Source organism: Pararge aegeria, chromosome 21 (genome assembly GCF_905163445.1).
Source record: "Pararge aegeria chromosome 21, ilParAegt1.1, whole genome shotgun sequence".
Taxonomy (NCBI): domain Eukaryota; kingdom Metazoa; phylum Arthropoda; class Insecta; order Lepidoptera; family Nymphalidae; genus Pararge; species Pararge aegeria.
Window position 1 is genome coordinate 17,012,454 of NC_053200.1, and position 72,089 is coordinate 17,084,542.

General features: G+C 40.0%; 2 protein-coding genes across 2 annotated transcripts; one reads left to right on the forward strand and one right to left on the reverse strand.

Annotated features, from left to right (window-relative positions):
- Positions 1–25,465: 25,465 nt before the first annotated feature.
- On the forward strand, positions 25,466–27,265 carry LOC120633267. Its single transcript, XM_039903445.1, has 2 exons — positions 25,466–26,039; positions 26,584–27,265. The coding sequence occupies exons 1-2, from the start codon at positions 25,692–25,694 to the stop codon at positions 27,160–27,162; spliced, it is 927 nt and encodes a 308-aa protein (XP_039759379.1). The 5' UTR covers positions 25,466–25,691; the 3' UTR covers positions 27,163–27,265.
- A 10-nt stretch (positions 27,266–27,275) lies between these two features.
- On the reverse strand, positions 27,276–28,811 carry LOC120633266 (protein ANTAGONIST OF LIKE HETEROCHROMATIN PROTEIN 1-like). Its single transcript, XM_039903444.1, has 2 exons — positions 28,352–28,811; positions 27,276–28,187 (listed from the first exon to the last, which is right to left on the reverse strand). The coding sequence occupies exons 1-2, from the start codon at positions 28,799–28,801 to the stop codon at positions 27,366–27,368; spliced, it is 1,272 nt and encodes a 423-aa protein (XP_039759378.1). The 5' UTR covers positions 28,802–28,811; the 3' UTR covers positions 27,276–27,365.
- Between the last annotated feature and the right edge of the window lie 43,278 nt (positions 28,812–72,089).

The window sequence follows — 72,089 nt, forward strand, 5'->3', positions numbered from 1 at the left end:
TTTTAATACTAGTTATGCTGCTGTTGATGCACTGATGAAAGCCAGATAGCTAGATCAGTGTTTAGTTAGTCGTAGTTGCCGGTGGGCTGAGGTCTAAAGGAATCCAAACTAGTTTTAAAAGGTTTGGATAGGTTAGGTTAGGTTAGAACATGAAAAAGACGGGTGCCCGGCCGCAGGCCGGTCACTTAGGTTCAGTTCCGTTTAAAAAATAAAAAAAACAAAAAACAAAACGTACCAATACAAAGTACTCTTATTCATATTAAAAGATATTGTAAAATAACAATTATTTTAATTTTTTTTTTTTTTTTTTTTACTTACACATTAGGCCCGTCGCGCCGCGCCACTACTATATGGGGCGAAGGTGCGAAGTCGACGGCGACGACAAAGTACCGAGTCTAAGGAGACTGATGGCGGCGCCACACAGTGGCGTTATGTCTCTATAAAAGTGGTGGTCTTTTATTATGTTATTTATTAACGGTATTATTTTTTTTATATCATATCAATATTGTACCCCGCACAGGGGGGAGGTACGGGTAGGTAGTGACGAAAAATAACGATACGGGACTCTTACGAGGTCTCGCAATCGGAATGAGTACACTTTAAATATTTTAACGAGGTAAAATTTAAGGGCATTGAGGGTCTGGTGCCAGTGGTGGTTGATTAGATCCACACACTATACTTTTTATAATTATGTGGCGTTATGTCTCTATAAAAGTGGTGGTCTTTTATTATGTTATTTATTAATGGTATTTTTTTAATATCATATCAATATTGTACCCCGCACGGGGGGAGGTAAGGGGGTAGGTAGTGACGAAAAATAACGATACGGGACTCTTACGAGGTCTCGTAATCGGAATGAGTTTCTGCGACTACCATTGTTTGTCGCGGGTAACGGGGAATCAGGGTTCGATTCCGGTGAGGGAGCCTGAGAAACTGCTACCACATCCAAGGAAGGCAGCAGGCGCGCAAATTACCCACTCCCTGCACGGGGGGGGGAGGTACGGGTAGGTAGTGACGAAAAATAACGATACGGGACTCTTACGAGGTCTCGTCATCGAATAATCAATACGCGAACTGCCCACACACTTGTAAATATAGACGCGCAAGATCGTTACACGAACCGCTTACCATTTTAATAGAAAACTACTATGCAAACACACATAACATATACGCAATAAGGGAACTTTAAATTGGAGATTTTACCCTACCACACCCGTCTGTCTCATTCTGAAAACTATTCAAAATAATTGCTATTTTTCATTCTCATTCAAATATAAATAATAGTAAATAATATATAATTTTTGACTGAACTGAACCCAAGTGCCCGGCCTGTGGCCGGGCACCCCTCGTATTCATGTTCTAACCTAACCTAACCTAAATCTAGTTTTGACACCTTTAGACTTTAGATTCAAGATTGAATGTGAATATATGCATTAATAAAAACTCATTACTATTTTAATACTAGTTATGCTGCTGTTGATGCACTGATGAAAGCCAGATAGCTAGATCAGTGTTTAGTTAGTCGTAGTTGCCGGTGGGCTGAGGTCTAAAGGAATCCAAACTAGTTTTAAAAGGTTTGGATAGGTTAGGTTAGGTTAGAACATGAAAAAGACGGGTGCCCGGCCGCAGGCCGGTCACTTAGGTTCAGTTCCGTTTAAAAAATAAAAAAAACAAAAAACAAAACGTACCAATACAAAGTACTCTTATTCATATTAAAAGATATTGTAAAATAACAATTATTTTAATTTTTTTTTTTTTTTTTTTCACTTACACATTAGGCCCGTCGCGCCGCGCCACTACTATATGGGGCGAAGGTGCGAAGTCGACGGCGACGACAAAGTACCGAGTCTAAGGAGACTGATGGCGGCGCCACACAGTGGCGTTATGTCTCTATAAAAGTGGTGGTCTTTTATTATGTTATTTATTAATGGTATTATTTTTTTAATATCATATCAATATTGTACCCCGCACAGGGGGGAGGTACGGGTAGGTAGTGACGAAAAATAACGATACGGGACTGTTACGAGGTCTCGCAATCGGAATGAGTACACTTTAAATATTTTAACGAGGTAAAATTTAAGGGCATTGAGGGTCTGGTGCCAGTGGTGGTTGATTAGATCCACACACTATACTTTTTATAATTATGTGGCGTTATGTCTCTATAAAAGTGGTGGTCTTTTATTATGTTATTTATTAATGGTATTTTTTTAATATCATATCAATATTGTACCCCGCACGGGGGGAGGTAAGGGGGTAGGTAGTGACGAAAAATAACGATACGGGACTCTTACGAGGTCTCGTAATCGGAATGAGTTTCTGCGACTACCATTGTTTGTCGCGGGTAACGGGGAATCAGGGTTCGATTCCGGTGAGGGAGCCTGAGAAACTGCTACCACATCCAAGGAAGGCAGCAGGCGCGCAAATTACCCACTCCCTGCACGGGGGGGGAGGTACGGGTAGGTAGTGACGAAAAATAACGATACGGGACTCTTACGAGGTCTCGTCATCGAATAATCAATACGCGAACTGCCCACACACTTGTAAATATAGACGCGCAAGATCGTTACACGAACCGCTTACCATTTTAATAGAAAACTACTATGCAAACACACATAACATATACGCAATAAGGGAATTTTAAATTGGAGATTTTACCCTACCACACCCGTCTGTCTCATTCTGAAAACTATTCAAAATAATTGCTATTTTTCATTCTCATTCAAATATAAATAATAGTAAATAATATATAATTTTTGACTGAACTGAACCCAAGTGCCCGGCCTGTGGCCGGGCACCCCTCGTATTCATGTTCTAACCTAACCTAACCTAAATCTAGTTTTGACACCTTTAGACTTTAGATTCAAGATTGAATGTGAATATATGCATTAATAAAAACTCATTACTATTTTAATACTAGTTATGCTGCTGTTGATGCACTGATGAAAGCCAGATAGCTAGATCAGTGTTTAGTTAGTCGTAGTTGCCGGTGGGCTGAGGTCTAAAGGAATCCAAACTAGTTTTAAAAGGTTTGGATAGGTTAGGTTAGGTTAGAACATGAAAAAGACGGGTGCCCGGCCGCAGGCCGGTCACTTAGGTTCAGTTCCGTTTAAAAAATAAAAAAAACAAAAAACAAAACGTACCAATACAAAGTACTCTTATTCATATTAAAAGATATTGTAAAATAACAATTATTTTAATTTTTTTTTTTTTTTTTTTTCACTTACACATTAGGCCCGTCGCGCCGCGCCACTACTATATGGGGCGAAGGTGCGAAGTCGACGGCGACGACAAAGTACCGAGTCTAAGGAGACTGATGGCGGCGCCACACAGTGGCGTTATGTCTCTATAAAAGTGGTGGTCTTTTATTATGTTATTTATTAACGGTATTATTTTTTTAATATCATATCAATATTGTACCCCGCACAGGGGGGAGGTACGGGTAGGTAGTGACGAAAAATAACGATACGGGACTCTTACGAGGTCTCGCAATCGGAATGAGTACACTTTAAATATTTTAACGAGGTAAAATTTAAGGGCATTGAGGGTCTGGTGCCAGTGGTGGTTGATTAGATCCACACACTATACTTTTTATAATTATGTGGCGTTATGTCTCTATAAAAGTTGTGGTCTTTTATTATGTTATTTATTAATGGTATTTTTTTAATATCATATCAATATTGTACCCCGCACGGGGGGAGGTAAGGGGGTAGGTAGTGACGAAAAATAACGATACGGGACTCTTACGAGGTCTCGTAATCGGAATGAGTTTCTGCGACTACCATTGTTTGTCGCGGGTAACGGGGAATCGGGGTTCGATTCCGGTGAGGGAGCCTGAGAAACTGCTACCACATCCAAGGAAGGCAGCAGGCGCGCAAATTACCCACTCCCTGCACGGGGGGGAGGTACGGGTAGGTAGTGACGAAAAATAACGATACGGGACTCTTACGAGGTCTCGTCATCGAATAATCAATACGCGAACTGCCCACACACTTGTAAATATAGACGCGCAAGATCGTTACACGAACCGCTTACCATTTTAATAGTAAACTACTATGCAAACACACATAACATATACGCAATAAGGGAACTTTAAATTGGAGATTTTACCCTACCACACCCGTCTGTCTCATTCTGAAAACTATTCAAAATAATTGCTATTTTTCATTCTCATTCAAATATAAATAATAGTAAATAATATATAATTTTTGACTGAACTGAACCCAAGTGCCCGGCCTGTGGCCGGGCACCCCTCGTATTCATGTTCTAACCTAACCTAACCTAAATCTAGTTTTGACACCTTTAGACTTTAGATTCAAGATTGAATGTGAATATATGCATTAATAAAAACTCATTACTATTTTAATACTAGTTATGCTGCTGTTGATGCACTGATGAAAGCCAGATAGCTAGATCAGTGTTTAGTTAGTCGTAGTTGCCGGTGGGCTGAGGTCTAAAGGAATCCAAACTAGTTTTAAAAGGTTTGGATAGGTTAGGTTAGGTTAGAACATGAAAAAGACGGGTGCCCGGCCGCAGGCCGGTCACTTAGGTTCAGTTCCGTTTAAAAAATAAAAAAAACAAAAAACAAAACGTACCAATACAAAGTACTCTTATTCATATTAAAAGATATTGTAAAATAACAATTATTTTAATTTTTTTTTTTTTTTTTTTCACTTACACATAAGGCCCGTCGCGCCGCGCCACTACTATATGGGGCGAAGGTGCGAAGTCGACGGCGACGACAAAGTACCGAGTCTAAGGAGACTGATGGCGGCGCCACACAGTGGCGTTATGTCTCTATAAAAGTGGTGGTCTTTTATTATGTTATTTATTAATGGTATTATTTTTTTAATATCATATCAATATTGTACCCCGCACAGGGGGGAGGTACGGGTAGGTAGTGACGAAAAATAACGATACGGGACTCTTACGAGGTCTCGCAATCGGAATGAGTACACTTTAAATATTTTAACGAGGTAAAATTTAAGGGCATTGAGGGTCTGGTGCCAGTGGTGGTTGATTAGATCCACACACTATACTTTTTATAATTATGTGGCGTTATGTCTCTATAAAAGTGGTGGTCTTTTATTATGTTATTTATTAATGGTATTTTTTTAATATCATATCAATATTGTACCCCGCACGGGGGGAGGTAAGGGGGTAGGTAGTGACGAAAAATAACGATACGGGACTCTTACGAGGTCTCGTAATCGGAATGAGTTTCTGCGACTACCATTGTTTGTCGCGGGTAACGGGGAATCAGGGTTCGATTCCGGTGAGGGAGCCTGAGAAACTGCTACCACATCCAAGGAAGGCAGCAGGCGCGCAAATTACCCACTCCCTGCACGGGGGGGGAGGTACGGGTAGGTAGTGACGAAAAATAACGATACGGGACTCTTACGAGGTCTCGTCATCGAATAATCAATACGCGAACTGCCCACACACTTGTAAATATAGACGCGCAAGATCGTTACACGAACCGCTTACCATTTTAATAGAAAACTACTATGCAAACACACATAACATATACGCAATAAGGGAACTTTAAATTGGAGATTTTACCCTACCACACCCGTCTGTCTCATTCTGAAAACTATTCAAAATAATTGCTATTTTTCATTCTCATTCAAATATAAATAATAGTAAATAATATATAATTTTTGACTGAACTGAACCCAAGTGCCCGGCCTGTGGCCGGGCACCCCTCGTATTCATGTTATAACCTAACCTAACCTAAATCTAGTTTTGACACCTTTAGACTTTAGATTCAAGATTGAATGTGAATATATGCATTAATAAAAACTCATTACTATTTTAATACTAGTTATGCTGCTGTTGATGCACTGATGAAAGCCAGATAGCTAGATCAGTGTTTAGTTAGTCGTAGTTGCCGGTGGGCTGAGGTCTAAAGGAATCCAAACTAGTTTTAAAAGGTTTGGATAGGTTAGGTTAGGTTAGAACATGAAAAAGACGGGTGCCCGGCCGCAGGCCGGTCACTTAGGTTCAGTTCCGTTTAAAAAATAAAAAAAACAAAAAACAAAACGTACCAATACAAAGTACTCTTATTCATATTAAAAGATATTGTAAAATAACAATTATTTTAATTATTTTTTTTTTTTTTTCACTTACACATTAGGCCCGTCGCGCCGCGCCACTACTATATGGGGCGAAGGTGCGAAGTCGACGGCGACGACAAAGTACCGAGTCTAAGGAGACTGATGGCGGCGCCACACAGTGGCGTTATGTCTCTATAAAAGTGGTGGTCTTTTATTATGTTATTTATTAATGGTATTATTTTTTTAATATCATATCAATATTGTACCCCGCACAGGGGGGAGGTACGGGTAGGTAGTGACGAAAAATAACGATACGGGACTCTTACGAGGTCTCGCAATCGGAATGAGTACACTTTAAATATTTTAACGAGGTAAAATTTAAGGGCATTGAGGGTCTGGTGCCAGTGGTGGTTGATTAGATCCACACACTATACTTTTTATAATTATGTGGCGTTATGTCTCTATAAAAGTGGTGGTCTTTTATTATGTTATTTATTAATGGTATTTTTTTAATATCATATCAATATTGTACCCCGCACGGGGGGAGGTAAGGGGGTAGGTAGTGACGAAAAATAACGATACGGGACTCTTACGAGGTCTCGTAATCGGAATGAGTTTCTGCGACTACCATTGTTTGTCGCGGGTAACGGGGAATCAGGGTTCGATTCCGGTGAGGGAGCCTGAGAAACTGCTACCACATCCAAGGAAGGCAGCAGGCGCGCAAATTACCCACTCCCTGCACGGGGGGGGAGGTACGGGTAGGTAGTGACGAAAAATAACGATACGGGACTCTTACGAGGTCTCGTCATCGAATAATCAATACGCGAACTGCCCACACACTTGTAAATATAGACGCGCAAGATCGTTACACGAACCGCTTACCATTTTAATAGTAAACTACTATGCAAACACACATAACATATACGCAATAAGGGAACTTTAAATTGGAGATTTTACCCTACCACACCCGTCTGTCTCATTCTGAAAACTATTCAAAATAATTGCTATTTTTCATTCTCATTCAAATATAAATAATAGTAAATAATATATAATTTTTGACTGAACTGAACCCAAGTGCCCGGCCTGTGGCCGGGCACCCCTCGTATTCATGTTCTAACCTAACCTAACCTAAATCTAGTTTTGACACCTTTAGACTTTAGATTCAAGATTGAATGTGAATATATGCATTAATAAAAACTCATTACTATTTTAATACTAGTTATGCTGCTGTTGATGCACTGATGAAAGCCAGATAGCTAGATCAGTGTTTAGTTAGTCGTAGTTGCCGGTGGGCTGAGGTCTAAAGGAATCCAAACTAGTTTTAAAAGGTTTGGATAGGTTAGGTTAGGTTAGAACATGAAAAAGACGGGTGCCCGGCCGCAGGCCGGTCACTTAGGTTCAGTTCCGTTTAAAAAATAAAAAAAACAAAAAACGAAACGTACCAATACAAAGTACTCTTATTCATATTAGAAGATATTGTAAAATAACAATTATTTTAATTTTTTTTTTTTTTTTTCACTTACACATTAGGCCCGTCGCGCCGCGCCACTACTATATGGGGCGAAGGTGCGAAGTCGACGGCGACGACAAAGTACCGAGTCTAAGGAGACTGATGGCGGCGCCACACAGTGGCGTTATGTCTCTATAAAAGTGGTGGTCTTTTATTATGTTATTTATTAATGGTATTATTTTTTTAATATCATATCAATATTGTACCCCGCACAGGGGGGAGGTACGGGTAGGTAGTGACGAAAAATAACGATACGGGACTCTTACGAGGTCTCGCAATCGGAATGAGTACACTTTAAATATTTTAACGAGGTAAAATTTAAGGGCATTGAGGGTCTGGTGCCAGTGGTGGTTGATTAGATCCACACACTATACTTTTTATAATTATGTGGCGTTATGTCTCTATAAAAGTGGTGGTCTTTTATTATGTTATTTATTAATGGTATTTTTTTAATATCATATCAATATTGTACCCCGCACGGGGGGAGGTAAGGGGGTAGGTAGTGACGAAAAATAACGATACGGGACTCTTACGAGGTCTCGTAATCGGAATGAGTTTCTGCGACTACCATTGTTTGTCGCGGGTAACGGGGAATCAGGGTTCGATTCCGGTGAGGGAGCCTGAGAAACTGCTACCACATCCAAGGAAGGCAGCAGGCGCGCAAATTACCCACTCCCTGCACGGGGGGGGAGGTACGGGTAGGTAGTGACGAAAAATAACGATACGGGACTCTTACGAGGTCTCGTCATCGAATAATCAATACGCGAACTGCCCACACACTTGTAAATATAGACGCGCAAGATCGTTACACGAACCGCTTACCATTTTAATAGTAAACTACTATGCAAACACACATAACATATACGCAATAAGGGAACTTTAAATTGGAGATTTTACCCTACCACACCCGTCTGTCTCATTCTGAAAACTATTCAAAATAATTGCTATTTTTCATTCTCATTCAAATATAAATAATAGTAAATAATATATAATTTTTGACTGAACTGAACCCAAGTGCCCGGCCTGTGGCCGGGCACCCCTCGTATTCATGTTCTAACCTAACCTAACCTAAATCTAGTTTTGACACCTTTAGACTTTAGATTCAAGATTGAATGTGAATATATGCATTAATAAAAACTCATTACTATTTTAATACTAGTTATGCTGCTGTTGATGCACTGATGAAAGCCAGATAGCTAGATCAGTGTTTAGTTAGTCGTAGTTGCCGGTGGGCTGAGGTCTAAAGGAATCCAAACTAGTTTTAAAAGGTTTGGATAGGTTAGGTTAGGTTAGAACATGAAAAAGACGGGTGCCCGGCCGCAGGCCGGTCACTTAGGTTCAGTTCCGTTTAAAAAATAAAAAAAACAAAAAACAAAACGTACCAATACAAAGTACTCTTATTCATATTAAAAGATATTGTAAAATAACAATTATTTTAATTTTTTTTTTTTTTTTTTTCACTTACACATTAGGCCCGTCGCGCCGCGCCACTACTATATGGGGCGAAGGTGCGAAGTCGACGGCGACGACAAAGTACCGAGTCTAAGGAGACTGATGGCGGCGCCACACAGTGGCGTTATGTCTCTATAAAAGTGGTGGTCTTTTATTATGTTATTTATTAATGGTATTATTTTTTTAATATCATATCAATATTGTACCCCGCACAGGGGGGAGGTACGGGTAGGTAGTGACGAAAAATAACGATACGGGACTCTTACGAGGTCTCGCAATCGGAATGAGTACACTTTAAATATTTTAACGAGGTAAAATTTAAGGGCATTGAGGGTCTGGTGCCAGTGGTGGTTGATTAGATCCACACACTATACTTTTTATAATTATGTGGCGTTATGTCTCTATAAAAGTGGTGGTCTTTTATTATGTTATTTATTAATGGTATTTTTTTAATATCATATCAATATTGTACCCCGCACGGGGGGAGGTAAGGGGGTAGGTAGTGACGAAAAATAACGATACGGGACTCTTACGAGGTCTCGTAATCGGAATGAGTTTCTGCGACTACCATTGTTTGTCGCGGGTAACGGGGAATCAGGGTTCGATTCCGGTGAGGGAGCCTGAGAAACTGCTACCACATCCAAGGAAGGCAGCAGGCGCGCAAATTACCCACTCCCTGCACGGGGGGGGAGGTACGGGTAGGTAGTGACGAAAAATAACGATACGGGACTCTTACGAGGTCTCGTCATCGAATAATCAATACGCGAACTGCCCACATACTTGTAAATATAGACGCGCAAGATCGTTACACGAACCGCTTACCATTTTAATAGTAAACTACTATGCAAACACACATAACATATACGCAATAAGGGAACTTTAAATTGGAGATTTTACCCTACCACACCCGTCTGTCTCATTCTGAAAACTATTCAAAATAATTGCTATTTTTCATTCTCATTCAAATATAAATAATAGTAAATAATATATAATTTTTGACTGAACTGAACCCAAGTGCCCGGCCTGTGGCCGGGCACCCCTCGTATTCATGTTCTAACCTAACCTAACCTAAATCTAGTTTTGACACCTTTAGACTTTAGATTCAAGATTGAATGTGAATATATGCATTAATAAAAACTCATTACTATTTTAATACTAGTTATGCTGCTGTTGATGCACTGATGAAAGCCAGATAGCTAGATCAGTGTTTAGTTAGTCGTAGTTGCCGGTGGGCTGAGGTCTAAAGGAATCCAAACTAGTTTTAAAAGGTTTGGATAGGTTAGGTTAGGTTAGAACATGAAAAAGACGGGTGCCCGGCCGCAGGCCGGTCACTTAGGTTCAGTTCCGTTTAAAAAATAAAAAAAACAAAAAACAAAACGTACCAATACAAAGTACTCTTATTCATATTAAAAGATATTGTAAAATAACAATTATTTTAATTTTTTTTTTTTTTTTTTTCACTTACACATTAGGCCCGTCGCGCCGCGCCACTACTATATGGGGCGAAGGTGCGAAGTCGACGGCGACGACAAAGTACCGAGTCTAAGGAGACTGATGGCGGCGCCACACAGTGGCGTTATGTCTCTATAAAAGTGGTGGTCTTTTATTATGTTATTTATTAATGGTATTATTTTTTTAATATCATATCAATATTGTACCCCGCACAGGGGGGAGGTACGGGTAGGTAGTGACGAAAAATAACGATACGGGACTCTTACGAGGTCTCGCAATCGGAATGAGTACACTTTAAATATTTTAACGAGGTAAAATTTAAGGGCATTGAGGGTCTGGTGCCAGTGGTGGTTGATTAGATCCACACACTATACTTTTTATAATTATGTGGCGTTATGTCTCTATAAAAGTGGTGGTCTTTTATTATGTTATTTATTAATGGTATTTTTTTAATATCATATCAATATTGTACCCCGCACGGGGGGAGGTAAGGGGGTAGGTAGTGACGAAAAATAACGATACGGGACTCTTACGAGGTCTCGTAATCGGAATGAGTTTCTGCGACTACCATTGTTTGTCGCGGGTAACGGGGAATCAGGGTTCGATTCCGGTGAGGGAGCCTGAGAAACTGCTACCACATCCAAGGAAGGCAGCAGGCGCGCAAATTACCCACTCCCTGCACGGGGGGGGAGGTACGGGTAGGTAGTGACGAAAAATAACGATACGGGACTCTTACGAGGTCTCGTCATCGAATAATCAATACACGAACTGCCCACACACTTGTAAATATAGACGCGCAAGATCGTTACACGAACCGCTTACCATTTTAATAGTAAACTACTATGCAAACACACATAACATATACGCAATAAGGGAACTTTAAATTGGAGATTTTACCCTACCACACCCGTCTGTCTCATTCTGAAAACTATTCAAAATAATTGCTATTTTTCATTCTCATTCAAATATAAATAATAGTAAATAATATATAATTTTTGACTGAACTGAACCCAAGTGCCCGGCCTGTGGCCGGGCACCCCTCGTATTCATGTTCTAACCTAACCTAACCTAAATCTAGTTTTGACACCTTTAGACTTTAGATTCAAGATTGAATGTGAATATATGCATTAATAAAAACTGATTACTATTTTAATACTAGTTATGCTGCTGTTGATGCACTGATGAAAGCCAGATAGCTAGATCAGTGTTTAGTTAGTCGTAGTTGCCGGTGGGCTGAGGTCTAAAGGAATCCAAACTAGTTTTAAAAGGTTTGGATAGGTTAGGTTAGGTTAGAACATGAAAAAGACGGGTGCCCGGCCGCAGGCCGGTCACTTAGGTTCAGTTCCGTTTAAAAAATAAAAAAAACAAAAAACAAAACGTACCAATACAAAGTACTCTTATTCATATTAAAAGATATTGTAAAATAACAATTATTTTAATTTTTTTTTTTTTTTTTTTTTCACTTACACATTAGGCCCGTCGCGCCGCGCCACTACTATATGGGGCGAAGGTGCGAAGTCGACGGCGACGACAAAGTACCGAGTCTAAGGAGACTGATGGCGGCGCCACACAGTGGCGTTATGTCTCTATAAAAGTGGTGGTCTTTTATTATGTTATTTATTAATGGTATTTTTTTAATATCATATCAATATTGTACCCCGCACGGGGGGAGGTAAGGGGGTAGGTAGTGACGAAAAATAACGATACGGGACTCTTACGAGGTCTCGTAATCGGAATGAGTTTCTGCGACTACCATTGTTTGTCGCGGGTAACGGGGAATCAGGGTTCGATTCCGGTGAGGGAGCCTGAGAAACTGCTACCACATCCAAGGAAGGCAGCAGGCGCGCAAATTACCCACTCCCTGCACGGGGGGGGAGGTACGGGTAGGTAGTGACGAAAAATAACGATACGGGACTCTTACGAGGTCTCGTCATCGAATAATCAATACGCGAACTGCCCACACACTTGTAAATATAGACGCGCAAGATCGTTACACGAACCGCTTACCATTTTAATAGAAAACTACTATGCAAACACACATAACATATACGCAATAAGGGAACTTTAAATTGGAGATTTTACCCTACCACACCCGTCTGTCTCATTCTGAAAACTATTCAAAATAATTGCTATTTTTCATTCTCATTCAAATATAAATAATAGTAAATAATATATAATTTTTGACTGAACTGAACCCAAGTGCCCGGCCTGTGGCCGGGCACCCCTCGTATTCATGTTCTAACCTAATTTAACCTAAATCTAGTTTTGACACCTTTAGACTTTAGATTCAAGATTGAATGTGAATATATGCATTAATAAAAACTCATTACTATTTTAATACTAGTTATGCTGCTGTTGATGCACTGATGAAAGCCAGATAGCTAGATCAGTGTTTAGTTAGTCGTAGTTGCCGGTGGGCTGAGGTCTAAAGGAATCCAAACTAGTTTTAAAAGGTTTGGATAGGTTAGGTTAGGTTAGAACATGAAAAAGACGGGTGCCCGGCCGCAGGCCGGTCACTTAGGTTCAGTTCCGTTTAAAAAATAAAAAAAACAAAAAACAAAACGTACCAATACAAAGTACTCTTATTCATATTAAAAGATATTGTAAAATAACAATTATTTTAATTTTTTTTTTTTTTTTTTTCACTTACACATTAGGCCCGTCGCGCCGCGCCACTACTATATGGGGCGAAGGTGCGAAGTCGACGGCGACGACAAAGTACCGAGTCTAAGGAGACTGATGGCGGCGCCACACAGTGGCGTTATGTCTCTATAAAAGTGGTGGTCTTTTATTATGTTATTTATTAATGGTATTATTTTTTTAATATCATATCAATATTGTACCCCGCACAGGGGGGAGGTACGGGTAGGTAGTGACGAAAAATAACGATACGGGACTCTTACGAGGTCTCGCAATCGGAATGAGTACACTTTAAATATTTTAACGAGGTAAAATTTAAGGGCATTGAGGGTCTGGTGCCAGTGGTGGTTGATTAGATCCACACACTATACTTTTTATAATTATGTGGCGTTATGTCTCTATAAAAGTGGTGGTCTTTTATTATGTTATTTATTAATGGTATTTTTTTAATATCATATCAATATTGTACCCCGCACGGGGGGAGGTAAGGGGGTAGGTAGTGACGAAAAATAACGATACGGGACTCTTACGAGGTCTCGTAATCGGAATGAGTTTCTGCGACTACCATTGTTTGTCGCGGGTAACGGGGAATCAGGGTTCGATTCCGGTGAGGGAGCCTGAGAAACTGCTACCACATCCAAGGAAGGCAGCAGGCGCGCAAATTACCCACTCCCTGCACGGGGGGGGAGGTACGGGTAGGTAGTGACGAAAAATAACGATACGGGACTCTTACGAGGTCTCGTCATCGAATAATCAATACGCGAACTGCCCACACACTTGTAAATATAGACGCGCAAGATCGTTACACGAACCGCTTACCATTTTAATAGAAAACTACTATGCAAACACACATAACATATACGCAATAAGGGAACTTTAAATTGGAGATTTTACCCTACCACACCCGTCTGTCTCATTCTGAAAACTATTCAAAATAATTGCTATTTTTCATTCTCATTCAAATATAAATAATAGTAAATAATATATAATTTTTGACTGAACTGAACCCAAGTGCCCGGCCTGTGGCCGGGCACCCCTCGTATTCATGTTCTAACCTAACCTAACCTAAATCTAGTTTTGACACCTTTAGACTTTAGATTCAAGATTGAATGTGAATATATGCATTAATAAAAACTCATTACTATTTTAATACTAGTTATGCTGCTGTTGATGCACTGATGAAAGCCAGATAGCTAGATCAGTGTTTAGTTAGTCGTAGTTGCCGGTGGGCTGAGGTCTAAAGGAATCCAAACTAGTTTTAAAAGGTTTGGATAGGTTAGGTTAGGTTAGAACATGAAAAAGACGGGTGCCCGGCCGCAGGCCGGTCACTTAGGTTCAGTTCCGTTTAAAAAATAAAAAAAACAAAAAACAAAACGTACCAATACAAAGTACTCTTATTCATATTAAAAGATATTGTAAAATAACAATTATTTTAATTTTTTTTTTTTTTTTTTTTTCACTTACACATTAGGCCCGTCGCGCCGCGCCACTACTATATGGGGCGAAGGTGCGAAGTCGACGGCGACGACAAAGTACCGAGTCTAAGGAGACTGATGGCGGCGCCACACAGTGGCGTTATGTCTCTATAAAAGTGGTGGTCTTTTATTATGTTATTTATTAATGGTATTATTTTTTTAATATCATATCAATATTGTACCCCGCACAGGGGGGAGGTACGGGTAGGTAGTGACGAAAAATAACGATACGGGACTCTTACGAGGTCTCGCAATCGGAATGAGTACACTTTAAATATTTTAACGAGGTAAAATTTAAGGGCATTGAGGGTCTGGTGCCAGTGGTGGTTGATTAGATCCACACACTATACTTTTTATAATTATGTGGCGTTATGTCTCTATAAAAGTGGTGGTCTTTTATTATGTTATTTATTAATGGTATTTTTTTAATATCATATCAATATTGTACCCCGCACGGGGGGAGGTAAGGGGGTAGGTAGTGACGAAAAATAACGATACGGGACTCTTACGAGGTCTCGTAATCGGAATGAGTTTCTGCGACTACCATTGTTTGTCGCGGGTAACGGGGAATCAGGGTTCGATTCCGGTGAGGGAGCCTGAGAAACTGCTACCACATCCAAGGAAGGCAGCAGGCGCGCAAATTACCCACTCCCTGCACGGGGGGGGAGGTACGGGTAGGTAGTGACGAAAAATAACGATACGGGACTCTTACGAGGTCTCGTCATCGAATAATCAATACGCGAACTGCCCACACACTTGTAAATATAGACGCGCAAGATCGTTACACGAACCGCTTACCATTTTAATAGAAAACTACTATGCAAACACACATAACATATACGCAATAAGGGAACTTTAAATTGGAGATTTTACCCTACCACACCCGTCTGTCTCATTCTGAAAACTATTCAAAATAATTGCTATTTTTCATTCTCATTCAAATATAAATAATAGTAAATAATATATAATTTTTGACTGAACTGAACCCAAGTGCCCGGCCTGTGGCCGGGCACCCCTCGTATTCATGTTCTAACCTAACCTAACCTAAATCTAGTTTTGACACCTTTAGACTTTAGATTCAAGATTGAATGTGAATATATGCATTAATAAAAACTCATTACTATTTTAATACTAGTTATGCTGCTGTTGATGCACTGATGAAAGCCAGATAGCTAGATCAGTGTTTAGTTAGTCGTAGTTGCCGGTGGGCTGAGGTCTAAAGGAATCCAAACTAGTTTTAAAAGGTTTGGATAGGTTAGGTTAGGTTAGAACATGAAAAAGACGGGTGCCCGGCCGCAGGCCGGTCACTTAGGTTCAGTTCCGTTTAAAAAATAAAAAAAAACAAAAAACAAAACGTACCAATACAAAGTACTCTTATTCATATTAAAAGATATTGTAAAATAACAATTATTTTAATTTTTTTTTTTTTTTTTTCACTTACACATTAGGCCCGTCGCGCCGCGCCACTACTATATGGGGCGAAGGTGCGAAGTCGACGGCGACGACAAAGTACCGAGTCTAAGGAGACTGATGGCGGCGCCACACAGTGGCGTTATGTCTCTATAAAAGTGGTGGTCTTTTATTATGTTATTTATTAATGGTATTATTTTTTTAATATCATATCAATATTGTACCCCGCACAAGGGGGAGGTACGGGTAGGTAGTGACGAAAAATAACGATACGGGACTCTTACGAGGTCTCGCAATCGGAATGAGTACACTTTAAATATTTTAACGAGGTAAAATTTAAGGGCATTGAGGGTCTGGTGCCAGTGGTGGTTGATTAGATCCACACACTATACTTTTTATAATTATGTGGCGTTATGTCTCTATAAAAGTGGTGGTCTTTTATTATGTTATTTATTAATGGTATTTTTTTAATATCATATCAATATTGTACCCCGCACGGGGGGAGGTAAGGGGGTAGGTAGTGACGAAAAATAACGATACGGGACTCTTACGAGGTCTCGTAATCGGAATGAGTTTCTGCGACTACCATTGTTTGTCGCGGGTAACGGGGAATCAGGGTTCGATTCCGGTGAGGGAGCCTGAGAAACTGCTACCACATCCAAGGAAGGCAGCAGGCGCGCAAATTACCCACTCCCTGCACGGGGGGGAGGTACGGGTAGGTAGTGACGAAAAATAACGATACGGGACTCTTACGAGGTCTCGTCATCGAATAATCAATACGCGAACTGCCCACACACTTGTAAATATAGACGCGCAAGATCGTTACACGAACCGCTTACCATTTTAATAGTAAACTACTATGCAAACACACATAACATATACGCAATAAGGGAACTTTAAATTGGAGATTTTACCCTACCACACCCGTCTGTCTCATTCTGAAAACTATTCAAAATAATTGCTATTTTTCATTCTCATTCAAATATAAATAATAGTAAATAATATATAATTTTTGACTGAACTGAACCCAAGTGCCCGGCCTGTGGCCGGGCACCCCTCGTATTCATGTTCTAACCTAACCTAACCTAAATCTAGTTTTGACACCTTTAGACTTTAGATTCAAGATTGAATGTGAATATATGCATTAATAAAAACTCATTACTATTTTAATACTAGTTATGCTGCTGTTGATGCACTGATGAAAGCCAGATAGCTAGATCAGTGTTTAGTTAGTCGTAGTTGCCGGTGGGCTGAGGTCTAAAGGAATCCAAACTAGTTTTAAAAGGTTTGGATAGGTTAGGTTAGGTTAGAACATGAAAAAGACGGGTGCCCGGCCGCAGGCCGGTCACTTAGGTTCAGTTCCGTTTAAAAAATAAAAAAAACAAAAAACAAAACGTACCAATACAAAGTACTCTTATTCATATTAAAAGATATTGTAAAATAACAATTATTTTAATTTTTTTTTTTTTTTTTTTTTCACTTACACATTAGGCCCGTCGCGCCGCGCCACTACTATATGGGGCGAAGGTGCGAAGTCGACGGCGACGACAAAGTACCGAGTCTAAGGAGACTGATGGCGGCGCCACACAGTGGCGTTATGTCTCTATAAAAGTGGTGGTCTTTTATTATGTTATTTATTAATGGTATTATTTTTTTAATATCATATCAATATTGTACCCCGCACAGGGGGGAGGTACGGGTAGGTAGTGACGAAAAATAACGATACGGGACTCTTACGAGGTCTCGCAATCGGAATGAGTACACTTTAAATATTTTAACGAGGTAAAATTTAAGGGCATTGAGGGTCTGGTGCCAGTGGTGGTTGATTAGATCCACACACTATACTTTTTATAATTATGTGGCGTTATGTCTCTATAAAAGTGGTGGTCTTTTATTATGTTATTTATTAATGGTATTTTTTTAATATCATATCAATATTGTACCCCGCACGGGGGGAGGTAAGGGGGTAGGTAGTGACGAAAAATAACGATACGGGACTCTTACGAGGTCTCGTAATCGGAATGAGTTTCTGCGACTACCATTGTTTGTCGCGGGTAACGGGGAATCAGGGTTCGATTCCGGTGAGGGAGCCTGAGAAACTGCTACCACATCCAAGGAAGGCAGCAGGCGCGCAAATTACCCACTCCCTGCACGGGGGGGGAGGTACGGGTAGGTAGTGACGAAAAATAACGATACGGGACTCTTACGAGGTCTCGTCATCGAATAATCAATACGCGAACTGCCCACACACTTGTAAATATAGACGCGCAAGATCGTTACACGAACCGCTTACCATTTTAATAGAAAACTACTATGCAAACACACATAACATATACGCAATAAGGGAACTTTAAATTGGAGATTTTACCCTACCACACCCGTCTGTCTCATTCTGAAAACTATTCAAAATAATTGCTATTTTTCATTCTCATTCAAATATAAATAATAGTAAATAATATATAATTTTTGACTGAACTGAACCCAAGTGCCCGGCCTGTGGCCGGGCACCCCTCGTATTCATGTTCTAACCTAACCTAACCTAAATCTAGTTTTGACACCTTTAGACTTTAGATTCAAGATTGAATGTGAATATATGCATTAATAAAAACTCATTACTATTTTAATACTAGTTATGCTGCTGTTGATGCACTGATGAAAGCCAGATAGCTAGATCAGTGTTTAGTTAGTCGTAGTTGCCGGTGGGCTGAGGTCTAAAGGAATCCAAACTAGTTTTAAAAGGTTTGGATAGGTTAGGTTAGGTTAGAACATGAAAAAGACGGGTGCCCGGCCGCAGGCCGGTCACTTAGGTTCAGTTCCGTTTAAAAAATAAAAAAAAACAAAAAACAAAACGTACCAATACAAAGTACTCTTATTCATATTAAAAGATATTGTAAAATAACAATTATTTTAATTTTTTTTTTTTTTTTTTCACTTACACATTAGGCCCGTCGCGCCGCGCCACTACTATATGGGGCGAAGGTGCGAAGTCGACGGCGACGACAAAGTACCGAGTCTAAGGAGACTGATGGCGGCGCCACACAGTGGCGTTATGTCTCTATAAAAGTGGTGGTCTTTTATTATGTTATTTATTAATGGTATTATTTTTTTAATATCATATCAATATTGTACCCCGCACAAGGGGGAGGTACGGGTAGGTAGTGACGAAAAATAACGATACGGGACTCTTACGAGGTCTCGCAATCGGAATGAGTACACTTTAAATATTTTAACGAGGTAAAATTTAAGGGCATTGAGGGTCTGGTGCCAGTGGTGGTTGATTAGATCCACACACTATACTTTTTATAATTATGTGGCGTTATGTCTCTATAAAAGTGGTGGTCTTTTATTATGTTATTTATTAATGGTATTTTTTTAATATCATATCAATATTGTACCCCGCACGGGGGGAGGTAAGGGGGTAGGTAGTGACGAAAAATAACGATACGGGACTCTTACGAGGTCTCGTAATCGGAATGAGTTTCTGCGACTACCATTGTTTGTCGCGGGTAACGGGGAATCAGGGTTCGATTCCGGTGAGGGAGCCTGAGAAACTGCTACCACATCCAAGGAAGGCAGCAGGCGCGCAAATTACCCACTCCCTGCACGGGGGGGAGGTACGGGTAGGTAGTGACGAAAAATAACGAAACGGGACTCTTACGAGGTCTCGTCATCGAATAATCAATACGCGAACTGCCCACACACTTGTAAATATAGACGCGCAAGATCGTTACACGAACCGCTTACCATTTTAATAGTAAACTACTATGCAAACACACATAACATATACGCAATAAGGGAACTTTAAATTGGAGATTTTACCCTACCACACCCGTCTGTCTCATTCTGAAAACTATTCAAAATAATTGCTATTTTTCATTCTCATTCAAATATAAATAATAGTAAATAATATATAATTTTTGACTGAACTGAACCCAAGTGCCCGGCCTGTGGCCGGGCACCCCTCGTATTCATGTTCTAACCTAACCTAACCTAAATCTAGTTTTGACACCTTTAGACTTTAGATTCAAGATTGAATGTGAATATATGCATTAATAAAAACTCATTACTATTTTAATACTAGTTATGCTGCTGTTGATGCACTGATGAAAGCCAGATAGCTAGATCAGTGTTTAGTTAGTCGTAGTTGCCGGTGGGCTGAGGTCTAAAGGAATCCAAACTAGTTTTAAAAGGTTTGGATAGGTTAGGTTAGGTTAGAACATGAAAAAGACGGGTGCCCGGCCGCAGGCCGGTCACTTAGGTTCAGTTCCGTTTAAAAAATAAAAAAAACAAAAAACAAAACGTACCAATACAAAGTACTCTTATTCATATTAAAAGATATTGTAAAATAACAATTATTTTAATTTTTTTTTTTTTTTTTTTCACTTACACATTAGGCCCGTCGCGCCGCGCCACTACTATATGGGGCGAAGGTGCGAAGTCGACGGCGACGACAAAGTACCGAGTCTAAGGAGACTGATGGCGGCGCCACACAGTGGCGTTATGTCTCTATAAAAGTGGTGGTCTTTTATTATGTTATTTATTAATGGTATTTTTTTAATATCATATCAATATTGTACCCCGCACGGGGGGAGGTAAGGGGGTAGGTAGTGACGAAAAATAACGATACGGGACTCTTACGAGGTCTCGTAATCGGAATGAGTTTCTGCGACTACCATTGTTTGTCGCGGGTAACGGGGAATCAGGGTTCGATTCCGGTGAGGGAGCCTGAGAAACTGCTACCACATCCAAGGAAGGCAGCAGGCGCGCAAATTACCCACTCCCTGCACGGGGGGGGAGGTACGGGTAGGTAGTGACGAAAAATAACGATACGGGACTCTTACGAGGTCTCGTCATCGAATAATCAATACGCGAACTGCCCACACACTTGTAAATATAGACGCGCAAGATCGTTACACGAACCGCTTACCATTTTAATAGTAAACTACTATGCAAACACACATAACATATACGCAATAAGGGAACTTTAAATTGGAGATTTTACCCTACCACACCCGTCTGTCTCATTCTGAAAACTATTCAAAATAATTGCTATTTTTCATTCTCATTCAAATATAAATAATAGTAAATAATATATAATTTTTGACTGAACTGAACCCAAGTGCCCGGCCTGTGGCCGGGCACCCCTCGTATTCATGTTCTAACCTAACCTAACCTAAATCTAGTTTTGACACTTTTAGACTTTAGATTCAAGATTGAATGTGAATATATGCATTAATAAAAACTCATTACTATTTTAATACTAGTTATGCTGCTGTTGATGCACTGATGAAAGCCAGATAGCTAGATCAGTGTTTAGTTAGTCGTAGTTGCCGGTGGGCTGAGGTCTAAAGGAATCCAAACTAGTTTTAAAAGGTTTGGATAGGTTAGGTTAGGTTAGAACATGAAAAAGACGGGTGCCCGGCCGCAGGCCGGTCACTTCGGTTCAGTTCCGTTTAAAAAATAAAAAAAACAAAAAACAAAACGTACCAATACAAAGTACTCTTATTCATATTAAAAGATATTGTAAAATAACAATTATTTTAATTTTTTTTTTATTTTTTTTCACTTACACATTAGGCCCGTCGCGCCGCGCCACTACTATATGGGGCGAAGGTGCGAAGTCGACGGCGACGACAAAGTACCGAGTCTAAGGAGACTGATGGCGGCGCCACACAGTGGCGTTATGTCTCTATAAAAGTGGTGGTCTTTTATTATGTTATTTATTAATGGTATTTTTTTAATATCATATCAATATTGTACCCCGCACGGGGGGAGGTAAGGGGGTAGGTAGTGACGAAAAATAACGATACGGGACTCTTACGAGGTCTCGTAATCGGAATGAGTTTCTGCGACTACCATTGTTTGTCGCGGGTAACGGGGAATCAGGGTTTGATTCCGGTGAGGGAGCCTGAGAAACTGCTACCACATCCAAGGAAGGCAGCAGGCGCGCAAATTACCCACTCCCTGCACGGGGGGGGAGGTACGGGTAGGTAGTGACGAAAAATAACGATACGGGACTCTTACGAGGTCTCGTCATCGAATAATCAATACGCGAACTGCCCACACACTTGTAAATATAGACGCGCAAGATCGTTACACGAACCGCTTACCATTTTAATAGAAAACTACTATGCAAACACACATAACATATACGCAATAAGGGAACTTTAAATTGGAGATTTTACCCTACCACACCCGTCTGTCTCATTCTGAAGACTATTCAAAATAATTGCTATTTTCATTCTCATTCAAATATAAATAATAGTAAATAATATATAATTTTTGACTGAACTGAACCCAAGTGCCCGGCCTGTGGCCGGGCACCCCTCGTATTCATGTTCTAACCTAACCTAACCTAAATCTAGTTTTGACACCTTTAGACTTTAGATTCAAGATTGAATGTGAATATATGCATTAATAAAAACTCATTACTATTTTAATACTAGTTATGCTGCTGTTGATGCACTGATGAAAGCCAGATAGCTAGATCAGTGTTTAGTTAGTCGTAGTTGCCGGTGGGCTGAGGTCTAAAGGAATCCAAACTAGTTTTAAAAGGTTTGGATAGGTTAGGTTAGGTTAGAACATGAAAAAGACGGGTGCCCGGCCGCAGGCCGGTCACTTAGGTTCAGTTCCGTTTAAAAAATAAAAAAAACAAAAAACAAAACGTACCAATACAAAGTACTCTTATTCATATTAAAAGATATTGTAAAATAACAATTATTTTAATTTTTTTTTTTTTTTTTTCACTTACACATTAGGCCCGTCGCGCCGCGCCACTACTATATGGGGCGAAGGTGCGAAGTCGACGGCGACGACAAAGTACCGAGTCTAAGGAGACTGATGGCGGCGCCACACAGTGGCGTTATGTCTCTATAAAAGTGGTGGTCTTTTATTATGTTATTTATTAATGGTATTATTTTTTTAATATCATATCAATATTGTACCCCGCACAGGGGGGAGGTACGGGTAGGTAGTGACGAAAAATAACGATACGGGACTCTTACGAGGTCTCGCAATCGGAATGAGTACACTTTAAATATTTTAACGAGGTAAAATTTAAGGGCATTGAGGGTCTGGTGCCAGTGGTGGTTGATTAGATCCACACACTATACTTTTTATAATTATGTGGCGTTATGTCTCTATAAAAGTGGTGGTCTTTTATTATGTTATTTATTAATGGTATTTTTTTAATATCATATCAATATTGTACCCCGCACGGGGGGAGGTAAGGGGGTAGGTAGTGACGAAAAATAACGATACGGGACTCTTACGAGGTCTCGTAATCGGAATGAGTTTCTGCGACTACCATTGTTTGTCGCGGGTAACGGGGAATCAGGGTTCGATTCCGGTGAGGGAGCCTGAGAAACTGCTACCACATCCAAGGAAGGCAGCAGGCGCGCAAATTACCCACTCCCTGCACGGGGGGGGAGGTACGGGTAGGTAGTGACGAAAAATAACGATACGGGACTCTTACGAGGTCTCGTCATCGAATAATCAATACGCGAACTGCCCACACACTTGTAAATATAGACGCGCAAGATCGTTACACGAACCGCTTACCATTTTAATAGTAAACTACTATGCAAACACACATAACATATACGCAATAAGGGAACTTTAAATTGGAGATTTTACCCTACCACACCCGTCTGTCTCATTCTGAAAACTATTCAAAATAATTGCTATTTTTCATTCTCATTCAAATATAAATAATAGTAAATAATATATAATTTTTGACTGAACTGAACCCAAGTGCCCGGCCTGTGGCCGGGCACCCCTCGTATTCATGTTCTAACCTAACCTAACCTAAATCTAGTTTTGACACCTTTAGACTTTAGATTCAAGATTGAATGTGAATATATGCATTAATAAAAACTCATTACTATTTTAATACTAGTTATGCTGCTGTTGATGCACTGATGAAAGCCAGATAGCTAGATCAGTGTTTAGTTAGTCGTAGTTGCCGGTGGGCTGAGGTCTAAAGGAATCCAAACTAGTTTTAAAAGGTTTGGATAGGTTAGGTTAGGTTAGAACATGAAAAAGACGGGTGCCCGGCCGCAGGCCGGTCACTTAGGTTCAGTTCCGTTTAAAAAATAAAAAAAACAAAAAACAAAACGTACCAATACAAAGTACTCTTATTCATATTAAAAGATATTGTAAAATAACAATTATTTTAATTTTTTTTTTTTTTTTTTCACTTACACATTAGGCCCGTCGCGCCGCGCCACTACTATATGGGGCGAAGGTGCGAAGTCGACGGCGACGACAAAGTACCGAGTCTAAGGAGACTGATGGCGGCGCCACACAGTGGCGTTATGTCTCTATAAAAGTGGTGGTCTTTTATTATGTTATTTATTAATGGTATTTTTTTAATATCATATCAATATTGTACCCCGCACGGGGGGAGGTAAGGGGGTAGGTAGTGACGAAAAATAACGATACGGGACTCTTACGAGGTCTCGTAATCGGAATGAGTTTCTGCGACTACCATTGTTTGTCGCGGGTAACGGGGAATCAGGGTTCGATTCCGGTGAGGGAGCCTGAGAAACTGCTACCACATCCAAGGAAGGCAGCAGGCGCGCAAATTACCCACTCCCTGCACGGGGGGGGAGGTACGGGTAGGTAGTGACGAAAAATAACGATACGGGACTCTTACGAGGTCTCGTCATCGAATAATCAATACGCGAACTGCCCACACACTTGTAAATATAGACGCGCAAGATCGTTACACGAACCGCTTACCATTTTAATAGAAAACTACTATGCAAACACACATAACATATACGCAATAAGGGAACTTTAAATTGGAGATTTTACCCTACCACACCCGTCTGTCTCATTCTGAAAACTATTCAAAATAATTGCTATTTTTCATTCTCATTCAAATATAAATAATAGTAAATAATATATAATTTTTGACTGAACTGAACCCAAGTGCCCGGCCTGTGGCCGGGCACCCCTCGTATTCATGTTCTAACCTAACCTAACCTAAATCTAGTTTTGACACCTTTAGACTTTAGATTCAAGATTGAATGTGAATATATGCATTAATAAAAACTCATTACTATTTTAATACTAGTTATGCTGCTGTTGATGCACTGATGAAAGCCAGATAGCTAGATCAGTGTTTAGTTAGTCGTAGTTGCCGGTGGGCTGAGGTCTAAAGGAATCCAAACTAGTTTTAAAAGGTTTGGATAGGTTAGGTTAGGTTAGAACATGAAAAAGACGGGTGCCCGGCCGCAGGCCGGTCACTTAGGTTCAGTTCCGTTTAAAAAATAAAAAAAACAAAAAACAAAACGTACTAATACAAAGTACTCTTATTCATATTAAAAGATATTGTAAAATAACAATTATTTTAATTTTTTTTTTTTTTTTTCACTTACACATTAGGCCCGTCGCGCCGCGCCACTACTATATGGGGCGAAGGTGCGAAGTCGACGGCGACGACAAAGTACCGAGTCTAATGCCGCATTTTCATTAGGGGACATTTGTAGCGCGACTCTGTCGCTCGACACGAAATTCACGTGTCTCGCGCGATGTCGCCCGACGTCGTCCGACGTCGCTTGGGACATTTACGGGTCGCGCAACTTGTCGCTAGTCGATGGTCTGCGAGCGTCGACGCGCGCGACTTTCGTGTCCCTCGACAGTCGCCGGACAGGCTTTGAGTGGTGAAAACGTGTGTCGCTTTGTGTTGCGAAAATGGCAGTAGTGTGGTCCAACGAGAATATATTGACCCTGATCGAGATGTATCAAAATTCGCAATTATTGTGGGACACTTCACATCGTGATTATAAAAACAAAATTAAAAAAAATGATGCATGGGAATCTATCGCGACTACATTAGATATACCTAGAAAAGACGTCGAGGGAAAAATGCATAACTTAAGGTCTCAGTTTCTCAGGGAGAGAAAAAAAATTGCAAGCTCAAAATCCACTGGAAGTGGAAGTGGGGATGTTCACAAAAGTACCTGGTTTGCGTATGATTCGCTGCTTTTCCTAGTAAAAGGGTCGACAAGTTCAGGCAGTATGGACACTATGAATACTCAGGTAAGCTCCCGTTAATATTGTTTCTATTTTTTTTATTTTGTACCAGTTTACAAATCATTTTTTTTTGTGCATCACTGGATATTGAACTATAGTGTTATATATTTTTGGAATCTACTCATCATTTTCTAGTTGATGATAGTATACTTAATCTCATTTTCGAAAAATTTTTTCAACTTCAGTCTTTAATGCGGGACCATAGTCACCCCATCAATTTTTTTTTAATTTTACTAGCCTATGTAATAAGCTAAGGATTCTAACAATACCTCATTCATAAAAACCGTTCAGGCGTATAGAAGTTATGGTGGAATATAGGAACTCACATACATACATACATACTTGAACCCTGAAAACAATATACTCCTTTTTTCAAGCAGTCGTATAAAAATACAGCTTATATTCTATAGATAATCTTCCTTTGGTAATAAATGCACAATTAAAATCTCTGTAGTTTTTTATACAATTTATTTTTATTTCTTGTCTTTTGTTCTTCGCCTGCGAAACTGTGATTTAATGTTTGTTTTACACTGATTTTTTCCTTTTATAGTCATCCGAAAGTTCGGTGGCACTCGAAGAAATACCAGTGGCATCGCAAGTATTAACGCAACCACCAGAGGCATCAACGTCGCCGCCATTACCAACTCAACCAATACCGGTGCCGCTTCCAAATACTCAAAATAAAAGGAAAAAAGATGATCTGAGTGAGGTATATGAAATAATGAAGAGCGCAAAAGCCAGGATGGATCAACCAAAAGACGAATTTCAAGTTTACGCCGACTATGTAGCTTCTGAGTTAAGAAATATAAAGAATGAACATGCTGTGCTACAGGCGAAGTACTTTATTAATAATATCTTATTAGAGGCTAGGATGGGAAAATACAACTATGCAGAATACCAAACGGGAAGTAATTCAAGCCATACTCAAAGTTATGGATACCGTTCTGCTCCTCAACAGTCATCCTATTCGACAAATTCTGTTAATGATGATATAGTAACTGCTAATGCTTCTCATGTTAATAATGATAATGAAGCACCAACTGCACCAACTTTCACAGAATTACGACAAATTGAGAATATTGAAGAACTAGTTTCCCACTTTGAATCAGAAACGCAGAACAAAGAATAATTATAATACTTATAATAATACTAATAACGTTGATTTTCTGTCACTTAAACATAGATTTTTAAAAAATAATAGTTAATAAATACTTAAAAATAATGAAAACTTATTAGTTAGTAGTTTTTTTTATATGATGCTAAGTTTATTATCATTTATTCCTTGGTCTTTAGCCCAAAGCTATAAAAAACATCATTCAAATTTCTTGCAGCCTATGATTGAATAGTTTGCCATGGGACACTTCCTTGAGCACTGCAGAAATATTCAGCAAAGAGGTTTCTTATTGTCTGAGCGGATTGAGGAGGAGGTCTGCCTTGCCTACTTAAGTTCCTCATATTATTATTTGTCAACTCCCTTCGCCACGAACCTTCCACAACATTATGACCAGCGTCTTCTAAATCAAATGTGGTATTTGGTGTATACCTCGCGGTTGAAGTTGTATTACGTCTCAGGAAATTATGTAGGTACACGCAAGCCATTACAACTAATTCAGCATTTACTGGACGTAATGGGATAGCTTTACGAAATACGCGAAACACTACAGACATAATGCCAAAAACATTTTCAACAATTCTTCTTGCTCTTGACAGCCTGTAGTTGAAAATCCGCTTTAAGCTTCCCTTTTCATGAATGCCGGGGTAGGGCCTCATCATGTTTTCAGAAAGTGCAAATGCACTATCTCCCACTAGAACGTATGGTATTTTCGGACCACCTTGGACCAGTGGCTCAGGATCTGGTAAATTCAGTTGCTCTTCATTAAGTGCTTTATAAAATGTAGTCTCCTGGAATACTCCACTGTCAGACGACTTCCCTTTTGCACCACAATTAACATATACAAAGTTATACTCAGCATCCACAATTGCTAAGAGAACTAAGCTAAAATTCTCTTTGTAATTATAATAATCACTGCCAGAATTGGGTGGCGCTTCTAGTAACACATGCTTTCCATCTATCGCTCCGATGCAGTGAGGAAAATTCCATAATATTTCAAAATTACGAGATTTCTCTTTCCATTCATTTACATCGGTTGGCGTCTGAAATACAAGAATAATATTAATAAATTAACATACAATATTAAGTATCAATATAAAATTTAAAATACCAATATAGTTTACCGTAACCCTTACTTACGGTAAACGTTTATGGTATTATTACTGTAAGTAAGGGTACATGAGATTAAATAATATTAAATACTTACTTTAACAAAAGAATTTAATGCCTTTATCAATTCTTTGCAAACTTCTGGTATAGTATGACAAATTACTGATTTTGACACTCTAAAAGTATAGGACAATGAACCATAACTATCGCCAGTTGCCAAGTATCTCAATGTTATAGCGAGTCTGATGTGAGGGTCGATAGATTTCCGAAACTTTGTATCTTGCTTGACTACGGCCGGCCCAACCATATTTAAAAGTATCTCAAAATCGGTTCTAGACATTCTAGTAAAATTTTCGAAAGATCCATCGCGCATTCGAAGACTGGTTATTAAACTTGAACTTTCCCTTTGGAGCAAATATTCCCGGACCCACCACCTCTTTTTTTTACGTTTTGCTAATGTCTTCCGAATAATTATGTAAGCTGCACTGAACAACACTACTTCCTCGGGCGACATACTGATCACGACTGGCCAATGTGAACGAGTCATATGTCGCGGGACATTGTCCCACAACTTTTGCAGAGACAACTACGTGAATGTCGAGCGACAAGTATCTGCGACATGTCGCCTAGTGAAAATGCGCCTTAAGGAGACTGATGGCGGCGCCACACAGTGGCGTTATGTCTCTATAAAAGTGGTGGTCTTTTATTATGTTATTTATTAATGGTATTATTTTTTTAATATCATATCAATATTGTACCCCGCACAGGGGGGAGGTACGGGTAGGTAGTGACGAAAAATAACGATACGGGACTCTTACGAGGTCTCGCAATCGGAATTAGTACACTTTAAATATTTTAACGAGGTAAAATTTAAGGGCATTGAGGGTCTGGTGCCAGTGGTGGTTGATTAGATCCACACACTATACTTTTTATAATTATGTGGCGTTATGTCTCTATAAAAGTGGTGGTCTTTTATTATGTTATTTATTAATGGTATTTTTTTAATATCATATCAATATTGTACCCCGCACGGGGGGAGGTAAGGGGGTAGGTAGTGACGAAAAATAACGATACGGGACTCTTACGAGGTCTCGTAATCGGAATGAGTTTCTGCGACTACCATTGTTTGTCGCGGGTAACGGGGAATCAGGGTTCGATTCCGGTGAGGGAGCCTGAGAAACTGCTACCACATCCAAGGAAGGCAGCAGGCGCGCAAATTACCCACTCCCTGCACGGGGGGGGAGGTACGGGTAGGTAGTGACGAAAAATAACGATACGGGACTCTTACGAGGTCTCGTCATCGAATAATCAATACGCGAACTGCCCACACACTTGTAAATATAGACGCGCAAGATCGTTACACGAACCGCTTACCATTTTAATAGAAAACTACTATGCAAACACACATAACATATACGCAATAAGGGAACTTTAAATTGGAGATTTTACCCTACCACACCCGTCTGTCTCATTCTGAAAACTATTCAAAATAATTGCTATTTTTCATTCTCATTCAAATATAAATAATAGTAAATAATATATAATTTTTGACTGAACTGAACCCAAGTGCCCGGCCTGTGGCCGGGCACCCCTCGTATTCATGTTCTAACCTAACCTAACCTAAATCTAGTTTTGACACCTTTAGACTTTAGATTCAAGATTGAATGTGAATATATGCATTAATAAAAACTCATTACTATTTTAATACTAGTTATGCTGCTGTTGATGCACTGATGAAAGCCAGATAGCTAGATCAGTGTTTAGTTAGTCGTAGTTGCCGGTGGGCTGAGGTCTAAAGGAATCCAAACTAGTTTTAAAAGGTTTGGATAGGTTAGGTTAGGTTAGAACATGAAAAAGACGGGTGCCCGGCCGCAGGCCGGTCACTTAGGTTCAGTTCCGTTTAAAAAATAAAAAAAACAAAAAACAAAACGTACCAATACATAGTACTCTTATTCATATTAAAAGATATTGTAAAATAACAATTATTTTAATTTTTTTTTTTTTTTTTTTTTCACTTACACATTAGGCCCGTCGCGCCGCGCCACTACTATATGGGGCGAAGGTGCGAAGTCGACGGCGACGACAAAGTACCGAGTCTAAGGAGACTGATGGCGGCGCCACACAGTGGCGTTATGTCTCTATAAAAGTGGTGGTCTTTTATTATGTTATTTATTAATGGTATTATTTTTTTAATATCATATCAATATTGTACCCCGCACAGGGGGGAGGTACGGGTAGGTAGTGACGAAAAATAACGATACGGGACTCTTACGAGGTCTCGCAATCGGAATGAGTACACTTTAAATATTTTAACGAGGTAAAATTTAAGGGCATTGAGGGTCTGGTGCCAGTGGTGGTTGATTAGATCCACACACTATACTTTTTATAATTATGTGGCGTTATGTCTCTATAAAAGTGGTGGTCTTTTATTATGTTATTTATTAATGGTATTTTTTTAATATCATATCAATATTGTACCCCGCACGGGGGGAGGTAAGGGGGTAGGTAGTGACGAAAAATAACGATACGGGACTCTTACGAGGTCTCGTAATCGGAATGAGTTTCTGCGACTACCATTGTTTGTCGCGGGTAACGGGGAATCGGGGTTCGATTCCGGTGAGGGAGCCTGAGAAACTGCTACCACATCCAAGGAAGGCAGCAGGCGCGCAAATTACCCACTCCCTGCACGGGGGGGGAGGTACGGGTAGGTAGTGACGAAAAATAACGATACGGGACTCTTACGAGGTCTCGTCATCGAATAATCAATACGCGAACTGCCCACACACTTGTAAATATAGACGCGCAAGATCGTTACACGAACCGCTTACCATTTTAATAGAAAACTACTATGCAAACACACATAACATATACGCAATAAGGGAACTTTAAATTGAAGATTTTACCCTACCACACCCGTCTGTCTCATTCTGAAAACTATTCAAAATAATTGCTATTTTTCATTCTCATTCAAATATAAATAATAGTAAATAATATATAATTTTTGACTGAACTGAACCCAAGTGCCCGGCCTGTGGCCGGGCACCCCTCGTATTCATGTTCTAACCTAACCTAACCTAAATCTAGTTTTGACACCTTTAGACTTTAGATTCAAGATTGAATGTGAATATATGCATTAATAAAAACTCATTACTATTTTAATACTAGTTATGCTGCTGTTGATGCACTGATGAAAGCCAGATAGCTAGATCAGTGTTTAGTTAGTCGTAGTTGCCGGTGGGCTGAGGTCTAAAGGAATCCAAACTAGTTTTAAAAGGTTTGGATAGGTTAGGTTAGGTTAGAACATGAAAAAGACGGGTGCCCGGCCGCAGGCCGGTCACTTAGGTTCAGTTCCGTTTAAAAAATAAAAAAAACAAAAAACAAAACGTACCAATACAAAGTACTCTTATTCATATTAAAAGATATTGTAAAATAACAATTATTTTAATTTTTTTTTTTTTTTTTTTCACTTACACATTAGGCCCGTCGCGCCGCGCCACTACTATATGGGGCGAAGGTGCGAAGTCGACGGCGACGACAAAGTACCGAGTCTAAGGAGACTGATGGCGGCGCCACACAGTGGCGTTATGTCTCTATAAAAGTGGTGGTCTTTTATTATGTTATTTATTAACGGTATTATTTTTTTTATATCATATCAATATTGTACCCCGCACAGGGGGGAGGTACGGGTAGGTAGTGACGAAAAATAACGATACGGGACTCTTACGAGGTCTCGCAATCGGAATGAGTACACTTTAAATATTTTAACGAGGTAAAATTTAAGGGCATTGAGGGTCTGGTGCCAGTGGTGGTTGATTAGATCCACACACTATACTTTTTATAATTATGTGGCGTTATGTCTCTATAAAAGTGGTGGTCTTTTATTATGTTATTTATTAATGGTATTTTTTTAATATCATATCAATATTGTACCCCGCACGGGGGGAGGTAAGGGGGTAGGTAGTGACGAAAAATAACGATACGGGACTCTTACGAGGTCTCGTAATCGGAATGAGTTTCTGCGACTACCATTGTTTGTCGCGGGTAACGGGGAATCAGGGTTCGATTCCGGTGAGGGAGCCTGAGAAACTGCTACCACATCCAAGGAAGGCAGCAGGCGCGCAAATTACCCACTCCCTGCACGGGGGGGGGGGAGGTACGGGTAGGTAGTGACGAAAAATAACGATACGGGACTCTTACGAGGTCTCGTCATCGAATAATCAATACGCGAACTGCCCACACACTTGTAAATATAGACGCGCAAGATCGTTACACGAACCGCTTACCATTTTAATAGAAAACTACTATGCAAACACACATAACATATACGCAATAAGGGAACTTTAAATTGGAGATTTTACCCTACCACACCCGTCTGTCTCATTCTGAAAACTATTCAAAATAATTGCTATTTTTCATTCTCATTCAAATATAAATAATAGTAAATAATATATAATTTTTGACTGAACTGAACCCAAGTGCCCGGCCTGTGGCCGGGCACCCCTCGTATTCATGTTCTAACCTAACCTAACCTAAATCTAGTTTTGACACCTTTAGACTTTAGATTCAAGATTGAATGTGAATATATGCATTAATAAAAACTCATTACTATTTTAATACTAGTTATGCTGCTGTTGATGCACTGATGAAAGCCAGATAGCTAGATCAGTGTTTAGTTAGTCGTAGTTGCCGGTGGGCTGAGGTCTAAAGGAATCCAAACTAGTTTTAAAAGGTTTGGATAGGTTAGGTTAGGTTAGAACATGAAAAAGACGGGTGCCCGGCCGCAGGCCGGTCACTTAGGTTCAGTTCCGTTTAAAAAATAAAAAAAACAAAAAACAAAACGTACCAATACAAAGTACTCTTATTCATATTAAAAGATATTGTAAAATAACAATTATTTTAATTTTTTTTTTTTTTTTTTTCACTTACACATTAGGCCCGTCGCGCCGCGCCACTACTATATGGGGCGAAGGTGCGAAGTCGACGGCGACGACAAAGTACCGAGTCTAAGGAGACTGATGGCGGCGCCACACAGTGGCGTTATGTCTCTATAAAAGTGGTGGTCTTTTATTATGTTATTTATTAATGGTATTATTTTTTTAATATCATATCAATATTGTACCCCGCACAGGGGGGAGGTACGGGTAGGTAGTGACGAAAAATAACGATACGGGACTCTTACGAGGTCTCGCAATCGGAATGAGTACACTTTAAATATTTTAACGAGGTAAAATTTAAGGGCATTGAGGGTCTGGTGCCAGTGGTGGTTGATTAGATCCACACACTATACTTTTTATAATTATGTGGCGTTATGTCTCTATAAAAGTGGTGGTCTTTTATTATGTTATTTATTAATGGTATTTTTTTAATATCATATCAATATTGTACCCCGCACGGGGGGAGGTAAGGGGGTAGGTAGTGACGAAAAATAACGATACGGGACTCTTACGAGGTCTCGTAATCGGAATGAGTTTCTGCGACTACCATTGTTTGTCGCGGGTAACGGGGAATCAGGGTTCGATTCCGGTGAGGGAGCCTGAGAAACTGCTACCACATCCAAGGAAGGCAGCAGGCGCGCAAATTACCCACTCCCTGCACGGGGGGGGGAGGTACGGGTAGGTAGTGACGAAAAATAACGATACGGGACTCTTACGAGGTCTCGTCATCGAATAATCAATACGCGAACTGCCCACACACTTGTAAATATAGACGCGCAAGATCGTTACACGAACCGCTTACCATTTTAATAGAAAACTACTATGCAAACACACATAACATATACGCAATAAGGGAACTTTAAATTGGAGATTTTACCCTACCACACCCGTCTGTCTCATTCTGAAAACTATTCAAAATAATTGCTATTTTTCATTCTCATTCAAATATAAATAATAGTAAATAATATATAATTTTTGACTGAACTGAACCCAAGTGCCCGGCCTGTGGCCGGGCACCCCTCGTATTCATGTTCTAACCTAACCTAACCTAAATCTAGTTTTGACACCTTTAGACTTTAGATTCAAGATTGAATGTGAATATATGCATTAATAAAAACTCATTACTATTTTAATACTAGTTATGCTGCTGTTGATGCACTGATGAAAGCCAGATAGCTAGATCAGTGTTTAGTTAGTCGTAGTTGCCGGTGGGCTGAGGTCTAAAGGAATCCAAACTAGTTTTAAAAGGTTTGGATAGGTTAGGTTAGGTTAGAACATGAAAAAGACGGGTGCCCGGCCGCAGGCCGGTCACTTAGGTTCAGTTCCGTTTAAAAAATAAAAAAAACAAAAAACAAAACGTACCAATACAAAGTACTCTTATTCATATTAAAAGATATTGTAAAATAACAATTATTTTAATTTTTTTTTTTTTTTTTTTTTCACTTTCACATTAGGCCCGTCGCGCCGCGCCACTACTATATGGGGCGAAGGTGCGAAGTCGACGGCGACGACAAAGTACCGAGTCTAAGGAGACTGATGGCGGCGCCACACAGTGGCGTTATGTCTCTATAAAAGTGGTGGTCTTTTATTATGTTATTTATTAATGGTATTATTTTTTTAATATCATATCAATATTGTACCCCGCACAGGGGGGAGGTACGGGTAGGTAGTGACGAAAAATAACGATACGGGACTCTTACGAGGTCTCGCAATCGGAATGAGTACACTTTAAATATTTTAACGAGGTAAAATTTAAGGGCATTGAGGGTCTGGTGCCAGTGGTGGTTGATTAGATCCACACACTATACTTTTTATAATTATGTGGCGTTATGTCTCTATAAAAGTGGTGGTCTTTTATTATGTTATTTATTAATGGTATTTTTTTAATATCATATCAATATTGTACCCCGCACGGGGGGAGGTAAGGGGGTAGGTAGTGACGAAAAATAACGATACGGGACTCTTACGAGGTCTCGTAATCGGAATGAGTTTCTGCGACTACCATTGTTTGTCGCGGGTAACGGGGAATCAGGGTTCGATTCCGGTGAGGGAGCCTGAGAAACTGCTACCACATCCAAGGAAGGCAGCAGGCGCGCAAATTACCCACTCCCTGCACGGGGGGGGAGGTACGGGTAGGTAGTGACGAAAAATAACGATACGGGACTCTTACGAGGTCTCGTCATCGAATAATCAATACGCGAACTGCCCACACACTTGTAAATATAGACGCGCAAGATCGTTACACGAACCGCTTACCATTTTAATAGTAAACTACTATGCAAACACACATAACATATACGCAATAAGGGAACTTTAAATTGGAGATTTTACCCTACCACACCCGTCTGTCTCATTCTGAAAACTATTCAAAATAATTGCTATTTTTCATTCTCATTCAAATATAAATAATAGTAAATAATATATAATTTTTGACTGAACTGAACCCAAGTGCCCGGCCTGTGGCCGGGCACCCCTCGTATTCATGTTCTAACCTAACCTAACCTAAATCTAGTTTTGACACCTTTAGACTTTAGATTCAAGATTGAATGTGAATATATGCATTAATAAAAACTCATTACTATTTTAATACTAGTTATGCTGCTGTTGATGCACTGATGAAAGCCAGATAGCTAGATCAGTGTTTAGTTAGTCGTAGTTGCCGGTGGGCTGAGGTCTAAAGGAATCCAAACTAGTTTTAAAAGGTTTGGATAGGTTAGGTTAGGTTAGAACATGAAAAAGACGGGTGCCCGGCCGCAGGCCGGTCACTTAGGTTCAGTTCCGTTTAAAAAATAAAAAAAACAAAAAACAAAACGTACCAATACAAAGTACTCTTATTCATATTAAAAGATATTGTAAAATAACAATTATTTTAATTTTTTTTTTTTTTTTTTTCACTTACACATTAGGCCCGTCGCGCCGCGCCACTACTATATGGGGCGAAGGTGCGAAGTCGACGGCGACGACAAAGTACCGAGTCTAAGGAGACTGATGGCGGCGCCACACAGTGGCGTTATGTCTCTATAAAAGTGGTGGTCTTTTATTATGTTATTTATTAATGGTATTTTTTTAATATCATATCAATATTGTACCCCGCACGGGGGGAGGTAAGGGGGTAGGTAGTGACGAAAAATAACGATACGGGACTCTTACGAGGTCTCGTAATCGGAATGAGTTTCTGCGACTACCATTGTTTGTCGCGGGTAACGGGGAATCAGGGTTCGATTCCGGTGAGGGAGCCTGAGAAACTGCTACCACATCCAAGGAAGGCAGCAGGCGCGCAAATTACCCACTCCCTGCACGGGGGGGGAGGTACGGGTAGGTAGTGACGAAAAATAACGATACGGGACTCTTACGAGGTCTCGTCATCGAATAATCAATACGCGAACTGCCCACACACTTGTAAATATAGACGCGCAAGATCGTTACACGAACCGCTTACCATTTTAATAGTAAACTACTATGCAAACACACATAACATATACGCAATAAGGGAACTTTAAATTGGAGATTTTACCCTACCACACCCGTCTGTCTCATTCTGAAAACTATTCAAAATAATTGCTATTTTTCATTCTCATTCAAATATAAATAATAGTAAATAATATATAATTTTTGACTGAACTGAACCCAAGTGCCCGGCCTGTGGCCGGGCACCCCTCGTATTCATGTTATAACCTAACCTAACCTAAATCTAGTTTTGACACCTTTAGACTTTAGATTCAAGATTGAATGTGAATATATGCATTAATAAAAACTCATTACTATTTTAATACTAGTTATGCTGCTGTTGATGCACTGATGAAAGCCAGATAGCTAGATCAGTGTTTAGTTAGTCGTAGTTGCCGGTGGGCTGAGGTCTAAAGGAATCCAAACTAGTTTTAAAAGGTTTGGATAGGTTAGGTTAGGTTAGAACATGAAAAAGACGGGTGCCCGGCCGCAGGCCGGTCACTTAGGTTCAGTTCCGTTTAAAAAATAAAAAAAACAAAAAACAAAACGTACCAATACAAAGTACTCTTATTCATATTAAAAGATATTGTAAAATAACAATTATTTTAATTTTTTTTTTTTTTTTTTTCACTTACACATTAGGCCCGTCGCGCCGCGCCACTACTATATGGGGCGAAGGTGCGAAGTCGACGGCGACGACAAAGTACCGAGTCTAAGGAGACTGATGGCGGCGCCACACAGTGGCGTTATGTCTCTATAAAAGTGGTGGTCTTTTATTATGTTATTTATTAATGGTATTATTTTTTTAATATCATATCAATATTGTACCCCGCACAGGGGGGAGGTACGGGTAGGTAGTGACGAAAAATAACGATACGGGACTCTTACGAGGTCTCGCAATCGGAATGAGTACACTTTAAATATTTTAACGAGGTAAAATTTAAGGGCATTGAGGGTCTGGTGCCAGTGGTGGTTGATTAGATCCACACACTATACTTTTTATAATTATGTGGCGTTATGTCTCTATAAAATTGGTGGTCTTTTATTATGTTATTTATTAATGGTATTTTTTTAATATCATATCAATATTGTACCCCGCACGGGGGGAGGTAAGGGGGTAGGTAGTGACGAAAATAACGATACGGGACTCTTACGAGGTCTCGTAATCGGAATGAGTTTCTGCGACTACCATTGTTTGTCGCGGGTAACGGGGAATCAGGGTTCGATTCCGGTGAGGGAGCCTGAGAAACTGCTACCACATCCAAGGAAGGCAGCAGGCGCGCAAATTACCCACTCCCTGCACGGGGGGGGAGGTACGGGTAGGTAGTGACGAAAAATAACGATACGGGACTCTTACGAGGTCTCGTCATCGAATAATCAATACGCGAACTGCCCACACACTTGTAAATATAGACGCGCAAGATCGTTACACGAACCGCTTACCATTTTAATAGAAAACTACTATGCAAACACACATAACATATACGCAATAAGGGAACTTTAAATTGGAGATTTTACCCTACCACACCCGTCTGTCTCATTCTGAAAACTATTCAAAATAATTGCTATTTTTCATTCTCATTCAAATATAAATAATAGTAAATAATATATAATTTTTGACTGAACTGAACCCAAGTGCCCGGCCTGTGGCCGGGCACCCCTCGTATTCATGTTATAACCTAACCTAACCTAAATCTAGTTTTGACACCTTTAGACTTTAGATTCAAGATTGAATGTGAATATATGCATTAATAAAAACTCATTACTATTTTAATACTAGTTATGCTGCTGTTGATGCACTGATGAAAGCCTGATAGCTAGATCAGTGTTTAGTTAGTCGTAGTTGCCGGTGGGCTGAGGTCTAAAGGAATCCAAACTAGTTTTAAAAGGTTTGGATAGGTTAGGTTAGGTTAGAACATGAAAAAGACGGGTGCCCGGCCGCAGGCCGGTCACTTAGGTTCAGTTCCGTTTAAAAAATAAAAAAAACAAAAAACAAAACGTACCAATACAAAGTACTCTTATTCATATTAAAAGATATTGTAAAATAACAATTATTTTAATTATTTTTTTTTTTTTTTCACTTACACATTAGGCCCGTCGCGCCGCGCCACTACTATATGGGGCGAAGGTGCGAAGTCGACGGCGACGACAAAGTACCGAGTCTAAGGAGACTGATGGCGGCGCCACACAGTGGCGTTATGTCTCTATAAAAGTGGTGGTCTTTTATTATGTTATTTATTAATGGTATTATTTTTTTAATATCATATCAATATTGTACCCCGCACAGGGGGGAGGTACGGGTAGGTAGTGACGAAAAATAACGATACGGGACTCTTACGAGGTCTCGCAATCGGAATGAGTACACTTTAAATATTTTAACGAGGTAAAATTTAAGGGCATTGAGGGTCTGGTGCCAGTGGTGGTTGATTAGATCCACACACTATACTTTTTATAATTATGTGGCGTTATGTCTCTATAAAAGTGGTGGTCTTTTATTATGTTATTTATTAATGGTATTTTTTTAATATCATATCAATATTGTACCCCGCACGGGGGGAGGTAAGGGGGTAGGTAGTGACGAAAAATAACGATACGGGACTCTTACGAGGTCTCGTAATCGGAATGAGTTTCTGCGACTACCATTGTTTGTCGCGGGTAACGGGGAATCAGGGTTCGATTCCGGTGAGGGAGCCTGAGAAACTGCTACCACATCCAAGGAAGGCAGCAGGCGCGCAAATTACCCACTCCCTGCACGGGGGGGGAGGTACGGGTAGGTAGTGACGAAAAATAACGATACGGGACTCTTACGAGGTCTCGTCATCGAATAATCAATACGCGAACTGCCCACACACTTGTAAATATAGACGCGCAAGATCGTTACACGAACCGCTTACCATTTTAATAGTAAACTACTATGCAAACACACATAACATATACGCAATAAGGGAACTTTAAATTGGAGATTTTACCCTACCACACCCGTCTGTCTCATTCTGAAAACTATTCAAAATAATTGCTATTTTTCATTCTCATTCAAATATAAATAATAGTAAATAATATATAATTTTTGACTGAACTGAACCCAAGTGCCCGGCCTGTGGCCGGGCACCCCTCGTATTCATGTTCTAACCTAACCTAACCTAAATCTAGTTTTGACACCTTTAGACTTTAGATTCAAGATTGAATGTGAATATATGCATTAATAAAAACTCATTACTATTTTAATACTAGTTATGCTGCTGTTGATGCACTGATGAAAGCCAGATAGCTAGATCAGTGTTTAGTTAGTCGTAGTTGCCGGTGGGCTGAGGTCTAAAGGAATCCAAACTAGTTTTAAAAGGTTTGGATAGGTTAGGTTAGGTTAGAACATGAAAAAGACGGGTGCCCGGCCGCAGGCCGGTCACTTAGGTTCAGTTCCGTTTAAAAAATAAAAAAAACAAAAAACAAAACGTACCAATACAAAGTACTCTTATTCATATTAAAAGATATTGTAAAATAACAATTATTTTAATTTTTTTTTTTTTTTTTTTCACTTACACATTAGGCCCGTCGCGCCGCGCCACTACTATATGGGGCGAAGGTGCGAAGTCGACGGCGACGACAAAGTACCGAGTCTAAGGAGACTGATGGCGGCGCCACACAGTGGCGTTATGTCTCTATAAAAGTGGTGGTCTTTTATTATGTTATTTATTAATGGTATTTTTTTAATATCATATCAATATTGTACCCCGCACGGGGGGAGGTAAGGGGGTAGGTAGTGACGAAAAATAACGATACGGGACTCTTACGAGGTCTCGTAATCGGAATGAGTTTCTGCGACTACCATTGTTTGTCGCGGGTAACGGGGAATCAGGGTTCGATTCCGGTGAGGGAGCCTGAGAAACTGCTACCACATCCAAGGAAGGCAGCAGGCGCGCAAATTACCCACTCCCTGCACGGGGGGGGAGGTACGGGTAGGTAGTGACGAAAAATAACGATACGGGACTCTTACGAGGTCTCGTCATCGAATAATCAATACGCGAACTGCCCACACACTTGTAAATATAGACGCGCAAGATCGTTACACGAACCGCTTACCATTTTAATAGTAAACTACTATGCAAACACACATAACATATACGCAATAAGGGAACTTTAAATTGGAGATTTTACCCTACCACACCCGTCTGTCTCATTCTGAAAACTATTCAAAATAATTGCTATTTTTCATTCTCATTCAAATATAAATAATAGTAAATAATATATAATTTTTGACTGAACTGAACCCAAGTGCCCGGCCTGTGGCCGGGCACCCCTCGTATTCATGTTATAACCTAATCTAACCTAAATCTAGTTTTGACACCTTTAGACTTTAGATTCAAGATTGAATGTGAATATATGCATTAATAAAAACTCATTACTATTTTAATACTAGTTATGCTGCTGTTGATGCACTGATGAAAGCCAGATAGCTAGATCAGTGTTTAGTTAGTCGTAGTTGCCGGTGGGCTGAGGTCTAAAGGAATCCAAACTAGTTTTAAAAGGTTTGGATAGGTTAGGTTAGGTTAGAACATGAAAAAGACGGGTGCCCGGCCGCAGGCCGGTCACTTAGGTTCAGTTCCGTTTAAAAAATAAAAAAAACAAAAAACAAAACGTACCAATACAAAGTACTCTTATTCATATTAAAAGATATTGTAAAATAACAATTATTTTAATTATTTTTTTTTTTTTTTTCACTTACACATTAGGCCCGTCGCGCCGCGCCACTACTATATGGGGCGAAGGTGCGAAGTCGACGGCGACGACAAAGTACCGAGTCTAAGGAGACTGATGGCGGCGCCACACAGTGGCGTTATGTCTCTATAAAAGTGGTGGTCTTTTATTATGTTATTTATTAATGGTATTATTTTTTTAATATCATATCAATATTGTACCCCGCACAGGGGGGAGGTACGGGTAGGTAGTGACGAAAAATAACGATACGGGACTCTTACGAGGTCTCGCAATCGGAATGAGTACACTTTAAATATTTTAACGAGGTAAAATTTAAGGGCATTGAGGGTCTGGTGCCAGTGGTGGTTGATTAGATCCACACACTATACTTTTTATAATTATGTGGCGTTATGTCTCTATAAAATTGGTGGTCTTTTATTATGTTATTTATTAATGGTATTTTTTTAATATCATATCAATATTGTACCCCGCACGGGGGGAGGTAAGGGGGTAGGTAGTGACGAAAATAACGATACGGGACTCTTACGAGGTCTCGTAATCGGAATGAGTTTCTGCGACTACCATTGTTTGTCGCGGGTAACGGGGAATCAGGGTTCGATTCCGGTGAGGGAGCCTGAGAAACTGCTACCACATCCAAGGAAGGCAGCAGGCGCGCAAATTACCCACTCCCTGCACGGGGGGGGAGGTACGGGTAGGTAGTGACGAAAAATAACGATACGGGACTCTTACGAGGTCTCGTCATCGAATAATCAATACGCGAACTGCCCACACACTTGTAAATATAGACGCGCAAGATCGTTACACGAACCGCTTACCATTTTAATAGAAAACTACTATGCAAACACACATAACATATACGCAATAAGGGAACTTTAAATTGGAGATTTTACCCTACCACACCCGTCTGTCTCATTCTGAAAACTATTCAAAATAATTGCTATTTTTCATTCTCATTCAAATATAAATAATAGTAAATAATATATAATTTTTGACTGAACTGAACCCAAGTGCCCGGCCTGTGGCCGGGCACCCCTCGTATTCATGTTATAACCTAACCTAACCTAAATCTAGTTTTGACACCTTTAGACTTTAGATTCAAGATTGAATGTGAATATATGCATTAATAAAAACTCATTACTATTTTAATACTAGTTATGCTGCTGTTGATGCACTGATGAAAGCCAGATAGCTAGATCAGTGTTTAGTTAGTCGTAGTTGCCGGTGGGCTGAGGTCTAAAGGAATCCAAACTAGTTTTAAAAGGTTTGGATAGGTTAGGTTAGGTTAGAACATGAAAAAGACGGGTGCCCGGCCGCAGGCCGGTCACTTAGGTTCAGTTCCGTTTAAAAAATAAAAAAAACAAAAAACAAAACGTACCAATACAAAGTACTCTTATTCATATTAAAAGATATTGTAAAATAACAATTATTTTAATTATTTTTTTTTTTTTTTCACTTACACATTAGGCCCGTCGCGCCGCGCCACTACTATATGGGGCGAAGGTGCGAAGTCGACGGCGACGACAAAGTACCGAGTCTAAGGAGACTGATGGCGGCGCCACACAGTGGCGTTATGTCTCTATAAAAGTGGTGGTCTTTTATTATGTTATTTATTAATGGTATTATTTTTTTAATATCATATCAATATTGTACCCCGCACAGGGGGGAGGTACGGGTAGGTAGTGACGAAAAATAACGATACGGGACTCTTACGAGGTCTCGCAATCGGAATGAGTACACTTTAAATATTTTAACGAGGTAAAATTTAAGGGCATTGAGGGTCTGGTGCCAGTGGTGGTTGATTAGATCCACACACTATACTTTTTATAATTATGTGGCGTTATGTCTCTATAAAAGTGGTGGTCTTTTATTATGTTATTTATTAATGGTATTTTTTTAATATCATATCAATATTGTACCCCGCACGGGGGGAGGTAAGGGGGTAGGTAGTGACGAAAAATAACGATACGGGACTCTTACGAGGTCTCGTAATCGGAATGAGTTTCTGCGACTACCATTGTTTGTCGCGGGTAACGGGGAATCAGGGTTCGATTCCGGTGAGGGAGCCTGAGAAACTGCTACCACATCCAAGGAAGGCAGCAGGCGCGCAAATTACCCACTCCCTGCACGGGGGGGGAGGTACGGGTAGGTAGTGACGAAAAATAACGATACGGGACTCTTACGAGGTCTCGTCATCGAATAATCAATACGCGAACTGCCCACACACTTGTAAATATAGACGCGCAAGATCGTTACACGAACCGCTTACCATTTTAATAGTAAACTACTATGCAAACACACATAACATATACGCAATAAGGGAACTTTAAATTGGAGATTTTACCCTACCACACCCGTCTGTCTCATTCTGAAAACTATTCAAAATAATTGCTATTTTTCATTCTCATTCAAATATAAATAATAGTAAATAATATATAATTTTTGACTGAACTGAACCCAAGTGCCCGGCCTGTGGCCGGGCACCCCTCGTATTCATGTTCTAACCTAACCTAACCTAAATCTAGTTTTGACACCTTTAGACTTTAGATTCAAGATTGAATGTGAATATATGCATTAATAAAAACTCATTACTATTTTAATACTAGTTATGCTGCTGTTGATGCACTGATGAAAGCCAGATAGCTAGATCAGTGTTTAGTTAGTCGTAGTTGCCGGTGGGCTGAGGTCTAAAGGAATCCAAACTAGTTTTAAAAGGTTTGGATAGGTTAGGTTAGGTTAGAACATGAAAAAGACGGGTGCCCGGCCGCAGGCCGGTCACTTAGGTTCAGTTCCGTTTAAAAAATAAAAAAAACAAAAAACGAAACGTACCAATACAAAGTACTCTTATTCATATTAAAAGATATTGTAAAATAACAATTATTTTAATTTTTTTTTTTTTTTTTTCACTTACACATTAGGCCCGTCGCGCCGCGCCACTACTATATGGGGCGAAGGTGCGAAGTCGACGGCGACGACAAAGTACCGAGTCTAAGGAGACTGATGGCGGCGCCACACAGTGGCGTTATGTCTCTATAAAAGTGGTGGTCTTTTATTATGTTATTTATTAATGGTATTATTTTTTTAATATCATATCAATATTGTACCCCGCACAGGGGGGAGGTACGGGTAGGTAGTGACGAAAAATAACGATACGGGACTCTTACGAGGTCTCGCAATCGGAATGAGTACACTTTAAATATTTTAACGAGGTAAAATTTAAGGGCATTGAGGGTCTGGTGCCAGTGGTGGTTGATTAGATCCACACACTATACTTTTTATAATTATGTGGCGTTATGTCTCTATAAAAGTGGTGGTCTTTTATTATGTTATTTATTAATGGTATTTTTTTAATATCATATCAATATTGTACCCCGCACGGGGGGAGGTAAGGGGGTAGGTAGTGACGAAAAATAACGATACGTGACTCTTACGAGGTCTCGTAATCGGAATGAGTTTCTGCGACTACCATTGTTTGTCGCGGGTAACGGGGAATCAGGGTTCGATTCCGGTGAGGGAGCCTGAGAAACTGCTACCACATCCAAGGAAGGCAGCAGGCGCGCAAATTACCCACTCCCTGCACGGGGGGGGGAGGTACGGGTAGGTAGTGACGAAAAATAACGATACGGGACTCTTACGAGGTCTCGTCATCGAATAATCAATACGCGAACTGCCCACACACTTGTAAATATAGACGCGCAAGATCGTTACACGAACCGCTTACCATTTTAATAGAAAACTACTATGCAAACACACATAACATATACGCAATAAGGGAACTTTAAATTGGAGATTTTACCCTACCACACCCGTCTGTCTCATTCTGAAAACTATTCAAAATAATTGCTATTTTTCATTCTCATTCAAATATAAATAATAGTAAATAATATATAATTTTTGACTGAACTGAACCCAAGTGCCCGGCCTGTGGCCGGGCACCCCTCGTATTCATGTTCTAACCTAACCTAACCTAAATCTAGTTTTGACACCTTTAGACTTTAGATTCAAGATTGAATGTGAATATATGCATTAATAAAAACTCATTACTATTTTAATACTAGTTATGCTGCTGTTGATGCACTGATGAAAGCCAGATAGCTAGATCAGTGTTTAGTTAGTCGTAGTTGCCGGTGGGCTGAGGTCTAAAGGAATCCAAACTAGTTTTAAAAGGTTTGGATAGGTTAGGTTAGGTTAGAACATGAAAAAGACGGGTGCCCGGCCGCAGGCCGGTCACTTAGGTTCAGTTCCGTTTAAAAAATAAAAAAAACAAAAAACAAAACGTACCAATACAAAGTACTCTTATTCATATTAGAAGATATTGTAAAATAACAATTATTTTAATTTTTTTTTTTTTTTTTCACTTACACATTAGGCCCGTCGCGCCGCGCCACTACTATATGGGGCGAAGGTGCGAAGTCGACGGCGACGACAAAGTACCGAGTCTAAGGAGACTGATGGCGGCGCCACACAGTGGCGTTATGTCTCTATAAAAGTGGTGGTCTTTTATTATGTTATTTATTAATGGTATTATTTTTTTAATATCATATCAATATTGTACCCCGCACAGGGGGGAGGTACGGGTAGGTAGTGACGAAAAATAACGATACGGGACTCTTACGAGGTCTCGCAATCGGAATGAGTACACTTTAAATATTTTAACGAGGTAAAATTTAAGGGCATTGAGGGTCTGGTGCCAGTGGTGGTTGATTAGATCCACACACTATACTTTTTATAATTATGTGGCGTTATGTCTCTATAAAAGTGGTGGTCTTTTATTATGTTATTTATTAATGGTATTTTTTTAATATCATATCAATATTGTACCCCGCACGGGGGGAGGTAAGGGGGTAGGTAGTGACGAAAAATAACGATACGGGACTCTTACGAGGTCTCGTAATCGGAATGAGTTTCTGCGACTACCATTGTTTGTCGCGGGTAACGGGGAATCAGGGTTCGATTCCGGTGAGGGAGCCTGAGAAACTGCTACCACATCCAAGGAAGGCAGCAGGCGCGCAAATTACCCACTCCCTGCACGGGGGGGGGAGGTACGGGTAGGTAGTGACGAAAAATAACGATACGGGACTCTTACGAGGTCTCGTCATCGAATAATCAATACGCGAACTGCCCACACACTTGTAAATATAGACGCGCAAGATCGTTACACGAACCGCTTACCATTTTAATAGTAAACTACTATGCAAACACACATAACATATACGCAATAAGGGAACTTTAAATTGGAGATTTTACCCTACCACACCCGTCTGTCTCATTCTGAAAACTATTCAAAATAATTGCTATTTTTCATTCTCATTCAAATATAAATAATAGTAAATAATATATAATTTTTGACTGAACTGAACCCAAGTGCCCGGCCTGTGGCCGGGCACCCCTCGAATTCATGTTCTAACCTAACCTAACCTAAATCTAGTTTTGACACCTTTAGACTTTAGATTCAAGATTGAATGTGAATATATGCATTAATAAAAACTCATTACTATTTTAATACTAGTTATGCTGCTGTTGATGCACTGATGAAAGCCAGATAGCTAGATCAGTGTTTAGTTAGTCGTAGTTGCCGGTGGGCTGAGGTCTAAAGGAATCCAAACTAGTTTTAAAAGGTTTGGATAGGTTAGGTTAGGTTAGAACATGAAAAAGACGGGTGCCCGGCCGCAGGCCGGTCACTTAGGTTCAGTTCCGTTTAAAAAATAAAAAAAACAAAAAACAAAACGTACCAATACAAAGTACTCTTATTCATATTAGAAGATATTGTAAAATAACAATTATTTTAATTTTTTTTTTTTTTTTTCACTTACACATTAGGCCCGTCGCGCCGCGCCACTACTATATGGGGCGAAGGTGCGAAGTCGACGGCGACGACAAAGTACCGAGTCTAAGGAGACTGATGGCGGCGCCACACAGTGGCGTTATGTCTCTATAAAAGTGGTGGTCTTTTATTATGTTATTTATTAATGGTATTATTTTTTTAATATCATATCAATATTGTACCCCGCACAGGGGGGAGGTACGGGTAGGTAGTGACGAAAAATAACGATACGGGACTCTTACGAGGTCTCGCAATCGGAATGAGTACACTTTAAATATTTTAACGAGGTAAAATTTAAGGGCATTGAGGGTCTGGTGCCAGTGGTGGTTGATTAGATCCACACACTATACTTTTTATAATTATGTGGCGTTATGTCTCTATAAAAGTGGTGGTCTTTTATTATGTTATTTATTAATGGTATTTTTTTAATATCATATCAATATTGTACCCCGCACGGGGGGAGGTAAGGGGGTAGGTAGTGACGAAAAATAACGATACGTGACTCTTACGAGGTCTCGTAATCGGAATGAGTTTCTGCGACTACCATTGTTTGTCGCGGGTAACGGGGAATCAGGGTTCGATTCCGGTGAGGGAGCCTGAGAAACTGCTACCACATCCAAGGAAGGCAGCAGGCGCGCAAATTACCCACTCCCTGCACGGGGGGGGAGGTACGGGTAGGTAGTGACGAAAAATAACGATACGGGACTCTTACGAGGTCTCGTCATCGAATAATCAATACGCGAACTGCCCACACACTTGTAAATATAGACGCGCAAGATCGTTACACGAACCGCTTACCATTTTAATAGTAAACTACTATGCAAACACACATAACATATACGCAATAAGGGAACTTTAAATTGGAGATTTTACCCTACCACACCCGTCTGTCTCATTCTGAAAACTATTCAAAATAATTGCTATTTTTCATTCTCATTCAAATATAAATAATAGTAAATAATATATAATTTTTGACTGAACTGAACCCAAGTGCCCGGCCTGTGGCCGGGCACCCCTCGTATTCATGTTCTAACCTAACCTAACCTAAATCTAGTTTTGACACCTTTAGACTTTAGATTCAAGATTGAATGTGAATATATGCATTAATAAAAACTCATTACTATTTTAATACTAGTTATGCTGCTGTTGATGCACTGATGAAAGCCAGATAGCTAGATCAGTGTTTAGTTAGTCGTAGTTGCCGGTGGGCTGAGGTCTAAAGGAATCCAAACTAGTTTTAAAAGGTTTGGATAGGTTAGGTTAGGTTAGAACATGAAAAAGACGGGTGCCCGGCCGCAGGCCGGTCACTTAGGTTCAGTTCCGTTTAAAAAATAAAAAAAACAAAAAACAAAACGTACCAATACAAAGTACTCTTATTCATATTAAAAGATATTGTAAAATAACAATTATTTTAATTTTTTTTTTTTTTTTTTTCACTTACACATTAGGCCCGTCGCGCCGCGCCACTACTATATGGGGCGAAGGTGCGAAGTCGACGGCGACGACAAAGTACCGAGTCTAAGGAGACTGATGGCGGCGCCACACAGTGGCGTTATGTCTCTATAAAAGTGGTGGTCTTTTATTATGTTATTTATTAATGGTATTATTTTTTTAATATCATATCAATATTGTACCCCGCACAGGGGGGAGGTACGGGTAGGTAGTGACGAAAAATAACGATACGGGACTCTTACGAGGTCTCGCAATCGGAATGAGTACACTTTAAATATTTTAACGAGGTAAAATTTAAGGGCATTGAGGGTCTGGTGCCAGTGATTGATCCAGGTGGTTGATTAGATCCACACACTATACTTTTTATAATTATGTGGCGTTATGTCTCTATAAAAGTGGTGGTCTTTTATTATGTTATTTATTAATGGTATTTTTTTAATATCATATCAATATTGTACCCCGCACGGGGGGAGGTAAGGGGGTAGGTAGTGACGAAAAATAACGATACGGGACTCTTACGAGGTCTCGTAATCGGAATGAGTTTCTGCGACTACCATTGTTTGTCGCGGGTAACGGGGAATCAGGGTTCGATTCCGGTGAGGGAGCCTGAGAAACTGCTACCACATCCAAGGAAGGCAGCAGGCGCGCAAATTACCCACTCCCTGCACGGGGGGGGAGGTACGGGTAGGTAGTGACGAAAAATAACGATACGGGACTCTTACGAGGTCTCGTCATCGAATAATCAATACGCGAACTGCCCACACACTTGTAAATATAGACGCGCAAGATCGTTACACGAACCGCTTACCATTTTAATAGTAAACTACTATGCAAACACACATAACATATACGCAATAAGGGAACTTTAAATTGGAGATTTTACCCTACCACACCCGTCTGTCTCATTCTGAAAACTATTCAAAATAATTGCTATTTTTCATTCTCATTCAAATATAAATAATAGTAAATAATATATAATTTTTGACTGAACTGAACCCAAGTGCCCGGCCTGTGGCCGGGCACCCCTCGTATTCATGTTCTAACCTAACCTAACCTAAATCTAGTTTTGACACCTTTAGACTTTAGATTCAAGATTGAATGTGAATATATGCATTAATAAAAACTCATTACTATTTTAATACTAGTTATGCTGCTGTTGATGCACTGATGAAAGCCAGATAGCTAGATCAGTGTTTAGTTAGTCGTAGTTGCCGGTGGGCTGAGGTCTAAAGGAATCCAAACTAGTTTTAAAAGGTTTGGATAGGTTAGGTTAGGTTAGAACATGAAAAAGACGGGTGCCCGGCCGCAGGCCGGTCACTTAGGTTCAGTTCCGTTTAAAAAATAAAAAAAACAAAAAACAAAACGTACCAATACAAAGTACTCTTATTCATATTAAAAGATATTGTAAAATAACAATTATTTTAATTTTTTTTTTTTTTTTTTTCACTTACACATTAGGCCCGTCGCGCCGCGCCACTACTATATGGGGCGAAGGTGCGAAGTCGACGGCGACGACAAAGTACCGAGTCTAAGGAGACTGATGGCGGCGCCACACAGTGGCGTTATGTCTCTATAAAAGTGGTGGTCTTTTATTATGTTATTTATTAATGGTATTATTTTTTCAATATCATATCAATATTGTACCCCGCACAGGGGGGAGGTACGGGTAGGTAGTGACGAAAAATAACGATACGGGACTCTTACGAGGTCTCGCAATCGGAATGAGTACACTTTAAATATTTTAACGAGGTAAAATTTAAGGGCATTGAGGGTCTGGTGCCAGTGGTGGTTGATTAGATCCACACACTATACTTTTTATAATTATGTGGCGTTATGTCTCTATAAAAGTGGTGGTCTTTTATTATGTTATTTATTAATGGTATTTTTTTAATATCATATCAATATTGTACCCCGCACGGGGGGAGGTAAGGGGGTAGGTAGTGACGAAAAATAACGATACGGGACTCTTACGAGGTCTCGTAATCGGAATGAGTTTCTGCGACTACCATTGTTTGTCGCGGGTAACGGGGAATCAGGGTTCGATTCCGGTGAGGGAGCCTGAGAAACTGCTACCACATCCAAGGAAGGCAGCAGGCGCGCAAATTACCCACTCCCTGCACGGGGGGGGAGGTACGGGTAGGTAGTGACGAAAAATAACGATACGGGACTCTTACGAGGTCTCGTCATCGAATAATCAATACGCGAACTGCCCACACACTTTTAAATATAGACGCGCAAGATCGTTACACGAACCGCTTACCATTTTAATAGTAAACTACTATGCAAACACACATAACATATACGCAATAAGGGAACTTTAAATTGGAGATTTTACCCTACCACACCCGTCTGTCTCATTCTGAAAACTATTCAAAATAATTGCTATTTTTCATTCTCATTCAAATATAAATAATAGTAAATAATATATAATTTTTGACTGAACTGAACCCAAGTGCCCGGCCTGTGGCCGGGCACCCCTCGTATTCATGTTCTAACCTAACCTAACCTAAATCTAGTTTTGACACCTTTAGACTTTAGATTCAAGATTGAATGTGAATATATGCATTAATAAAAACTCATTACTATTTTAATACTAGTTATGCTGCTGTTGATGCACTGATGAAAGCCAGATAGCTAGATCAGTGTTTAGTTAGTCGTAGTTGCCGGTGGGCTGAGGTCTAAAGGAATCCAAACTAGTTTTAAAAGGTTTGGATAGGTTAGGTTAGGTTAGAACATGAAAAAGACGGGTGCCCGGCCGCAGGCCGGTCACTTAGGTTCAGTTCCGTTTAAAAAATAAAAAAAACAAAAAACAAAACGTACCAATACAAAGTACTCTTATTCATATTAAAAGATATTGTAAAATAACAATTATTTTAATTTTTTTTTTTTTTTTTTCACTTACACATTAGGCCCGTCGCGCCGCGCCACTACTATATGGGGCGAAGGTGCGAAGTCGACGGCGACGACAAAGTACCGAGTCTAAGGAGACTGATGGCGGCGCCACACAGTGGCGTTATGTCTCTATAAAAGTGGTGGTCTTTTATTATGTTATTTATTAATGGTATTATTTTTTTAATATCATATCAATATTGTACCCCGCACAGGGGGGAGGTACGGGTAGGTAGTGACGAAAAATAACGATACGGGACTCTTACGAGGTCTCGTAATCGGAATGAGTTTCTGCGACTACCATTGTTTGTCGCGGGTAACGGGGAATCAGGGTTCGATTCCGGTGATGGAGCCTGAGAAACTGCTACCACATCCAAGGAAGGCAGCAGGCGCGCAAATTACCCACTCCCTGCACGGGGGGGGAGGTACGGGTAGGTAGTGACGAAAAATAACGATACGGGACTCTTACGAGGTCTCGTCATCGAATAATCAATACGCGAACTGCCCACACACTTGTAAATATAGACGCGCAAGATCGTTACACGAACCGCTTACCATTTTAATAGTAAACTACTATGCAAACACACATAACATATACGCAATAAGGGAACTTTAAATTGGAGATTTTACCCTACCACACCCGTCTGTCTCATTCTGAAAACTATTCAAAATAATTGCTATTTTTCATTCTCATTCAAATATAAATAATAGTAAATAATATATAATTTTTGACTGAACTGAACCCAAGTGCCCGGCCTGTGGCCGGGCACCCCTCGTATTCATGTTCTAACCTAACCTAACCTAAATCTAGTTTTGACACCTTTAGACTTTAGATTCAAGATTGAATGTGAATATATGCATTAATAAAAACTCATTACTATTTTAATACTAGTTATGCTGCTGTTGATGCACTGATGAAAGCCAGATAGCTAGATCAGTGTTTAGTTAGTCGTAGTTGCCGGTGGGCTGAGGTCTAAAGGAATCCAAACTAGTTTTAAAAGGTTTGGATAGGTTAGGTTAGGTTAGAACATGAAAAAGACGGGTGCCCGGCCGCAGGCCGGTCACTTAGGTTCAGTTCCGTTTAAAAAATAAAAAAAACAAAAAACAAAACGTACCAATACAAAGTACTCTTATTCATATTAAAAGATATTGTAAAATAACAATTATTTTAATTTTTTTTTTTTTTTTTTCACTTACACATTAGGCCCGTCGCGCCGCGCCACTACTATATGGGGCAAAGGTGCGAAGTCGACGGCGACGACAAAGTACCGAGTCTAAGGAGACTGATGGCGGCGCCACACAGTGGCGTTATGTCTCTATAAAAGTGGTGGTCTTTTATTATGTTATTTATTAATGGTATTATTTTTTTAATATCATATCAATATTGTACCCCGCACAGGGGGGAGGTACGGGTAGGTAGTGACGAAAAATAACGATACGGGACTCTTACGAGGTCTCGCAATCGGAATGAGTACACTTTAAATATTTTAACGAGGTAAAATTTAAGGGCATTGAGGGTCTGGTGCCAGTGGTGGTTGATTAGATCCACACACTATACTTTTTATAATTATGTGGCGTTATGTCTCTATAAAAGTGGTGGTCTTTTATTATGTTATTTATTAATGGTATTTTTTTAATATCATATCAATATTGTACCCCGCACGGGGGGAGGTAAGGGGTAGGTAGTGACGAAAAATAACGATACGGGACTCTTACGAGGTCTCGTAATCGGAATGAGTTTCTGCGACTACCATTGTTTGTCGCGGGTAACGGGGAATCAGGGTTCGATTCCGGTGAGGGAGCCTGAGAAACTGCTACCACATCCAAGGAAGGCAGCAGGCGCGCAAATTACCCACTCCCTGCACGGGGGGGGAGGTACGGGTAGGTAGTGACGAAAAATAACGATACGGGACTCTTACGAGGTCTCGTCATCGAATAATCAATACGCGAACTGCCCACACACTTGTAAATATAGACGCGCAAGATCGTTACACGAACCGCTTACCATTTTAATAGTAAACTACTATGCAAACACACATAACATATACGCAATAAGGGAACTTTAAATTGGAGATTTTACCCTACCACACCCGTCTGTCTCATTCTGAAAACTATTCAAAATAATTGCTATTTTTCATTCTCATTCAAATATAAATAATAGTAAATAATATATAATTTTTGACTGAACTGAACCCAAGTGCCCGGCCTGTGGCCGGGCACCCCTCGTATTCATGTTCTAACCTAACCTAACCTAAATCTAGTTTCGACACCTTTAGACTTTAGATTCAAGATTGAATGTGAATATATGCATTAATAAAAACTCATTACTATTTTAATACTAGTTATGCTGCTGTTGATGCACTGATGAAAGCCAGATAGCTAGATCAGTGTTTAGTTAGTCGTAGTTGCCGGTGGGCTGAGGTCTAAAGGAATCCAAACTAGTTTTAAAAGGTTTGGATAGGTTAGGTTAGGTTAGAACATGAAAAAGACGGGTGCCCGGCCGCAGGCCGGTCACTTAGGTTCAGTTCCGTTTAAAAAATAAAAAAAACAAAAAACAAAACGTACCAATACAAAGTACTCTTATTCATATTAAAAGATATTGTAAAATAACAATTATTTTAATTTTTTTTTTTTTTTTTTTTTTCACTTACACATTAGGCCCGTCGCGCCGCGCCACTACTATATGGGGCGAAGGTGCGAAGTCGACGGCGACGACAAAGTACCGAGTCTAAGGAGACTGATGGCGGCGCCACACAGTGGCGTTATGTCTCTATAAAAGTGGTGGTCTTTTATTATGTTATTTATTAATGGTATTATTTTTTTAATATCATATCAATATTGTACCCCGCACAGGGGGGAGGTACGGGTAGGTAGTGACGAAAAATAACGATACGGGACTCTTACGAGGTCTCGCAATCGGAATGAGTACACTTTAAATATTTTAACGAGGTAAAATTTAAGGGCATTGAGGGTCTGGTGCCAGTGGTGGTTGATTAGATCCACACACTATACTTTTTATAATTATGTGGCGTTATGTCTCTATAAAAGTGGTGGTCTTTTATTATGTTATTTATTAATGGTATTTTTTTAATATCATATCAATATTGTACCCCGCACGGGGGGAGGTAAGGGGGTAGGTAGTGACGAAAAATAACGATACGGGACTCTTACGAGGTCTCGTAATCGGAATGAGTTTCTGCGACTACCATTGTTTGTCGCGGGTAACGGGGAATCAGGGTTCGATTCCGGTGAGGGAGCCTGAGAAACTGCTACCACATCCAAGGAAGGCAGCAGGCGCGCAAATTACCCACTCCCTGCACGGGGGGGGAGGTACGGGTAGGTAGTGACGAAAAATAACGATACGGGACTCTTACGAGGTCTCGTCATCGAATAATCAATACGCGAACTGCCCACACACTTGTAAATATAGACGCGCAAGATCGTTACACGAACCGCTTACCATTTTAATAGAAAACTACTATGCAAACACACATAACATATACGCAATAAGGGAACTTTAAATTGGAGATTTTACCCTACCACACCCGTCTGTCTCATTCTGAAAACTATTCAAAATAATTGCTATTTTTCATTCTCATTCAAATATAAATAATAGTAAATAATATATAATTTTTGACTGAACTGAACCCAAGTGCCCGGCCTGTGGCCGGGCACCCCTCGTATTCATGTTCTAACCTAACCTAACCTAAATCTAGTTTTGACACCTTTAGACTTTAGATTCAAGATTGAATGTGAATATATGCATTAATAAAAACTCATTACTATTTTAATACTAGTTATGCTGCTGTTGATGCACTGATGAAAGCCAGATAGCTAGATCAGTGTTTAGTTAGTCGTAGTTGCCGGTGGGCTGAGGTCTAAAGGAATTCAAACTAGTTTTAAAAGGTTTGGATAGGTTAGGTTAGGTTAGAACATGAAAAAGACGGGTGCCCGGCCGCAGGCCGGTCACTTAGGTTCAGTTCCGTTTAAAAAATAAAAAAAACAAAAAACAAAACGTACCAATACAAAGTACTCTTATTCATATTAAAAGATATTGTAAAATAACAATTATTTTAATTTTTTTTTTTTTTTTTTTTTCACTTACACATTAGGCCCGTCGCGCCGCGCCACTACTATATGGGGCGAAGGTGCGAAGTCGACGGCGACGACAAAGTACCGAGTCTAAGGAGACTGATGGCGGCGCCACACAGTGGCGTTATGTCTCTATAAAAGTGGTGGTCTTTTATTATGTTATTTATTAATGGTATTATTTTTTTAATATCATATCAATATTGTACCCCGCACAGGGGGGAGGTACGGGTAGGTAGTGACGAAAAATAACGATACGGGACTCTTACGAGGTCTCGCAATCGGAATGAGTACACTTTAAATATTTTAACGAGGTAAAATTTAAGGGCATTGAGGGTCTGGTGCCAGTGGTGGTTGATTAGATCCACACACTATACTTTTTATAATTATGTGGCGTTATGTCTCTATAAAAGTGGTGGTCTTTTATTATGTTATTTATTAATGGTATTTTTTTAATATCATATCAATATTGTACCCCGCACGGGGGGAGGTAAGGGGGTAGGTAGTGACGAAAAATAACGATACGTGACTCTTACGAGGTCTCGTAATCGGAATGAGTTTCTGCGACTACCATTGTTTGTCGCGGGTAACGGGGAATCAGGGTTCGATTCCGGTGAGGGAGCCTGAGAAACTGCTACCACATCCAAGGAAGGCAGCAGGCGCGCAAATTACCCACTCCCTGCACGGGGGGGGAGGTACGGGTAGGTAGTGACGAAAAATAACGATACGGGACTCTTACGAGGTCTCGTCATCGAATAATCAATACGCGAACTGCCCACACACTTGTAAATATAGACGCGCAAGATCGTTACACGAACCGCTTACCATTTTAATAGTAAACTACTATGCAAACACACATAACATATACGCAATAAGGGAACTTTAAATTGGAGATTTTACCCTACCACACCCGTCTGTCTCATTCTGAAAACTATTCAAAATAATTGCTATTTTTCATTCTCATTCAAATATAAATAATAGTAAATAATATATAATTTTTGACTGAACTGAACCCAAGTGCCCGGCCTGTGGCCGGGCACCCCTCGTTTTCATGTTCTAACCTAACCTAACCTAAATCTAGTTTTGACACCTTTAGACTTTAGATTCAAGATTGAATGTGAATATATGCATTAATAAAAACTCATTACTATTTTAATACTAGTTATGCTGCTGTTGATGCACTGATGAAAGCCAGATAGCTAGATCAGTGTTTAGTTAGTCGTAGTTGCCGGTGGGCTGAGGTCTAAAGGAATCCAAACTAGTTTTAAAAGGTTTGGATAGGTTAGGTTAGGTTAGAACATGAAAAAGACGGGTGCCCGGCCGCAGGCCGGTCACTTAGGTTCAGTTCCGTTTAAAAAATAAAAAAAACAAAAAACAAAACGTACCAATACAAAGTACTCTTATTCATATTAAAAGATATTGTAAAATAACAATTATTTTAATTTTTTTTTTTTTTTTTTTCACTTACACATTAGGCCCGTCGCGCCGCGCCACTACTATATGGGGCGAAGGTGCGAAGTCGACGGCGACGACAAAGTACCGAGTCTAAGGAGACTGATGGCGGCGCCACACAGTGGCGTTATGTCTCTATAAAAGTGGTGGTCTTTTATTATGTTATTTATTAATGGTATTATTTTTTTAATATCATATCAATATTGTACCCCGCACAGGGGGGAGGTACGGGTAGGTAGTGACGAAAAATAACGATACGGGACTCTTTCGAGGTCTCGCAATCGGAATGAGTACACTTTAAATATTTTAACGAGGTAAAATTTAAGGGCATTGAGGGTCTGGTGCCAGTGGTGGTTGATTAGATCCACACACTATACTTTTTATAATTATGTGGCGTTATGTCTCTATAAAAGTGGTGGTCTTTTATTATGTTATTTATTAATGGTATTTTTTTAATATCATATCAATATTGTACCCCGCACGGGGGGAGGTAAGGGGGTAGGTAGTGACGAAAAATAACGATACGGGACTCTTACGAGGTCTCGTAATCGGAATGAGTTTCTGCGACTACCATTGTTTGTCGCGGGTAACGGGGAATCAGGGTTCGATTCCGGTGAGGGAGCCTGAGAAACTGCTACCACATCCAAGGAAGGCAGCAGGCGCGCAAATTACCCACTCCCTGCACGGGGGGGGAGGTACGGGTAGGTAGTGACGAAAAATAACGATACGGGACTCTTACGAGGTCTCGTCATCGAATAATCAATACGCGAACTGCCCACACACTTGTAAATATAGACGCGCAAGATCGTTACACGAACCGCTTACCATTTTAATAGTAAACTACTATGCAAACACACATAACATATACGCAATAAGGGAACTTTAAATTGGAGATTTTACCCTACCACACCCGTCTGTCTCATTCTGAAAACTATTCAAAATAATTGCTATTTTTCATTCTCATTCAAATATAAATAATAGTAAATAATATATAATTTTTGACTGAACTGAACCCAAGTGCCCGGCCTGTGGCCGGGCACCCCTCGTATTCATGTTCTAACCTAACCTAACCTAAATCTAGTTTTGACACCTTTAGACTTTAGATTCAAGATTGAATGTGAATATATGCATTAATAAAAACTCATTACTATTTTAATACTAGTTATGCTGCTGTTGATGCACTGATGAAAGCCAGATAGCTAGATCAGTGTTTAGTTAGTCGTAGTTGCCGGTGGGCTGAGGTCTAAAGGAATCCAAACTAGTTTTAAAAGGTTTGGATAGGTTAGGTTAGGTTAGAACATGAAAAAGACGGGTGCCCGGCCGCAGGCCGGTCACTTAGGTTCAGTTCCGTTTAAAAAATAAAAAAAACAAAAAACAAAACGTACCAATACAAAGTACTCTTATTCATATTAGAAGATATTGTAAAATAACAATTATTTTAATTTTTTTTTTTTTTTTCACTTACACATTAGGCCCGTCGCGCCGCGCCACTACTATATGGGGCGAAGGTGCGAAGTCGACGGCGACGACAAAGTACCGAGTCTAAGGAGACTGATGGCGGCGCCACACAGTGGCGTTATGTCTCTATAAAAGTGGTGGTCTTTTATTATGTTATTTATTAATGGTATTATTTTTTTAATATCATATCAATATTGTACCCCGCACAGGGGGGAGGTACGGGTAGGTAGTGACGAAAAATAACGATACGGGACTCTTACGAGGTCTCGCAATCGGAATGAGTACACTTTAAATATTTTAACGAGGTAAAATTTAAGGGCATTGAGGGTCTGGTGCCAGTGGTGGTTGATTAGATCCACACACTATACTTTTTATAATTATGTGGCGTTATGTCTCTATAAAAGTGGTGGTCTTTTATTATGTTATTTATTAATGGTATTTTTTTAATATCATATCAATATTGTACCCCGCACGGGGGGAGGTAAGGGGGTAGGTAGTGACGAAAAATAACGATACGGGACTCTTACGAGGTCTCGTAATCGGAATGAGTTTCTGCGACTACCATTGTTTGTCGCGGGTAACGGGGAATCAGGGTTCGATTCCGGTGAGGGAGCCTGAGAAACTGCTACCACATCCAAGGAAGGCAGCAGGCGCGCAAATTACCCACTCCCTGCACGGGGGGGGAGGTACGGGTAGGTAGTGACGAAAAATAACGATACGGGACTCTTACGAGGTCTCGTCATCGAATAATCAATACGCGAACTGCCCACACACTTGTAAATATAGACGCGCAAGATCGTTACACGAACCGCTTACCATTTTAATAGAAAACTACTATGCAAACACACATAACATATACGCAATAAGGGAACTTTAAATTGGAGATTTTACCCTACCACACCCGTCTGTCTCATTCTGAAAACTATTCAAAATAATTGCTATTTTTCATTCTCATTCAAATATAAATAATAGTAAATAATATATAATTTTTGACTGAACTGAACCCAAGTGCCCGGCCTGTGGCCGGGCACCCCTCGTATTCATGTTCTAACCTAACCTAACCTAAATCTAGTTTTGACACCTTTAGACTTTAGATTCAAGATTGAATGTGAATATATGCATTAATAAAAACTCATTACTATTTTAATACTAGTTATGCTGCTGTTGATGTACTGATGAAAGCCAGATAGCTAGATCAGTGTTTAGTTAGTCGTAGTTGCCGGTGGGCTGAGGTCTAAAGGAATCCAAACTAGTTTTAAAAGGTTTGGATAGGTTAGGTTAGGTTAGAACATGAAAAAGACGGGTGCCCGGCCGCAGGCCGGTCACTTAGGTTCAGTTCCGTTTAAAAAATAAAAAAAACAAAAAACAAAACGTACCAATACAAAGTACTCTTATTCATATTAAAAGATATTGTAAAATAACAATTATTTTAATTTTTTTTTTTTTTTTTTTTTCACTTACACATTAGGCCCGTCGCGCCGCGCCACTACTATATGGGGCGAAGGTGCGAAGTCGACGGCGACGACAAAGTACCGAGTCTAAGGAGACTGATGGCGGCGCCACACAGTGGCGTTATGTCTCTATAAAAGTGGTGGTCTTTTATTATGTTATTTATTAATGGTATTATTTTTTTAATATCATATCAATATTGTACCCCGCACAGGGGGGAGGTACGGGTAGGTAGTGACGAAAACTAACGATACGGGACTCTTACGAGGTCTCGCAATCGGAATGAGTACACTTTAAATATTTTAACGAGGTAAAATTTAAGGGCATTGAGGGTCTGGTGCCAGTGGTGGTTGATTAGATCCACACACTATACTTTTTATAATTATGTGGCGTTATGTCTCTATAAAAGTGGTGGTCTTTTATTATGTTATTTATTAATGGTATTTTTTTAATATCATATCAATATTGTACCCCGCACGGGGGGAGGTAAGGGGGTAGGTAGTGACGAAAAATAACGATACGGGACTCTTACGAGGTCTCGTAATCGGAATGAGTTTCTGCGACTACCATTGTTTGTCGCGGGTAACGGGGAATCAGGGTTCGATTCCGGTGAGGGAGCCTGAGAAACTGCTACCACATCCAAGGAAGGCAGCAGGCGCGCAAATTACCCACTCCCTGCACGGGGGGGGAGGTACGGGTAGGTAGTGACGAAAAATAACGATACGGGACTCTTACGAGGTCTCGTCATCGAATAATCAATACGCGAACTGCCCACACACTTGTAAATATAGACGCGCAAGATCGTTACACGAACCGCTTACCATTTTAATAGAAAACTACTATGCAAACACACATAACATATACGCAATAAGGGAACTTTAAATTGGAGATTTTACCCTACCACACCCGTCTGTCTCATTCTGAAAACTATTCAAAATAATTGCTATTTTTCATTCTCATTCAAATATAAATAATAGTAAATAATATATAATTTTTGACTGAACTGAACCCAAGTGCCCGGCCTGTGGCCGGGCACCCCTCGTATTCATGTTCTAACCTAACCTAACCTAAATCTAGTTTTGACACCTTTAGACTTTAGATTCAAGATTGAATGTGAATATATGCATTAATAAAAACTCATTACTATTTTAATACTAGTTATGCTGCTGTTGATGCACTGATGAAAGCCAGATAGCTAGATCAGTGTTTAGTTAGTCGTAGTTGCCGGTGGGCTGAGGTCTAAAGGAATCCAAACTAGTTTTAAAAGGTTTGGATAGGTTAGGTTAGGTTAGAACATGAAAAAGACGGGTGCCCGGCCGCAGGCCGGTCACTTAGGTTCAGTTCCGTTTAAAAAATAAAAAAAACAAAAAACAAAACGTACCAATACAAAGTACTCTTATTCATATTAAAAGATATTGTAAAATAACAATTATTTTAATTTTTTTTTTTTTTTTTTTTTCACTTACACATTAGGCCCGTCGCGCCGCGCCACTACTATATGGGGCGAAGGTGCGAAGTCGACGGCGACGACAAAGTACCGAGTCTAAGGAGACTGATGGCGGCGCCACACAGTGGCGTTATGTCTCTATAAAAGTGGTGGTCTTTTATTATGTTATTTATTAATGGTATTATTTTTTTAATATCATATCAATATTGTACCCCGCACAGGGGGGAGGTACGGGTAGGTAGTGACGAAAAATAACGATACGGGACTCTTACGAGGTCTCGCAATCGGAATGAGTACACTTTAAATATTTTAACGAGGTAAAATTTAAGGGCATTGAGGGTCTGGTGCCAGTGGTGGTTGATTAGATCCACACACTATACTTTTTATAATTATGTGGCGTTATGTCTCTATAAAAGTGGTGGTCTTTTATTATGTTATTTATTAATGGTATTTTTTTAATATCATATCAATATTGTACCCCGCACGGGGGGAGGTAAGGGGGTAGGTAGTGACGAAAAATAACGATACGGGACTCTTACGAGGTCTCGTAATCGGAATGAGTTTCTGCGACTACCATTGTTTGTCGCGGGTAACGGGGAATCAGGGTTCGATTCCGGTGAGGGAGCCTGAGAAACTGCTACCACATCCAAGGAAGGCAGCAGGCGCGCAAATTACCCACTCCCTGACTTGACACCTTTAGACTTTAGATTCAAGATTGAATGTGAATATATATGCATTAATAAAAACTCATTACTATTTTAATACTAGTTATGCTGCTGTTGATGCACTGATGAAAGCCAGATAGCTAGATCAGTGTTTAGTTAGTCGTAGTTGCCGGTGGGCTGAGGTCTAAAGGAATCCAAACTAGTTTTAAAAGGTTTGGATAGGTTAGGTTAGGTTAGAACATGAAAAAGACGGGTGCCCGGCCGCAGGCCGGTCACTTAGGTTCAGTTCCGTTTAAAAAATAAAAAAAACAAAAAACAAAACGTACCAATACAAAGTACTCTTATTCATATTAAAAGATATTGTAAAATAACAATTATTTTAATTTTTTTTTTTTTTTTTTTTTCACTTACACATTAGGCCCGTCGCGCCGCGCCACTACTATATGGGGCGAAGGTGCGAAGTCGACGGCGACGACAAAGTACCGAGTCTAAGGAGACTGATGGCGGCGCCACACAGTGGCGTTATGTCTCTATAAAAGTGGTGGTCTTTTATTATGTTATTTATTAATGGTATTATTTTTTTAATATCATATCAATATTGTACCCCGCACAGGGGGGAGGTACGGGTAGGTAGTGACGAAAACTAACGATACGGGACTCTTACGAGGTCTCGCAATCGGAATGAGTACACTTTAAATATTTTAACGAGGTAAAATTTAAGGGCATTGAGGGTCTGGTGCCAGTGGTGGTTGATTAGATCCACACACTATACTTTTTATAATTATGTGGCGTTATGTCTCTATAAAAGTGGTGGTCTTTTATTATGTTATTTATTAATGGTATTTTTTTAATATCATATCAATATTGTACCCCGCACGGGGGGAGGTAAGGGGGTAGGTAGTGACGAAAAATAACGATACGGGACTCTTACGAGGTCTCGTAATCGGAATGAGTTTCTGCGACTACCATTGTTTGTCGCGGGTAACGGGGAATCAGGGTTCGATTCCGGTGAGGGAGCCTGAGAAACTGCTACCACATCCAAGGAAGGCAGCAGGCGCGCAAATTACCCACTCCCTGCACGGGGGGGGAGGTACGGGTAGGTAGTGACGAAAAATAACGATACGGGACTCTTACGAGGTCTCGTCATCGAATAATCAATACGCGAACTGCCCACACACTTGTAAATATAGACGCGCAAGATCGTTACACGAACCGCTTACCATTTTAATAGAAAACTACTATGCAAACACACATAACATATACGCAATAAGGGAACTTTAAATTGGAGATTTTACCCTACCACACCCGTCTGTCTCATTCTGAAAACTATTCAAAATAATTGCTATTTTTCATTCTCATTCAAATATAAATAATAGTAAATAATATATAATTTTTGACTGAACTGAACCCAAGTGCCCGGCCTGTGGCCGGGCACCCCTCGTATTCATGTTCTAACCTAACCTAACCTAAATCTAGTTTTGACACCTTTAGACTTTAGATTCAAGATTGAATGTGAATATATGCATTAATAAAAACTCATTACTATTTTAATACTAGTTATGCTGCTGTTGATGCACTGATGAAAGCCAGATAGCTAGATCAGTGTTTAGTTAGTCGTAGTTGCCGGTGGGCTGAGGTCTAAAGGAATCCAAACTAGTTTTAAAAGGTTTGGATAGGTTAGGTTAGGTTAGAACATGAAAAAGACGGGTGCCCGGCCGCAGGCCGGTCACTTAGGTTCAGTTCCGTTTAAAAAATAAAAAAAACAAAAAACAAAACGTACCAATACAAAGTACTCTTATTCATATTAAAAGATATTGTAAAATAACAATTATTTTAATTTTTTTTTTTTTTTTTTTTTCACTTACACATTAGGCCCGTCGCGCCGCGCCACTACTATATGGGGCGAAGGTGCGAAGTCGACGGCGACGACAAAGTACCGAGTCTAAGGAGACTGATGGCGGCGCCACACAGTGGCGTTATGTCTCTATAAAAGTGGTGGTCTTTTATTATGTTATTTATTAATGGTATTATTTTTTTAATATCATATCAATATTGTACCCCGCACAGGGGGGAGGTACGGGTAGGTAGTGACGAAAACTAACGATACGGGACTCTTACGAGGTCTCGCAATCGGAATGAGTACACTTTAAATATTTTAACGAGGTAAAATTTAAGGGCATTGAGGGTCTGGTGCCAGTGGTGGTTGATTAGATCCACACACTATACTTTTTATAATTATGTGGCGTTATGTCTCTATAAAAGTGGTGGTCTTTTATTATGTTATTTATTAATGGTATTTTTTTAATATCATATCAATATTGTACCCCGCACGGGGGGAGGTAAGGGGGTAGGTAGTGACGAAAAATAACGATACGGGACTCTTACGAGGTCTCGTAATCGGAATGAGTTTCTGCGACTACCATTGTTTGTCGCGGGTAACGGGGAATCAGGGTTCGATTCCGGTGAGGGAGCCTGAGAAACTGCTACCACATCCAAGGAAGGCAGCAGGCGCGCAAATTACCCACTCCCTGCACGGGGGGGGAGGTACGGGTAGGTAGTGACGAAAAATAACGATACGGGACTCTTACGAGGTCTCGTCATCGAATAATCAATACGCGAACTGCCCACACACTTGTAAATATAGACGCGCAAGATCGTTACACGAACCGCTTACCATTTTAATAGTAAACTACTATGCAAACACACATAACATATACGCAATAAGGGAACTTTAAATTGGAGATTTTACCCTACCACACCCGTCTGTCTCATTCTGAAAACTATTCAAAATAATTGCTATTTTTCATTCTCATTCAAATATAAATAATAGTAAATAATATATAATTTTTGACTGAACTGAACCCAAGTGCCCGGCCTGTGGCCGGGCACCCCTCGTATTCATGTTCTAACCTAACCTAACCTAAATCTAGTTTTGACACCTTTAGACTTTAGATTCAAGATTGAATGTGAATATATGCATTAATAAAAACTCATTACTATTTTAATACTAGTTATGCTGCTGTTGATGCACTGATGAAAGCCAGATAGCTAGATCAGTGTTTAGTTAGTCGTAGTTGCCGGTGGGCTGAGGTCTAAAGGAATCCAAACTAGTTTTAAAAGGTTTGGATAGGTTAGGTTAGGTTAGAACATGAAAAAGACGGGTGCCCGGCCGCAGGCCGGTCACTTAGGTTCAGTTCCGTTTAAAAAATAAAAAAAACAAAAAACAAAACGTACCAATACAAAGTACTCTTATTCATATTAAAAGATATTGTAAAATAACAATTATTTTAATTTTTTTTTTTTTTTTTTTCACTTACACATTAGGCCCGTCGCGCCGCGCCACTACTATATGGGGCGAAGGTGCGAAGTCGACGGCGACGACAAAGTACCGAGTCTAAGGAGACTGATGGCGGCGCCACACAGTGGCGTTATGTCTCTATAAAAGTGGTGGTCTTTTATTATGTTATTTATTAATGGTATTATTTTTTTAATATCATATCAATATTGTACCCCGCACAGGGGGGAGGTACGGGTAGGTAGTGACGAAAAATAACGATACGGGACTCTTACGAGGTCTCGCAATCGGAATGAGTACACTTTAAATATTTTAACGAGGTAAAATTTAAGGGCATTGAGGGTCTGGTGCCAGTGGTGGTTGATTAGATCCACACACTATACTTTTTATAATTATGTGGCGTTATGTCTCTATAAAAGTGGTGGTCTTTTATTATGTTATTTATTAATGGTATTTTTTTAATATCATATCAATATTGTACCCCGCACGGGGGGAGGTAAGGGGGTAGGTAGTGACGAAAAATAACGATACGGGACTCTTACGAGGTCTCGTAATCGGAATGAGTTTCTGCGACTACCATTGTTTGTCGCGGGTAACGGGGAATCAGGGTTCGATTCCGGTGAGGGAGCCTGAGAAACTGCTACCACATCCAAGGAAGGCAGCAGGCGCGCAAATTACCCACTCCCTGCACGGGGGGGGAGGTACGGGTAGGTAGTGACGAAAAATAACGATACGGGACTCTTACGAGGTCTCGTCATCGAATAATCAATACGCGAACTGCCCACACACTTGTAAATATAGACGCGCAAGATCGTTACACGAACCGCTTACCATTTTAATAGTAAACTACTATGCAAACACACATAACATATACGCAATAAGGGAACTTTAAATTGGAGATTTTACCCTACCACACCCGTCTGTCTCATTCTGAAAACTATTCAAAATAATTGCTATTTTTCATTCTCATTCAAATATAAATAATAGTAAATAAAATATAATTTTTGACTGAACTGAACCCAAGTGCCCGGCCTGTGGCCGGGCACCCCTCGTATTCATGTTCTAACCTAACCTAACCTAAATCTAGTTTTGACACCTTTAGACTTTAGATTCAAGATTGAATGTGAATATATGCATTAATAAAAACTCATTACTATTTTAATACTAGTTATGCTGCTGTTGATGCACTGATGAAAGCCAGATAGCTAGATCAGTGTTTAGTTAGTCGTAGTTGCCGGTGGGCTGAGGTCTAAAGGAATCCAAACTAGTTTTAAAAGGTTTGGATAGGTTAGGTTAGGTTAGAACATGAAAAAGACGGGTGCCCGGCCGCAGGCCGGTCACTTCGGTTCAGTTCCGTTTAAAAAATAAAAAAAACAAAAAACAAAACGTACCAATACAAAGTACTCTTATTCATATTAAAAGATATTGTAAAATAACAATTATTTTAATTTTTTTTTTATTTTTTTTCACTTACACATTAGGCCCGTCGCGCCGCGCCACTACTATATGGGGCGAAGGTGCGAAGTCGACGGCGACGACAAAGTACCGAGTCTAAGGAGACTGATGGCGGCGCCACACAGTGGCGTTATGTCTCTATAAAAGTGGTGGTCTTTTATTATGTTATTTATTAATGGTATTTTTTTAATATCATATCAATATTGTACCCCGCACGGGGGGAGGTAAGGGGGTAGGTAGTGACGAAAAATAACGATACGGGACTCTTACGAGGTCTCGTAATCGGAATGAGTTTCTGCGACTACCATTGTTTGTCGCGGGTAACGGGGAATCAGGGTTCGATTCCGGTGAGGGAGCCTGAGAAACTGCTACCACATCCAAGGAAGGCAGCAGGCGCGCAAATTACCCACTCCCTGCACGGGGGGGGAGGTACGGGTAGGTAGTGACGAAAAATAACGATACGGGACTCTTACGAGGTCTCGTCATCGAATAATCAATACGCGAACTGCCCACACACTTGTAAATATAGACGCGCAAGATCGTTACACGAACCGCTTACCATTTTAATAGTAAACTACTATGCAAACACACATAACATATACGCAATAAGGGAACTTTAAATTGGAGATTTTACCCTACCACACCCGTCTGTCTCATTCTGAAAACTATTCAAAATAATTGCTATTTTTCATTCTCATTCAAATATAAATAATAGTAAATAATATATAATTTTTGACTGAACTGAACCCAAGTGCCCGGCCTGTGGCCGGGCACCCCTCGTATTCATGTTCTAACCTAACCTAACCTAAATCTAGTTTTGACACCTTTAGACTTTAGATTCAAGATTGAATGTGAATATATGCATTAATAAAAACTCATTACTATTTTAATACTAGTTATGCTGCTGTTGATGCACTGATGAAAGCCAGATAGCTAGATCAGTGTTTAGTTAGTCGTAGTTGCCGGTGGGCTGAGGTCTAAAGGAATCCAAACTAGTTTTAAAAGGTTTGGATAGGTTAGGTTAGGTTAGAACATGAAAAAGACGGGTGCCCGGCCGCAGGCCGGTCACTTAGGTTCAGTTCCGTTTAAAAAATAAAAAAAACAAAAAACAAAACGTACCAATACAAAGTACTCTTATTCATATTAAAAGATATTGTAAAATAACAATTATTTTAATTTTTTTTTTTTTTTTTTCACTTACACATTAGGCCCGTCGCGCCGCGCCACTACTATATGGGGCGAAGGTGCGAAGTCGACGGCGACGACAAAGTACCGAGTCTAAGGAGACTGATGGCGGCGCCACACAGTGGCGTTATGTCTCTATAAAAGTGGTGGTCTTTTATTATGTTATTTATTAATGGTATTTTTTTAATATCATATCAATATTGTACCCCGCACGGGGGGAGGTAAGGGGGTAGGGAGTGACGAAAAATAACGATACGGGACTCTTACGAGGTCTCGTAATCGGAATGAGTTTCTGCGACTACCATTGTTTGTCGCGGGTAACGGGGAATCAGGGTTCGATTCCGGTGAGGGAGCCTGAGAAACTGCTACCACATCCAAGGAAGGCAGCAGGCGCGCAAATTACCCACTCCCTGCACGGGGGGGGAGGTACGGGTAGGTAGTGACGAAAAATAACGATACGGGACTCTTACGAGGTCTCGTCATCGAATAATCAATACGCGAACTGCCCACACACTTGTAAATATAGACGCGCAAGATCGTTACACGAACCGCTTACCATTTTAATAGAAAACTACTATGCAAACACACATAACATATACGCAATAAGGGAACTTTAAATTGGAGATTTTACCCTACCACACCCGTCTGTCTCATTCTGAAAACTATTCAAAATAATTGCTATTTTTCATTCTCATTCAAATATAAATAATAGTAAATAATATATAATTTTTGACTGAACTGAACCCAAGTGCCCGGCCTGTGGCCGGGCACCCCTCGTATTCATGTTCTAACCTAACCTAACCTAAATCTAGTTTTGACACCTTTAGACTTTAGATTCAAGATTGAATGTGAATATATGCATTAATAAAAACTCATTACTATTTTAATACTAGTTATGCTGCTGTTGATGCACTGATGAAAGCCAGATAGCTAGATCAGTGTTTAGTTAGTCGTAGTTGCCGGTGGGCTGAGGTCTAAAGGAATCCAAACTAGTTTTAAAAGGTTTGGATAGGTTAGGTTAGGTTAGAACATGAAAAAGACGGGTGCCCGGCCGCAGGCCGGTCACTTAGGTTCAGTTCCGTTTAAAAAATAAAAAAAACAAAAAACAAAACGTACCAATACAAAGTACTCTTATTCATATTAAAAGATATTGTAAAATAACAATTATTTTAATTTTTTTTTTTTTTTTTCACTTACACATTAGGCCCGTCGCGCCGCGCCACTACTATATGGGGCGAAGGTGCGAAGTCGACGGCGACGACAAAGTACCGAGTCTAAGGAGACTGATGGCGGCGCCACACAGTGGCGTTATGTCTCTATAAAAGTGGTGGTCTTTTATTATGTTATTTATTAATGGTATTTTTTTAATATCATATCAATATTGTACCCCGCACGGGGGGAGGTAAGGGGGTAGGTAGTGACGAAAAATAACGATACGGGACTCTTACGAGGTCTCGTAATCGGAATGAGTTTCTGCGACTACCATTGTTTGTCGCGGGTAACGGGGAATCAGGGTTCGATTCCGGTGAGGGAGCCTGAGAAACTGCTACCACATCCAAGGAAGGCAGCAGGCGCGCAAATTACCCACTCCCTGCACGGGGGGGGAGGTACGGGTAGGTAGTGACGAAAAATAACGATACGGGACTCTTACGAGGTCTCGTCATCGAATAATCAATACGCGAACTGCCCACACACTTGTAAATATAGACGCGCAAGATCGTTACACGAACCGCTTACCATTTTAATAGAAAACTACTATGCAAACACACATAACATATACGCAATAAGGGAACTTTAAATTGGAGATTTTACCCTACCACACCCGTCTGTCTCATTCTGAAAACTATTCAAAATAATTGCTATTTTTCATTCTCATTCAAATATAAATAATAGTAAATAATATATAATTTTTGACTGAACTGAACCCAAGTGCCCGGCCTGTGGCCGGGCACCCCTCGTATTCATGTTCTAACCTAACCTAACCTAAATCTAGTTTTGACACCTTTAGACTTTAGATTCAAGATTGAATGTGAATATATGCATTAATAAAAACTCATTACTATTTTAATACTAGTTATGCTGCTGTTGATGCACTGATGAAAGCCAGATAGCTAGATCAGTGTTTAGTTAGTCGTAGTTGCCGGTGGGCTGAGGTCTAAAGGAATCCAAACTAGTTTTAAAAGGTTTGGATAGGTTAGGTTAGGTTAGAACATGAAAAAGACGGGTGCCCGGCCGCAGGCCGGTCACTTAGGTTCAGTTCCGTTTAAAAAATAAAAAAAACAAAAAACAAAACGTACCAATACAAAGTACTCTTATTCATATTAAAAGATATTGTAAAATAACAATTATTTTAATTTTTTTTTTTTTTTTTTCACTTACACATTAGGCCCGTCGCGCCGCGCCACTACTATATGGGGCGAAGGTGCGAAGTCGACGGCGACGACAAAGTACCGAGTCTAAGGAGACTGATGGCGGCGCCACACAGTGGCGTTATGTCTCTATAAAAGTGGTGGTCTTTTATTATGTTATTTATTAATGGTATTTTTTTAATATCATATCAATATTGTACCCCGCACGGGGGGAGGTAAGGGGGTAGGTAGTGACGAAAAATAACGATACGGGACTCTTACGAGGTCTCGTAATCGGAATGAGTTTCTGCGACTACCATTGTTTGTCGCGGGTAACGGGGAATCAGGGTTCGATTCCGGTGAGGGAGCCTGAGAAACTGCTACCACATCCAAGGAAGGCAGCAGGCGCGCAAATTACCCACTCCCTGCACGGGGGGGGAGGTACGGGTAGGTAGTGACGAAAAATAACGATACGGGACTCTTACGAGGTCTCGTCATCGAATAATCAATACGCGAACTGCCCACACACTTGTAAATATAGACGCGCAAGATCGTTACACGAACCGCTTACCATTTTAATAGAAAACTACTATGCAAACACACATAACATATACGCAATAAGGGAACTTTAAATTGGAGATTTTACCCTACCACACCCGTCTGTCTCATTCTGAAAACTATTCAAAATAATTGCTATTTTTCATTCTCATTCAAATATAAATAATAGTAAATAATATATAATTTTTGACTGAACTGAACCCAAGTGCCCGGCCTGTGGCCGGGCACCCCTCGTATTCATGTTCTAACCTAACCTAACCTAAATCTAGTTTTGACACCTTTAGACTTTAGATTCAAGATTGAATGTGAATATATGCATTAATAAAAACTCATTACTATTTTAATACTAGTTATGCTGCTGTTGATGCACTGATGAAAGCCAGATAGCTAGATCAGTGTTTAGTTAGTCGTAGTTGCCGGTGGGCTGAGGTCTAAAGGAATCCAAACTAGTTTTAAAAGGTTTGGATAGGTTAGGTTAGGTTAGAACATGAAAAAGACGGGTGCCCGGCCGCAGGCCGGTCACTTAGGTTCAGTTCCGTTTAAAAAATAAAAAAAACAAAAAACAAAACGTACCAATACAAAGTACTCTTATTCATATTAAAAGATATTGTAAAATAACAATTATTTTAATTTTTTTTTTTTTTTTTTTCACTTACACATTAGGCCCGTCGCGCCGCGCCACTACTATATGGGGCGAAGGTGCGAAGTCGACGGCGACGACAAAGTACCGAGTCTAAGGAGACTGATGGCGGCGCCACACAGTGGCGTTATGTCTCTATAAAAGTGGTGGTCTTTTATTATGTTATTTATTAACGGTATTATTTTTTTTATATCATATCAATATTGTACCCCGCACAGGGGGGAGGTACGGGTAGGTAGTGACGAAAAATAACGATACGGGACTCTTACGAGGTCTCGCAATCGGAATGAGTACACTTTAAATATTTTAACGAGGTAAAATTTAAGGGCATTGAGGGTCTGGTGCCAGTGGTGGTTGATTAGATCCACACACTATACTTTTTATAATTATGTGGCGTTATGTCTCTATAAAAGTGGTGGTCTTTTATTATGTTATTTATTAATGGTATTTTTTTAATATCATATCAATATTGTACCCCGCACGGGGGGAGGTAAGGGGGTAGGTAGTGACGAAAAATAACGATACGGGACTCTTACGA

Excerpts from the sequence above, each read along its gene's own strand:
- LOC120633266 (XM_039903444.1), bottom strand. The coding sequence starts at position 28,801 with ATGACTCGTTCACATTGGCCAGTCGTGATCAGTATGTCGCCCGAGGAA. Across the intron at positions 28,188-28,351 it reads CATTAAATTCTTTTGTTAAA|ACGCCAACCGATGTAAATGA; the intron begins GTAAGTATTTAA and ends CTTGTATTTCAG.
- LOC120633267 (XM_039903445.1), top strand. The coding sequence starts at position 25,692 with ATGGCAGTAGTGTGGTCCAACGAGAATATATTGACCCTGATCGAGATG. Across the intron at positions 26,040-26,583 it reads TGGACACTATGAATACTCAG|TCATCCGAAAGTTCGGTGGC; the intron begins GTAAGCTCCCGT and ends TTCCTTTTATAG.